The sequence below is a fragment of the Pelodiscus sinensis genome, chromosome 1, assembly GCF_049634645.1.
Source record: "Pelodiscus sinensis isolate JC-2024 chromosome 1, ASM4963464v1, whole genome shotgun sequence".
Taxonomy (NCBI): domain Eukaryota; kingdom Metazoa; phylum Chordata; order Testudines; family Trionychidae; genus Pelodiscus; species Pelodiscus sinensis.
In genome coordinates, this window is record NC_134711.1 from 56650916 (window position 1) to 56723004 (window position 72089).

Below are 72089 nucleotides of genomic sequence, written 5' to 3' on the forward strand. Positions count from 1 at the left end.
TTGCTCAAGGGTTTTTTCTGCAAAAAGTAGTGTAGCTGCTTCTGTTTTGCACAAAAAAAAACAAAAAAAAACCCCTTTTGTGCAAGATCCTTAGAGGCATAAGGATCTTGCACAAAAGGGTTTTTTTTTTTTAGCAAAAAAGAAGCGGCTACACTGCTTCTTTTTGCGCAAAAACCCCTTGTGCAAAAAAGCATCGCCAGAAAATATACTAATGACATTGCGACTCATGCTAATGAGTCCGTCATCAGCATACTCTCTGCTGCAAAAACCTTGTAGTGTAGACATAGCCTAAGGGAATATATCTGTTTGCATTCTGAGGGACACTGCAATTTTAGGGGCACACAGTGTTTATCACTCTTCAACTGCTTCTTCCTGAAAACTGAGGCAGCTCTTTGACAACAACTGTTCTATGACTCTGGAACTTACTTCCTGAAGACAGTTAATGAACCTTAGAGCCTGCAGATAAAAATGCAAACCCACTTTGTCAAATGTGCTTCCTGACAGTAAAACAAAAAAACAACTTACCAAAAGAAAAAGAAGGGAAAAAAAGGAAAATATAGTCCCTACAGACAGTCTCCTCTAGTTTTTGTGGGTGCCATTTTGAGGCATTCACATGCATGGGGAGGGGAGAGAGACAGAATCTTAAACAGATGGGCTTCAGTGATGAATTATTGGAATCTAGCGACTCTTTGACAACCACTTGATCATTGCATGCCTTGGTAACTTATCAGTCCTAAATCTGAGCTTGCAAAATTCAGCATTATTCTTAAACATTGGATAGAATACCATTTCCTTCTAAACTATTCTACCCTGAATATACATCTGAGACATGGCACTGGAAATGAGGGGAAATAACTATTTTCTGCAGTTAAAATAAGAAATTGTTTAAAATAAATGCATAAATAAATAAACTGTCTCAGCCATGTAATTCGGAGTCCTTTCTCTGAATCCATACATCAAATATAATCAGTGCTATCATGTTTCTCACCTTTACCCACGTTAGTACAGGAGTTATTTTTTGGATTAATGTCAGCTGTATAGTCAAGTTATCATCAGGCAATATAATCTTTTATCTGAAAAGACACACAAGAGATTGGACATTTAATTTGGACTTGCTCAGATTATTCAGTTCCAATTAGATTTCCAAGTAGATTTTGTGTGGCAGATGTTGGATTTTTGTTCAGTTTTATTCAGTATCAGCATGGCTTCCTGATGGTTTATTGTGATGCCGATGAGTTTTCCCACTTCTCCAAATATGGTGACAACCAAAGAACTTGGTTCCTGTAAGTTGCTTTTATGTCTTATACTGACACAATGAATAAGAACAGACATTACTGGAAGTACATACCAGTCTTCTTTGGTGGGTGAGGGGGCTCTTACCTTCTGAAAGTTCACTGTGAGATTACAGTGTTTATAATCTGAAACAAAAGATATTTGCCATCGATTTCTCTCATTGGACATAGCCGAAACAACCCAGTTTCTTCTTTCAGTTTCCTGAGGGCAACTAGAGGGAAAAGAATGAGGGGGTAGGAAAGCAGGAAAAAATTGCATTTGCCCAGTCAAATAACTATGCTCCCTTTTTCCCTTCCTCCAATATAAAGCTAATGACATTCTCCATACATCAAACCATTCTGCAGACAGCTATCATTTCCCTGTCAGCTACTTTGATGTTATCATTTTCAGGGTTTCCTTAGTGACTTTTTCTGCACCTCTTAAACTACCTCACCTGTGGTGTTCCCTGTACATTGGATGCTTGGGCGGCCTCTCAGGAGAGATTCCAGTGCCTCTCAGCTGATGAACAGAGCACCCACAGATAGGTTTTATTGTTTGTACTAGTGGTGCACATGCACATAGCGCAGTGCACATAAAACTTATTCTGCACATGTCTGGAAAAGATTAGAAGGAGCATTGCCCACCTGTATTGTCATTGTTTTCCATAGCTCTACAGAGCCAGGTCATCAGGTATAGCTGAGGGAATGAGCATAAATGGCTTTGTGTCTCTCTGGGTATGTCTACACTACCCTCCTATTTCAAAATAGGAGGGTAATGTAGGCATCCCGCAATTGCAAATGAAGCCCGGGATTTGAATTTCCTGGGCTTCATTTGCATAAGCCGGGCGCCACCATTTTTAAATCCCGGCTGGTTCGAACCCCGTGCCGCGCGGCTACACGCGGCACGAACTAGGTAGTTCGAACTAGGCTTCCTAGTTCGAACTACCGTTACTCCTCGTACCCCGCTAGTTCGAACTAGCGGGGTAGTGTAGACATACCCTCTCTTATCAACCTCCTCTTCCCCTCCTCCATATCCTGGGAGCAGAAAACTGATTTGGTTGCCGTGCAAGTAAGTGCACACCTTCAGAAGCACATCTCCCACCTCTATCATGGGGCTAGGAGAGGTGGTTTGGAACCAACCACACCAGTTCATGCCTCCCAGGATTCTCCTGGGCAAGAGAAAACCCCAGCAGGCTGTTCAGTCCTATCCTCCATCTCCTTTGCACCTAACAACAAATTCTCCAACACAAATGGGATTTGAACAGGTTGGGAATGAAATTTGCTTGAATTCAAATGTTCACGATTTCCCACTCCCTCTCATTCGTTCAGTTCCAATGTCTTGTTTCTTAACATGTTCATTCTTTATTGGGTCTATTCTCATTCTGAAGCCATCTGGGCAATTCCTAAATATGTCTGTTCCATTTGCACCTTTTCCCATGTATACACGGGTATCAGTTATTCAAGGCAATAGAAAAATATTTTGGTTTTTTTTTCATTTCTGCTTATTGTTTAGTGTATCTCTCCTGAGACTAATTGTGTTTTCCAGCTGGTGGTTAGACTCTAAAATACACTTAACTAGTTAGCAGATTCCCCATCCATTAGCTGCTTTGTCTGAGTGCACATTTTGCTTCTTACCACAACTGAAATGTGAACCTGGATCCTTATCACATGCATTAAGCCACTTTATCAGCTCTGTCAAGGAGAACCTGATTACCCAGTGGGGAGCTGTGGTAACCTTGTCTCTGCTGGAAATCACTTTCATTGCTGTTGAGAACAGAAGATGTCTGAGCTGTAATATCAAGGTTTAGCAAATATGAATAATTTACTATAAGTATAATTTTAGTCTGAGAGCCAGCCTCTCTTTTCAAATGACTTTTCTGAAGGGTCTTCATGTTCTGTCAGATTTTCAACATATGTAGAGAAGAAATTTGGAATATAAGTCTTTTCATTTGAGACTTACGTTGCTGTTTAACATGAAGTAACAACCAGAATTTGAGAAATGCATGCCAATCAGTGATGTCAGATGAGCCTGATTCTCATTTACTCCAAGGCCTCTTTGTATGTGTAAATGTAATTTTCTCCCAATTTAAACCGTCTTCATGTCATCCAACTCATGTAAAATGGCGTTAAAAGGGGGGTAGGCAGAATTTCTGGGCCACTAGGCTAGGTGTGTTTGTGTGAGGAGCTGTCTCTGCTTTCAGAAGGGGTGAAGCCTCAGACAGAAAGGTTGGGGCTGGGCAACCAGATCTCAGCTTTGCCCAGAGTGTGGTGCATGGTACCTCCATGCTTCCCTTCCCCCCCGGCCTTTACAATACTCAGAGCTGCCCAGAACATGCTCTTTTGAATTGCCAGGCCCTGGGGCAACTGCCAACTTTGCTTCCCTTCCTCTCCCCCGTTGGCAGGCCTGGGCATGTCTTCTGTTTCTTGTAAACAATTGGGATCTCTTAGCAAGTTTATTTACACTGTCATATAAGCAGAGTGAATGTTTGTTTACCTATTCAGCCATTGGCACCTGGTGAACGACTTTGTTCCATTGCATGGTGCTATTTGCAGAGATTACTTCTATGTTAGAACAGCTATTTTGTCTATATAACCAAGCGATATCTTTGGATGACTTCACAATAAATCAGCATTTAACTAGGTAGATTAGGCAACACATTTACCCATTACAACTCTGGTGGCAGACAGATACATGAGATATGGATGACAGTACGGCAGATAAAGTATTGGAATGCTTGTACCACAAGAAATTCCAGTATTTGGTGGGAAAAAGTAATTCCAAATCAGAATGAAAAGCCAAAATGTTGATATTTCAAACAAACAAACTGAAAAATTTCAACTTGGGACCATCAAACATTCTGTTTCAATAGTGTTGAAATGTTTCATTTTGACTTATGTATTATATAAGTAATTTTAATATTAATATTTTAATGTAGCATAAAATCCAAAACAAAAGAAATGAAAATGAAGTCAAAACATACTGTTACAATACTGACTTTTCCATAGAAAATATCATTAAAATCAACATGTTCTTATAAAAGTTTTGACTTTAACAAAGCTTCATTGTTCAACGGAAAATTGTTCTCCTGGAATTTTTTTTCAACCCGCTGTAATTGCTATTAATGCAGACTATGTGTGTCCTGGCTCCACTGTCAATCATCATGGTGATGGTCAGTCTGAAGGTACATTCGCAGAATATTTCCTGGCTTTGCTGATATCAGGCACATCAGGCAGAAGGACCCAGTTTCTCAGGCCCTAGCCCTCAGTCTTTTCCTCCAGATCACCATGGATTAAGAGAAGGAGGAAATGCCCAGACCATAAATCTTCCTTTCAGTTGTCCATAGTTTGGTCTGTGAACTCAGAGTGTCCAAAGCCCCTCCTTCTCCATGTCTACACAAAGGAGATGCAGATTACTAGCAACGGAAAGTGGGTCTACATCCAACCTGGTGACCTTCCTACACTTTTGGATACTAGGACCCATGGACTTGATTCAGGGGACCAGAACTGCAGGCCAAGGACTACAAACACTGCAGAAACAGTGCATTTGGCTACAGAATGGGAGGGTAGCTATAGTATCACTACACCAAAACCTGTGACTGAGGGCAGGTCTACACTTACTGGGAGATTAGCACTAAATTAATCATTGATGACTCCTTCATTGAGTCCAATACTTGTGTACTCTCCCTCATCGATTCCAATACTCGGAAACGAGAAGCATAAGGAGACCTTGCTGCAACTCAACCTAGGGTCCTTCAACTATGCTATTCACTTAGCTAGAGTTGTGTACCATAGGGCAACATTTCCCCATAGTGCAGTCTTGCCTTGAGTTGGTTGTAGCAAGCCTCTTACTCTCAATTGTGTGAGGAGATAAACTGGAAAAGGCCAAAACTGGGAGACATCACAGTGGTATAGAGTTCTTGGAAGTGTATTGAACATGGAAGCTTTCCACTCACTTCAATGAGCTCCAACTCAAGTCTCAAAACTAGTGCTTGATGCCACTGATGGATAGCTCTAGGCTACTGTGGAGTAATTCTGGTATATGCTTCCCCTTTTCCTCTGGGGAAAAGCAGCTGGGAGTGAGCCAGGTTCAGTGCTTCTGTACCGCCAGCTAAAGCCTTTTACTAGTTTTTAACCCCATTCATATCATTGTTAGGAAATAGACCTCGTTCACTGTGTCTAGTTATTATACAGTTTTAAAATGTGATTAAGACTATGTTTCAGGTAGATTCTGGGCATCTTCAGTGGCTTGCAAAGAAAGTTCAGAGAAACAAAAAGTACTGTAAAGAGCGATGAGTTTAATATACACCCAGCTTTTAATATAAAAATTACTTCATTTTAACAAAGCACAAAATTAATTATTGAGCAAGATAAAGTAATGAATATGGCTCTCTATATTAGATTCAGACAAACTCAAATAGAGACACTCAGCATCGTTTTCCTGGAGCCTTTTTCAATTCTTTTGCTACAAGACATTTTGTACAGAAAACTAGTTGCTGTATTTTATTTAGAAATAGAGCTGCATTTTTATTCTGGCTACAAAATAGCTGAAGCAGCTTCAACTTCAGCTGAAACTTCTTTTAAAACTCTGTCTACGCTTAGAATAACCCTTTGAATATATTACATTAAATTGCTGACCTTTTGACACTTACAAAAAAGCTTCTGGCAATACTCACTGCTTAGCAAAACAAATAATACATACATCCTACAGGGATTTATAGAAGAAATGCATTTTATTTTCCTATAATTGCTAATGTAAAATTAAATAACTATTTCCAAATCCCATGACACTTCAGACCTTTCATTTCATTTCCTCCTCTCTGAAGTTATTCCTTTCCTTTCAAATATTCAATATTACAAACTATCTAATACTCATCTCTAATATAGCTGGTAACATCTGAAAGGGTTTGTGTTTCTTTGTAGATGAAAAAAATCTTTAAAATGTTCTCCAAAATCTGTTATTATTATTAGAATTTTATTACTGTTCTCTATCATTTTAAACACAGATAGCACCCAATTCTTTTGTGAGAATCAATCCCAGTTTGCAAGTCTAATTGTGTTCTCAAAGAAGTTAAAAACAAAATTCCCATTGACTTGAGCAGAAGCAGGATCAAGCCCTGTGTGTAGGTTTTACCTTTCAACAATGGTAATAATAATAATAAATAATTATTACAAATTTTTAAAATATCCTAATGTTGTGGGATTTTTAGGTAGTTTTTTTTCCCTGTCCCATAAATACTCTCCCTTCTTCTCTTTTTGTTTAGGTAAATTTCATGTAGTCATATTTCATAAGGAGGCAGTGAGACACTGGTAATATAATTTTTTTCAGCACATTTTTCATTAGTTTTGACTAATTATGCCTGCTTTTTCTTGTGAACTTTTGATAGTAACTAATATATTCTAGATTTAAAAAGAAATCCTAAATTTTTTGGTTTTCAAAAATGGAATATTTTTACCAAAATCTAAAACAACTTTTTTTTTAATTTCAACATTTTCACAAGAAACTTCAAATTAAATCTCTCTCTCTCTCTCTCTCTCTCTCTCTCTCTCTCTCTATATATATATAATTTCCCTATAAAAACATTTGAGATTTTTCTTCTAGCTTCAATATGCAACACAATATGTATGATCTGTTAAAATTCAGTTAACACTAGTGATTTTTGTCTGGAATACTTATAATCCCTGCATAAAAAACCTGATACCATCCTGTTTAGGAAATTTTCCTTCTCTTAAATAGCAGGGATCTTCCCAGATCTTTCTTCTACTTATGCATTTCTTACTGTAAAACCCCATAGTCATACTGTTCTCGACCATGAATGCCAAGCTCAGGGCATACCGTCAAGAAACAAAGCAGACACCCCATACTATTTTGTATATTCTATAATTGCATTTTACGAACCCAATAACAAGTGTGAACACGTAAAGCATTACAGACATTTCCTTTGGGTGTTCCAGGTATTTTTGCCACTCAGGCAAGCTAGACTTAGTGATAGTTGGTTGCTATATACCAAAGATCACAAAATTATAGGGTTTTTCCCAGTCCCAAGAAAACCAACATATGCCCCAGCTAATTTGTCCCCAGATCTCATGCCAAAGATAAACTTGTAAACCTGAAATAAACTGACTAAAGATTTATTAAGTAGAAAAAAGATATAAGATAGTTATAGCAAGTTAAAGCAGGCAAATTTATATACACAAATGGATTATAGTCTATGGCTTTAAAAAGTTACAGAATTGTAATAATCTGTCAGATCTTCATGTATTTTACGGCTAACCCATGTTGACGGTGGGGATCTCTTCTTGTGTTTCATAGGTCCAACCCTGTGAGAGTCCAAATAGCAAAACAGAGATGAAAAATTCTCGTCAGCTGTTTTGACTTCCTTCTTCCAGAATTCAAGCTAACGGGTGAGCCCTTTTGCACATAGCCTCTTGATGGGTGTGCAGGAGTAATTAAGAAGTCTTTGTATTGTGATGTCCCACAGTGCTGTCATATTTTATATATTTTTAAATAAAAACTGATATGATTTGTATTGACCCAGTACAATGTTTTAAATGTGTCAAAGAAAATATGATTGGCCATAATGGATCAGAAGCTTCAGAGGGGTAGCTGAGTTAGCCTGTAATTGGAAAAACAACAAATAGTCTAGCAGCACCTTAAAGACTAACAAAACCTGTAGATGGAATCATGAGCTTTCATGGGTACCTCCCACTTCTTCAGATAACTCAAGAAGATGACTGAATCCATTTGTGCAAAATAGATCAGTTCAGTGTCGTATCTTTTGACAGTGGCCGGTTTATCATGCTTCAAAGGAAAGGAACAGAACAAAGCAATTATCAAATGATCCATCCCTGTCATCTAGTCCCAGTTCTGGCAGTCACAGGTTTATGGATATACAGAAAATGGGTTACATCCCTCACTACTCTGGCCATTGATGGTCCTATTCTACACAAATTTATCTCATTCTGTTTGAATCCAGTTATGCTATTGGCCATCATAACATGCTCTGGAAACACATTCCAAATGTTGACTGTGACTTACGGGAAGCAATACTTCTCTATATTTGTTTTAAACTTGTACAGTGCTTACTATTAATTTCATTGGATGAAACCTGGTTCTTTTTAATGTAAAAGGTAACACTTCCCTATTCATTTTCTCCATGGTGTTCATAATTTCAGACCTCTATTATATTTTCCCTTCATTGTCTCTTTTCTAACAAAGAATCATAGTCTTTTTAATCTGTCTTCATATAGAACTGTTTCATACTCCTAATGATTTTTGTAGCTTTTCTCTGTACCTTTTCTGATTCCAGCATACCTTTTTGGAGATGAGGTAACCGGAACTGAAAACAGTATTCACAAGTATCATGAATTTAGATAGTGGTATTATGATATTTTCTACCTTATGATTCCTTTCCTAATAGCTTCTAACTTCAGTTTGCTTCTTTGGCTGCTGCTGTGCACTGAACAGATGTTTTCAGAGAACTATCCCCAATGACTCCAATCTGGATCCTGTAATTTTGTACGTATAAATTGGACTTATTTTTCCAACATGCATTACTTTGCATTTACCAACACTGAATTTCATCTGCCATTTTGTGAGATCTTTTTATAACTCTTTGCAGTCAGCTTTGGACTGAACCATATGAGTAATTTAATACTGTCTGCAAGCTTTTTCACATAATGTTTACCCCATTTTTCCAAATAATTTATGAATATGTTGAACAACACTTGTCCCAGTACAGATCTTAGGGATATTATCTCTCTCCTTTCTGAAACTAACCATTTATTCCTGCATGGTATTTTCTACTATTTACCCAGTTAGGGTATGTCTACACTACCCTCCTAGTTCGAACTAGGAGGGTAATGTAGGCATACCGCACTTGCAAATGAAGCCTGGGATTTGAATTTCCCGGGCTTCATTTGCATAAGCAGGGAGCCGCCATTTTTAAAACCCCGCTGGTTCGAACCCCGTGCAGCGCGGCTACACGGGGCTCGAGCTAGGTAGTTCGGACTAGGCTTCCTATTCCGAACTACCGGTACACCTCATGGAATAGGAAGCCTAGTCCGAACTACCTAGCTCGAGCCCCGTGTAGCCGCGCTGCACGGGGTTCGAACCAGCGGGGTTTTAAAAATGGCGGCTCCCCGCTTATGCAAATGAAGCCCGGGAAATTCAAATCCCGGGCTTCATTTGCAAGTGCGGTATGCCTACATTACCCTCCTAGTTCGAACTAGGAGGGTAGTGTAGACATACCCTCTCTGATATATGAGAAGATCTTCTCTCTTATCCCATGACTGCTTACTTTGCTTAAGAGCATTTGGCTGAATCACACTTATCCACATGCTTTTTGACACCCTCAAAGAGTTCCAATAGATTGGTTAAACATGATTTCCTATTACAAAGGCTGTAGTGACTCTTCAACCTTCATATTATATTCATCGGTGTGTCTGATAATTCTCGTTTTACATAGTTTCAGCCAATTTGCATGGTACTGAAGTTAGGCTTACTTGCTCGAAATTGCCAAGATTGGCTATGGGGTCCTTAAAAAATTGGTGTTATGTTAGCTATCCTTGAGCCATGGGGTACAGAAGCTGATTTAAGTGATAGATTACAAGCCACAGTTGATAATTTGACTATTCATATCTGACTTTCTTGAGAAATTTTGGGTAAATTCCATCTGGTCCTGCTGACTGATTTCTGTTTAATTTATCAGTTTGTTCCAATACCTCCTCAATCATCACCTCAATCAGTCACTGAAGAAGATTGGTTCAGATGTTGGGTTCTCCCTCACATTCTCTTCTGTGAAGACAAATGCAAATAATTCATTTAGTTTCTCTTCAGTGACCTGTCTTCCTCGAGTGCTCCTTTAGCACCATGATTGTCAAATGGCCCCAGTGATTGTTTGGAAGGTTTCCTACTTACAATGTACTTTAAAAAATTACAGTTAGTTTTTATGTCTTTTTCTACTTGCTCTTCAAATTCTTTTTTGCCTGCCTCTTTATACTTTTACACTTGACCTGCCAGAGTTTATGTTTCTATTTTTCATAGTAGGGTTTGATTGTCAGTTTTTAGAGGATGCCTTTTGTCTATAACCTGTTAAAGCTGATAAGGACAGACCTTGCTTAGAAACTCTATTGCTTAACGCATGCTTATGAATATGCATGTAGCTTATGGAATGAGTTTGAAGTGTGAATGAGGAATACCCAATCCAAGGCAGTTTAGGATCTATAACCTTTTAAGGCAAACAGGGACCCTGCAAAGTGTATAAATCAACTGCTGAGTGGCCAGGAAAATCTCTCTCTCTCTCTCTCAGCCAAGATGTAACACCACAGCAGACACCTGGGACCGGCCCACAGATCCAAAGGGATCTCCTAGGGAGCCTCATGGCTGAGTCTCCGGGAAGCTGACACCTGGCCAGCACTCCAGCCACCTGTGGAATCAAAAGTAATCTACATCATACTTGCAGCCTGTCTCCAAACTGCCAGAATGAATGATGTGTGTGTGTGTGTGTGTGTGTGAGAGAGAATCACTTTACCCTTAACAATCGGCACCAATAAACAACCCCAAAAACAATACTGCTCCAGCCCTCCCTTTGTCCAAGTTTATTCCTCAGGAGGTCTAAGGAAGTGCACTGCACTGCACATAAATCTATCTAGATGCCTTGAGAGGTCCAAAACCTTTGTACCTGGCAGACAAATAACTATGTAGTTGTCTCAGTAATCACAAACCCCAAAATATATATTTCTAATGATTGAATTCCCCATTACTGTTATCTGTCTTTTCCTAATACTGTAACTGTGGTCCCCTCCCCAGAATGAATGCATACTAGGAAGAACTCATATTTCTGACAATCATTTAAACAAATCTCTTCTCATTCTTGATTGGATATATCCAAAAATAAGTATAATGTTACCCCACTAAAACCAGAAAATTTATATATGCTTTTAAATTTGATAATAGTTTAGGAGTTATGATGAGAACCATAGAACATAAGGTATTTTCCCCAAATACTAGTAAAAACCCTGGTGCAATTAGCACATGCAAATTTCAAACTACCTATTCAAAGCCCATTTCAGATTTTTAGCATTAGTGTTGTTTAAAATTTTTATTAATGATCTGAAAAAGATGGTGAACAATAATGAGGCAGGATTTTCAGATGAACAAAGTTATTTAGGCACTGCACCTGCAAATGCACATATTGTCATTCCATTGAGCGCCTGTAATATCAGTGCATTAGATAAGCCAAGAGTAGAGAAGACTGAGGGAATTAACAAAGCTGAGTGAATGGATAGCATTGTATCTGATAAAATACACTGCAAGGTAATGTATATTGCAAGAAATAACTTTTAATTCCTCCAAGGGAAAAGTTGCATTTAAAAATGCACCATTAGAAAATTATTTAGATTTTAATGTCAAACATCTGAAAGTTAGGGTGCTACACTAGTGTTATTTTGAAATAACAATGTGAGCATCTACACAGCCATTCTGTTATTTTGAAATAATTTCAAAATAACAAGTGCCTCATTCCGAAATCTGTAAATCTCATTCTACAAGGAATAATGCCTATTCCAAAATAGCTATTTTGAAATAAGGCTATTCGTATATGCTCCACTGCTTCTATTTTGAAATAGCTCCTCACCAGGGCCATTCTAAGTTATTCCTCCCCTGTGCCTCCTGAGGCTCTAAAGTGAGATAGCATGTCTACATTAGAGAAGCCTGCCTCAGGCTCATTTTGAGGAATCCCTGCAGTGTAGACATGCTATTTTGAAATAAGCTATTTCGGAATAACTATAATTCTCTGTGAAACCTTATTTCTGCCCTTGTGTGCATATGTGTTATGATACATCACTTATTTTTACATGATTATATAACATTTTTTCAAAGAACCTCTGACTCATTCAGTGCTCAGGCTGGACACAAAGATTAAGGTTGCACACACAACTGTAAATCTGGTGTTTTGCGACATGTTGAATGCTTGATTTTGAAATAATATTTCTGCTAATGTAGGCTTGTTTTTCTGTGTTTTATATAATATTTATAAAGAGTTGGTTACAAACATAATAATGTCTTTATAGACCTCAGTGATGTGCCTGTACATAGAACTGAGACTGTTTGTTTCTCGTCAGTCTAACAAACAAACATCTTTCTCTTCAGCAATAGAAGAAGGAGTTCTGACATGAGTGGTGAAAATGACTATAGGTCTGGAGAGATTTCTGCATGTGGAAGCCTGCAACTGTTTAATTTAGAGAGGATTTAAATAAGAGGAGACATGACAGCGGTCTACAAACAATGAATGGTTCGGAGAATGTAATAAAGGTGTGACAGACAGGAGTATTGGAGAGAGACTAATATTTATTTCCTGCCTCCAGACACATGACATGAGTTAGGGTTTAAACATGGTTATGCACCTGTTACAAGGCAGGAATCAGTAGCCACTGACTCCAGTGTCTAAAGTTATAACTTTATTCAATATCATATATCATCATTTTAATATCATAATATCTCCACTGTAATCTATAATTACAACAATGAATAAAACCAATTAACAAAGTACCAAAAGAACGTTATCTAGGATTTTTAGTTCAGGGCAGACAACTGAACTCATTGACAGATGAGAGAGTTCTTTTTATCCAGCACCTGTCCTTGTGAACCCTGATGGTTTGTTTGTCATATGGTCAATTTTCATTCTCAAATGTGTTCCTTCTGCGTGGATCCAACCTACATCCTGAGTTTGCTGGGCCTGCTTTTTTCATTGTCAGTGACTGGATGGGCTTGTATTACTTCTGTCAGTTCCCAGGCTCTGTCAGCAGCATTTTGGATGTGTTAGGAGATATCCTCCTGGGTTTTATTTAGATGTCTATTATTCCTTTTGTAGAGGAGGTCATTCAGTTGGAACATTATTTATGAAGTAAGACCATTGGTGCAGATTTTATATCTGTTAAATTACCTGAAATATCTTTGAAATCCACCTCCCTATCTTACTTGCAAGGGGGTGTGTGTGTCACAGTTTAATATTCTTTTTGTAGCATTTCTTCCCTTCTAGTTTAATAACATACAGTTATTTTGTAACTATTTTAAGGTTTATTGGATATGGCTGAAGAAGCTTGCTGATATGGCACATGGCTCTTTTCCTTCTGCCTTTACATCTTTGAAATGATCACACATTATTCTGTCATTGTCCATTATGGGGTTCATGTGCCTCCTTTTTATGGATCTTGGATAGGCTAATGTCAGAGAGAAAATATGGGACTAGATAGAGAAGAGGTCAATAGTAATGTCTATATTCCTATATTCTGGTTTCAAAATCATTTGGCTTTAATAAGACACATGAATATGGGTCATTAGTTACAATGAAAAAGAAAATATAAGATCAGGTCTGAATAATTAACCCAGTCCTTTATTATAGTAGATCACATAAATCTGCTGTGAAAGGTTAATTAGTGTAGACTGTCATGCTGTTGGCTAGCTTCAGTTTCTTGCTCAATTCTACGTGCCATTATCGTTCAGAAGAAGATCAGCAATTTGCATGTATATAGTGTAATTATCCCCAGACATACAATTGTCTTTTTTCTAGAGATGTGAGTGCTTGAGCCTTTCTCCTTGTGAAGCAGGCTTTTCTGGTTTTCCTCTAGAAAAAGATTCTCAACCCTATCAAGCACAAAGAGAGCTTCCGAAGTCAAGGGAGAAATTCCATTGAACCAGATTAAGCATTTAGGCCTAAAATCTTCCATCTGATTCACCATGAAGAGGTCATATAAGCAGTTTCAAATTAAATCCAGTTCTGGCTGCAGCACATCAGTGATAATCTCTGAAATTGTTCCATACATAAAATACTGTTTTAGCTGGATCTGAACCATTACTACAAACTAGAAATAGACAAACTCATCTCCAAAGAAAAGGGACATTTTTCTATAGAAAAGTGACATTTTCACACCAAACCACCATTTACTCCAAATCTCCTGTTTTATTACAATGTTAGAGTTATTTAGAGAGGAAAAGCTTCGATTTGACACCATTTGCAGACTTCTGGGATGAGGCAAATGGATACAGTTTTCTGTTGGCTGTTTTTTTGAATACCAAATATTGTATCTGGCCCCAGTGCAGATAGAGAGAAGGCTACAGGAACCTTCTACTCTCGTGGGCTGTGTCCAGACTCGAGGGTTTTTTCAAAAAAAGTAGCCTTTTTTGAAAAAACTTCACCTGCGGCTAGACTACAGCCGCGTTCTTTCGAAATTAAATCGAAAGAACGCGGCTTTTCTTTCGACGGCGGAAAACCTCATTTCACGAGGAAGAATGCCTTTTTTCAAAAGTGCTCTTTCGAAAAAAAATGCAGGACAATGTAGCACTTTAAAGACTAACAAGATGGTTTATTAGATGATGAGCTTTCGTGGGCCAGACCCACTTCCTCAGATCAAATAGTGGAAGAAAGTAGTCACAACCATATATGCCAAAGGATACAATTAAAAAAAATGAACAAATATGAAAAGGACAAATCACATTGCAGAACAGGAGGGGGATGCGGGGGGAGCTGGGGGAGGAAGGAAGGTAAGTGTCTGTGAATTGATGATATTAGAGGTAGGGAGAGTGGGATGTTTGTGAGTTAATGGTATTAGAGGTGATAATTGGGGAAACTATCTTGGTAATGGGTGAGATAGTTCAAATGTTTGTTGAGTCCTTTTTGGAAAGTGTCGAATTTTAACATGAATGACAGTTCAGAGGATTCCCTTTCAAGTGCAGATGTAAAAGGTCTTTGTAGCAGAATGCAGGTGGTTAAGTCATTGAGAGAGTGTCCTTTCTGGTTAAAGTGGCAAGAAACTGTTTTCTCTTTGTGATCTTGTCTGATATCTGTTTTGTGGGCATTAATCCTTTGGCGAAGTGTCTGAGATGTTTGTCCAATGTACATAGCAGACGGACACTTTCGGCACATGATAGCATAGATTATATTTCTGGATGCGCAGGAATATGTGTTCTTGATCTTATAACTCACTTGGTTAGGTCCAATAATGGTATCAGCAGAATGAATATGTGGACAAAGCTGGCAACGGGGTTTGTTGCAAGGGAAGGTACCAGGGTTGGTATTAGTGTGGTATGTCCTGTGGTGGTTGGTAAGAATCATCTTGAGGTTAGGTGGTTGTCTATAGGACACTATGGGTCTGTCTCCCAGAGCCTCTTTGAGTACGGTATCCTGTTCCAAGATAGGCTGTAGTTTATTGATAATGTGTTGGACAGGTTTAAGTCCAATTCACAGACACTTACCTTCCTTCCTCCCCCCGCCCCCGGCATCCCCGTCCTGTTCTGCAATGTGATTTGTCCTTTTCATATTTGTTCATTTTTTTTAATTGTATCCTTTGGTATATATGGTTGTGACTACTTTCTTCCACTATTTGATCTGAGGAAGTGGGTCTGGCCCACGAAAGCTCATCATCTAATAAACCATCTTGTTAGTCTTTAAAGTGCTACATTGTCCTGCATTTTGCTTCAGCTACCCCAAACTAACACGGCTACATCTCTATCACTTTCGAAAAAAGGCATTCTTGAATGCAAACAGGGCTTTTTAGAAAGAGAGCAACCAGACTGCCTGGGTGCTCTCTTTCGAAAAAGCAGCTTGCTTTTTCGAAAGTACTGCTTGCAGTCTAGACGCTCTTTTTCGAAAGAGGCTTGCAGTCTAGACGTAGCCTTGTATTCCTGTGTAACAGCCAGGACATGCTTTCACCTACTATTTCTTGAGGTAAAAAAATCACAAGACAGGGACAGAAAGAAAAGAGGCAAGTCCATGGCTCTGCTCTACTTTTTGTCAGTCCAGGGGACCCCTTAGAATAGCAGTGGGAAAGATGTTTGTACACACGATTTTGTGCACATTCATATATAAACACACATACACGTGTGCACATGCGTGTCCTTTTAATTTCAATGAGCTGCAAAAAGTCACTTTTAATAAAACTTTGTGACTTATTAATTGAAATGTTTATCAAAAATATTGCCTGTAGTCTCGGCAAAATAATTAGTTTCTTGGAGGTCACTTCCTGAAATCCCATTTTCTCTAAATAAATAAATCTGAAAAAATGTCAATTCAAGAATTTCATGAAAAAATAGGAAAATGAAAACTGGGTCCACTTCAAATCACGTGATGTGGAAGCAACTTTCACATTTTCAGCATATTTTGGTTTAATTTTTTGATCAGTTCTGCAGTACCCCTTCTTTAGAGTCATGTGCCCCAGACAGAAGAGAGCACCAAGAGGATATGCATAGTGTCTTCAGTACAGGAGAGAGAGCCACTGTTGGGTGCATTGAGCAAACATGTTAGGTACATGAGCAACTGATCCCAGCTGAGCACTTGTAATCCCCTACCAGCAAGCTCTGAACCTGGAATCTCTAGTGCTTTAGTGTAGGAGCTGCTATAGCTTGAGCTGTAAAGCCAGGGAGCTCTTATCTTAGGCTGTAGAACTCCCACATTCTTAGCTCTCGCTGTAAGTGGTCTAAGTGCCACTACATGGGACAGTGAACCACACCCACTAGGTAGGTGGGTTACACTATGATAATAAGCATGTCATGAATACTTTGGTTTACAGCAGTGTAACTGAGAATCAGGACTGTTATTTTTCCTTTTTCTATCTTTCAGGATTCCTCTGCCCCTTAAGCTCTGTTCACAGTCCCCTCAGGATTCTCTCTTTTCTCTCAAGTATTTCCTTATAACAAGAGCCCATCTTTCTTTCTGGAGCTGGGTAATTCAAGAAGTTATGATTATCCCTCCCTTTAGCAGGACTTCCCAGTGCACTCTCTGGAACTGGGCTGCAATTATCTCCCTTAGCTGGCACCTCCTCATCCTCAGGCTCAGAGGGTATGTCTAGACTACATGGCTCTGTCAACCGAGCCATGTAAACTAGTTTACCCAACATAGTCAATGAAGCAGGGATTTAAATAATCCCTGCTTCATTAAAATAAAAATTACCGCGGCGCTGTGCCAACAATCAGCTGATCTGGCACAGCGCGGCAGTCTAGATGTGGATCAGTCAACAAGGGAAGCCTTTGTCAACCACTCCTATAAACCTCGTTTCATGAGGCATAAGGGAGCGGTCGACAAAGGCTTTCCTTGTCGACCGATCCGCATCTAGACTGCCGCGCTGTGCCGGATCAGCTGATTGTCAGCACAGCGCAGCAGTCATAGGGTACGTTTACACTACAGCGCTAGTTCGAACTAACTTAGTTAATTCGAACTAAGCTAATTCGAACTAACGCGTCTAGAACTAAAAACTAGTTCGAATTAGCATTTTGCTAATTCGAACTAGCAAGTCCACATTGAGTGGACCCTGAACAGGGCTTCAGGATGGCCAGAAGCAGTGCCGGCAGGGCATCAGAGGAGGACTTAGAGCGTGGAGATGCTGTCTCAGGCTAGCCGAGGGCTGCGCTTAAAGGGTCCCGACCCCCATCCCGGACAGACAGTTCTCAGGGGTGCCCCGCTTGCAAAGCAGTCCTGGCTTGGATTGCCCAGAGTACCCACACTGGGCACATCACAGCACTCGGCCATCAGCCCGGCTGCACTTGCCGCAGGCTGCCATCTGGGGAGAGGGAGTAATTGGGGGGCTGCAGGAGAGCTTCCACACCCAGAAGCCCGCAGAGCCAGCCCAGTCCTCCCCATCGGGGGCTCGTACCCCATTCCTCCCTCACCTCCTTCCACTTACCCTTCCCTAGCCCCCCTTCTTATTGATGTACAAAATAAAGGACAATTGTGTTCCAAAATGGAATCTGTCTTTATTGAACAAAACTGGGGGAGACTGGGAAAAGGAGGTGGGAGAGGGGAAGAGAAAGGCTGGGAGAGGGGAGGGCAACTAACATGATCGGGTGTTGGGAACAGGTCCCAGATGAAGAGAGGCTACAGAGACTGGGACTGTTCAGCTTAGAAAAGAGGAGATGGAGGGGGGACAGGATAGAGGTCTCTAAAAGCAGGGGTTGGGTGGAGAGGGTGCATTCATAAAAGTTCTTCCTGAGTTCCCATAAAGAAGGACTAGAGGACACCAAAGGAAAGGAATGGGTAGCAGGCTTGAAACTAGTAAGAGAAAGTTGTTCTTCTTCACAAAGCAAATAGTATACCTGTGGAACTCCTTGCTGCAGGAGGCTGTGAAGGCTACAACTAGAACAGAGTTTAAAGGGAAGTGAGATCAAGTCATGGAGGTTGGGTCCATGGAGTAGTCTTAGCCACGGGGTAGGATTGGTGTCCCTGCTCAAAGTTTGTGGAAGGCTGGAGAGGGATGGCACGAGACAAATGGCTTGGTCACTGTCTTCGGTCCATCCCCTCCAGGGTCCCTAGGGTTGGCCGCTGTCGGCAGACAGGCTACTGGGCTAGATGGACCTTTGGTCTGACCCAGGACGGCCATTGTAAGCTCAGGGCTCAGGGTCGGGGGTCTCAGTGGACCCCCTTGATTTTCATGCACACCTGCTCCTGGGTGGCCAGGCTGGCAGCTCTCCTGCCCTAGAAGACCACTTTCCTGTGCCTAGTGCGGAGATCGTGGACAAGGTCCACGATGTCCGCACTAGCCCAGGAAGGTGCCCGCCTCTTGCGGTCCAGGGCAAGCTCCCGGGAGCCGCCAGCCTGGTCCCGGGAAGAGGGGGTGGGCTGGGGGACATCGGGTGGGTGGCTCTGTGCCGTGCCAGGTGCAGGGTCTGCTGGCTGGGTGCTGGCAGGCTTGCACCAGAGTGGCCACCAGGGAAACCTGGGGAGGGCTAGCCTCCCACTAGTTCGAATTAAGGGGCTACACACCCCTTAATTCGAACTAGCTAGTTCGAACTAGGCTTAATCCTCGTAAAATGAGGTTTTCCTAGTTCGAACTAAGCGCTCCGCTAGTTCGATTCAAATTCGAACTAGCGGAGCGCTAGTGTAGCGGCTATGAATGTTAGTTCGAAGTAACGTCCGTTAGTTCGAACTAACATTGTAGTGTAGACATACCCATATTTATTTTAATGAAGTGGGGATTATTTAAATCCCTGCTTCATTGACTATGTCGGGTAAACTAATTTACATGGCTCGGTTGACGGAGCCAAGTAGTCTAGACATATCCAGAGAGTTTAGCAGACTTCTTCTGCTGGTGTCTGCTCCTTATCAACTGAGGTTATGTCTACACTGCAGAGCTTTTCCGGGATACCATAGGTATCCCGGAAAAGCTCTGTCACATCCAAAGAATGAATGTGCTTTTCCAAAAAAGTTTTGGAAAAACAGACACTTTTTTGGGCATACCTGTAAATCTTATTTTATGAGAAAGCAGGGATGTTATGAAAGAGGGTTTTTTTCTGACATTTGGCCCGTGTAGACGGGCCAAATGTTGGAAAAGCCTCTTTCGGAAGAAAACGGAAAAAGATATGCAAATTGTTTTTCTTTGTAGTGTAGACATAGCCTCAGGGCCCCTACTTGCTCCTTTCAAAGTCTGCTCGCATCTGCCCTGCTCTGAAGGAGAAGGGCAGTGTATATGTTTGCCACTTTGCCCAGCTCATTCCTTATTGGTTGGTGAGAGAGAAGCCCTGTCTCACCCTCTTTGCAAGGCACAAGATTCCAGGTCCTTAAAGATACAGTAACAAGATTTCTAAATACTACTTCTTCACAGGTCTCTTCTCTTCTCTTCTCTTCTCTTCTCTTCTCTTCTCTTCTCTTCTCTTCTCTTCTCTTCTCTTCTCTTCTCTTCTCTTCTCTTCTCTTCTCTTCTCTTCTCAGAGCTCCTCAGTATCAAACTCTTAAAAGGTCAAGCCCTGTAACAGGGAGAACTGATTAGGGGGCAATACTTCCTGTAAAAGGTTGTAGGGGTCAATTGTGGAAGAACTCTGTACGTGTGAAGTATAGGGGTGGTGAGGCCTGCATTCCCCCCCACCCTTTCCCATTTCCCCCCATCCTCCTTCCCTACTACTAATGAGCCAGAAGCAAGCCTCTAGGAACACACGCCATTGTAGCAAGAACTAATTGTAGATAAGCAAAGTGCTCCACTTAGGAAGGAACAATCCATTTCACACATACAGAATGGGAAGCAACTGTCTAGGAAGGAGTATGGCAGAAAGGGATCTAGGGGTTATAGTGGACCACAAGCTAAATATGAGTCAAAGTGTGATGCTGTTGTGAAAAAAGCAAACATGATTCTGGGATGCATTAACAGTTGTGTTGTGAGCAAGACATGAGAAGTCATTCTTCCGCTCTACTCTGTGCTGGTTAGGCCTCAGTTGGAGTATTGTACCCAGTTCTGGGCACCGCATTTCAAGAAAGATGTAGAGAAATTGACGAGGGTCCAGAGAAGAGCAACAAGAATGATTAAAGGTCTAGAGAACATGACCTATGAGGGAAGGCTGAAAGAATTGGATTTGTTTAGTTTAGAAAAGAGAAGATTGAGGGGGGACATGATAGCAGTTTTCAGGTATCTAAAAGGGTGTCATAAAGAGGAGGGAGAAAACTTGTTCATCTTGGCCTCTGAGGATAGAACAAGAAGCAATGGGCTTAAACTGCAGCAAGGGAGGTTTAGGTTTGACATTAGGAAAAAGTTCCTAACTGTCAGGGTGGTCAAACACTGGAATAAATTGATCAGGGAGGTTGTGGAATCTCCACCTGTGGAGATATTTAAGAGTAGGTTAGATAAATGTCTATCAGGGATGGTCTAGTCAATACTTGGGGTCCTGCCATGAGGGCAGGGGATTGGACTTGATGACTTCTCGAGGTCCCTTCCAGTCCTAGTATTCTATGATAAGGGCAGAAACGTAATAATCCTGTTTACCCAAATGTACTGATCATATAAACAAAGTCAAAGGACAAGCAGTACAGCTGAGCCATACTGTAACAAGTAATGAGTAATTTCCAAACTGCCACAAACAAGGTAGAGACAGTATTTAAAGCTGCACCAAAGCACAGCAATTTGGACTTCACTGATGGGCTTTGGGTACCGGCGTCTTGGAAACTGAGACTTCATTCGCAGCCAAAACAGGGTTCCACAGCTAGCAGAAGGGATATAAGAATGCCGCTTTTCCTATCATGTTGTTCTTTTAGTTAAGGGGCACAGCTGATAGCTGTCAGAAAATAAATTACTTGTGTTTGACAGATACATGTGTAGCATGTCTTTGTACTTTGAGAACCCAGTGTCAGACCTGACACTTACTCTTGCTAGCAACAAGGGCAGATTACCCCATCACAGGAAGAAAAAGCAGAGAACATATTTACACAAGAGCACCATAGTCAGCTGGTTTATCAACTGTCAAATCTTTGGTAAACAAGTTGCTTCTGCAGCTCTACATAGGTGTTAACAAACTTCAGGAACACTTTTGATCAAATGCAAAAAAATGTTGTTGCTTTGTCGGATAAGACTCTAGCTATCTGAGCTTACTGTTAGTTCAATAAAATGAACAGTCTGGGATTCATCAATGCCCTCTCTATGGGGACAGAGGATAGAGGTTCAAATAACACATGCACTTGAATGAAATAGGGCTTTGTTATGCTATGGAGTTAGGTCAGCTTAGCTGCATGGTTCAGGGCTGTGAGAATTTTCCTGCCCTGTGCAATGCACTTAAGCCAGTCTGAGCTCCAGCACAGACACTATCTACCACCATTTGGGGAGGCAGATTTATCACAGGAATGGAAGAACCCCTCCTATTGCTGTAGCAAGTGTCTAAACGACAAGGCTGCAGCTGGGCTGCTGTAGCGTTGCTAATGTGAACATGTCCTATGATAGCCCATAGGAATGGGGCCCCCCAAAGCCTTGCCAGCATAAACTTTCTCTTCATTCTCCATTTTCCACCCTAATGGTACATAGTCCAACAGTTATGCATGTGCAAGAACAGAAATAAGGGCTTCATTTGCAGAGGTGTTGAATACTCATAACTCCAGCTGACATCTATGAGAATTGCTGGTGCTTAGCATCCCTGACAAATTTGAGCCCTCAGTCACAAAATTCTTTTCAGTTATGAAGGTATCATTTGAACGGATGTTAGTGGGGTTGCAAACATTGTATCTCTGGCTGGGTAGATATGAAGAGTTCTGGGGTTTGCTTTTCCTCTCATCAGTACAACTCATCTGGCTTTAATGGAACTACTTTTGATTTACAGCAGTGCAACTGAAAGAAGGATCAGGCCCACTTATTTTTCTTTTTTCAGAGTACTGTACCTTCAAAGTTCAGGAGTCTCTCTGCTTGTCAGTTAGGTGCTGTGCTGGGAGAGGATTTTATACAGTGAGAAAGAAACTCTTTTCCCCTCCTGCTCAGAGATGATTTTTTCCCTTGTTGTGCTTAATCTAACATTCAAGGAATGGCTCACATGATTTAATTTAGAAACCTGTGTACAGAAATTTGCCGAATCAGGGTCTAATCTACTACATATTTAAGAAAATTTGTGCATCTGGCTGTCTGTGACTATGTTTGTTCAAGAGCTCCTCCTAAATGGTAAGAGCTAGGACTGCCAAATTTGGCATGCAGGTTCCTCTTATCCTAACTTAAAGCAAGGTAAAAATGTGGTTGTGCCAGGACAATGGAATGTGTGTGGAATGTGATTGTTTCTTATAATACAGGAAGAGAGGCACAGTTGTAATCCCGAATGACCACTAAGGGACAGCAAGCCCAGGGGACAGTTATACTCCTGGATGACCACAGCGGGGCAGCAAGCACCCCAGCCCTCGGAAGCAGCCTCTGGCTGGCCAGTGCAGCCCCCACCACCCTGTAGCAGCTGGCAGGCAGGCTGTAAATCTCCAACCACCCTGGGCCAGCCCTAGGGAGCAGCCAGCATCTGGCCTGAACATCCCTATCACCCCGGTCCAGTCCAAGAGAGAGGCCGGTGACTGTCCTCATCCCCTTTCCTGATCTTCCCACCCCTCCCCTGAGACTCCCACACTTCCCAACCCCCTGCCCTGACTCTTGCTTCCCTATTTCTTGCCCAGAGCCTCCCACCCCTGCTCTGACTCTTGTACCTCGACACCCTGCCCTAAGCCCCTCTTTACTTTCAACCCTGATTCTTGCACCCCCTACACTCCTGGCCCCCTGCCCTGAGTCCCCCACATCCCCAAGTCCCTGCCCTGACTGCTGCATCCTCTACACCCCCTGAAGGGTCCAAACAATGCCAGATAAATCTTCTAGATTTTTAATATAGATCTATTCATTTTAACAATGAAGGTTTAGTGAAAATGTAATCCTATACTAGTATCTCACTACACAGGGGACCCCCCCCTTTTTTTTTTCAAAACTGAAGAAAAATATATGTGCTCTATAATCCTGACCACTGTAGAAAGATATGAAAAGTATTATTCAATTTGTAACTTTTTTTTTTTAAGCTGACTGCGAGATTCAAATTTTCAAAAGGCAGGAGTTCACACTCCTGACTATGCAGACAGCATCTGCAATGGTGCATATAAAAAACTAATCTTTCACATGCACAGTTAGGCTATGTCTAGACTACATCCCTCTTTCGAAAGAGGGATGTAAATTAGACATATTGGCTATGTCTAGACTGCAGGCTTCTTTCGAAAGAGGCTCTTTCGAAAGCATCTTTCGAAAGAGCCTCTTTCGAAAGATCGCGTCTAGACTGCAGGCGGATCTTTCGAAAGAGAAATCCGCTTTTTCGAAAGAGAGCACTGTGACGTAGTGGGGGTACTTGCTGGGCTGTGGTGACCCCTGCTGTCTGGAGCAAGACCCAGCAGGGAAAACCTCGCTAGGCAGAGGTAAGGCCAAACTTGTTGAACCAGTGGCCAGACACCCCCCATGGAGAGGAACAAAGGAAGGTGGAATGCTGCCCTGACTGCGGGGGCAGGGCTGCAAGGGAATTTAGTTAGTTACTGTGGGAGAGCATGGAGGAGAGCCTAGGAGAAGGGGCTGGAGTTTAGGGGCCCAGTCTCCCCCATCTCAAGGGGGCCTGAGGCATCCTAGCCCAGCTCTGGGACCAGACTACATCTGTGCTGTGCTGTATCCTGGAGAGGCAATAAACTTCCTCTATTCCACTGGCTGGTGAAGTCTGTTTGTGCCATTTCGGGGTGCAGGAGACGGGGAACCCCCAACGCGCCGTCACACTGGTGTCAGGGGTGGGATGCACTGCACCCCGTGGATGGAGCTTCCAGCGGCAAGCGACAAGGCGCAGTAGAAGCAAGAGCCCTGGAGCCAGGCGTGCTGGAGACAGAGCGAAGCGGTTCCTGGGAATCGTGGGGCGCTGCAGCACTAGACTGGTGAGTCTGCACCGAGGGGCCCAGCGGGCAGATGGCCTACGCCCGACTATTGAAGGCAGAGCTGGTGGGGCTGTGCAGAGAGAGGGGCTTGCCTGTGCAGAAAGCAACCAAGGCCCAGCTGATTACCCAGCTGGAAGAGAATGACCAGCCACAGGGCCAGGATCTTGTCCCCAGGGGAAGCAGCCAGACCCCCCCTGAGAGTGTGTCAGGCTCAGAGAGGGGGAGGAGCGCTGGAACCCAACGGAGAGATGAGACAGCGTCTCCCGGGAGGCCTGCAAGCCGTAGCCCCTCTAGGGCAGGGGCCAGCCCAGCGGAGCTGCGGCGGCTGGAGATCCAGCTGCGGATGAAGGAATTGGAAGTACAGGACCGAGAGAAGGAGCGCCAAGATCGAGAGAGGGACCGCCAGGATCGAGAGAAGGAGCGCCAAGATCGAGAGAGGCAGCGACAGCATGAGCTGGCCATGGCAGAGCGGAGAACCTGCGGGGCCCCGGCTGCGCCAAGAGTGGATGGCCCCAGGGTCCCGGGGCTGCCAGGCGCTTGGAGAGGCTCACGGTGGCCCAATTGAAGGACGTGGGCGACATAGATGGGTTCCTCAGTGCCTTTGAGAGGGCCTGTGGACTGCAACGGGTTCCCCCAGCTGACTGGCTGCAGGAGCTCATCCCCGCACTGAACCAGGAGGCGGCCGGAGTGCTCAGTCAGCTGGAGGACCTACAGCCAGGGGATTACAACCGAGTCAAGGAGGCCCTGCTGCACAAGTTCGGGCTGACCCCCGAGATGTACAGGAAGAAGTTCCGGGGGGTACAGAAAGGGCCACGGGAAACCTATGTGGATCTGGCCTCCCGCCTGGCGCAATACTGCCGCAAGTGGGTGTCTGGAGTCAGAGCCCAGACCGCAGAGGAGCTGCTCAAGCTGGTCATGATGGAGCAGTTCTATGAAGTGTGCCCACCCAAACTGAGGCTGTGGCTCAAGGACCGGAGACCAGAGAATCCCCAGGAGGCCGGGAGACTGGCGGACGAGTTCACGGAGAGCCGGTCCGGGTGTGAACGGGAGTCCCGGAGAGAAAGGGAACCGCGCAGAGACCGGATCTCGGCTGAGCGACGGAGGGAGTCAACTACGGGGCGAGACCAAGGAACAGGTCGTCTGCGCCCCAGAGAACCAGCCAGGGCCTGGACAGAGACAGCCCAAAGCCTAACTTGCCATCGCTGTGGGCAAAAAGGCCACAAGAGGGCTCAGTGCACCAGGTCCCAGGACCGGGGACTTTCCAGGGTTAACTGGCTGGGGCGGGAGGAAGGGCAGGCTGCCCCAGAGGCAGGGGCTGGCAGGCAAACCTCAGCTCAGAGAGAGGGGAAGGATGCTCAGTGCACCTCCCCTGGGAGGTCTGATTCTCAGGAGGCGGATTTCTCCGTGTACCGGGTGGGGGCAGGACGGCCCCTGCGGAGCGAGTGCCTCATACCCCTGGAAGTGGATGGTAGGAAGGTGACGGGCTTCTGGGACACGGGGGCGGAGGTGACTCTGGCCCGATCCGACATAGTGGCCCCAGAGCGGATACTACCCCACGCGCAGCTGACCCTGAAGGGCATAGACGGGTCCCCGTTTAAGGTGCCTGTAGCCAGGGTGCATCTGAAATGGGGGGCGAAGGAAGGCCTCAAGGAAGTGGGGGTGCACCCGCACTTGCCCACCAAGGTGCTGATGGGGAATGACCTAGAGGAGTGGCCCCATGAATCCCAGCGGGCTCTAGTCACTACCCGGAGCCAGAGCCAGCGGGGGGCTGACAACGTGGGTCCAGGGAAGGACTCCTGGCAGCGTCCTCAGGGTCCCATCCCAGTGGACACGGGGTCCAGCCAGGCTGGGACTCCGGACCTAGGCAGAGGTGGGGGACAGGTCCCGATCCCTGCCTCAGCAGCTGAATTCCAGGCTGAGGTGCAGGCAGACCCCTCCTTGCAGAGGCTGAGGGACCAGGCTGGCCTCCATGCAGTTCAGCCCCGGGGGAGAGGTGGCCAGGAGAGGTTCCTGCGGGAGCGTGGGCTCCTGTTCCGTGAGTGGCTCCCCCCCAGGAAGGCGAGGGCATGGGGGGTCCAGCGGCAGCTGGTCGTCCCCCGAAAGTATCGCCTCAAGCTGCTGTATTTGGCCCACGATGTCCCCGTTGGGGGCCACCGTCGGATCCGGAGCACCCGGCTGAAGATGCTCCAGCACTTCTATTGGCCGGGAATCTTTACAGCCGTGCAGCGGTACTGCCGGTCCTGTGACTCCTGCCAGAGGGGCGGGAAGGCCCAAGACAGGAGGAAAGCGGCTTGGGGGTCTCTACCCCAGATAGACCCTCTGGGCTTGCTGAGAGAGTTATGGGAGGGGAAGACCTCCCTGGATGGAGCTTCGGGGGTGGAAGCCGCCCTGGTTGTCCAGAGAAGGCTCACTGGGCTCATGGCCCCGGCCCGAGAGACCCTGGCCAGAGATCAAGGCCAGCGGAAGGGTGGGTGTGACCCCCGAGGACAGGCCTGCGCCAGTCGCCCTGGAGCGGGGCGGCGAGTGGACAGAGGGAAGCCAGCTCATGTGGGGCCTTGCCACGGCCGGCCTGAGTCAAGGGGAGCACCCATGTCCCCGGGGCGGGTTCCCACGCAGAGGACCCGAACTTCCCTAGGTCACGAGCGGAGTGACCCTGCTCAGTTCGCTCTCGGAGGGGGGAGAACTGTGACGTAGTGGGGGTACTTGCTGGGCTGTGGTGACCCCTGCTGTCTGGAGCAAGACCCAGCAGGGAAAACCTCGCTAGGCAGAGGTAAGGCCAAACTTGTTGAACCAGTGGCCAGACACCCCCCATGGAGAGGAACAAAGGAAGGTGGAATGCTGCCCTGACTGCGGGGGCAGGGCTGCAAGGGAATTTAGTTAGTTACTGTGGGAGAGCATGGAGGAGAGCCTAGGAGAAGGGGCTGGAGTTTAGGGGCCCAGTCTCCCCCATCTCAAGGGGGCCTGAGGCATCCTAGCCCAGCTCTGGGACCAGACTACATCTGTGCTGTGCTGTATCCTGGAGAGGCAATAAACTTCCTCTATTCCACCGGCTGGTGAAGTCTGTTTGTGCCATTTCGGGGTGCAGGAGACGGGGAACCCCCAACGCGCCGTCACAAGCACCCAGCGAGTCTGGATGCTCTCTTTCGAAGACGGCCTCTTTACATTGAAGAACGCCTTCTTTCGAAAGAGGAACTTTCGAAAGAAGGCGTTCTTCCTCGTGAAACGAGGTTTACCGCCATCGAAAGAAAAGCCGCGTTCTTTCGAAATAATTTCGAAAGAACGCGGCTTGAGTCTGGACGCAGGGGAAATTTTTTCGGGAAAAGACTACTTTTCCCGAAAAAACCCCTGAGTCTGGACACAGCCATTGAAATTGCAAATAAAGCAGGGATTTGAATTTCCTGCACTTTGTTTGCATAATCGCGTCATGGCAAAGCCTTTTTCGAAAGATCCTGTACTCCTAAAAAAAAGAGCAACCAGTTTGACATGGGGAAGTCCACTGTCAGGGCCCTCATCATGAAGGCAAGTCACTCATGGGCTGCAGTCCCTGCTGGGAGGGAAGTCCAGGAAAAAGGGGACCCTCGGGAAAGGGGGGCAGGGAAAGCCTGGGGATAGGGTGTTGTGCCATCCCACCCTCACACAGCCTGCTGCTGGGGGGGCAGCCTCACAGGGGGTGGCTTCTGGGCTGTTTGAGAGGGGGAGGAAATGGGAGGGGGCAGGCACCTCCCAAGGACTCAGGCACTCCCTCTCATTCTGTGTTTTGTGTGTTTTTTTGGTCTCCTTCTGCAGATGGTGAGGGCCATCAACTCCATCCTGCTGTGCAGGGTCATTGGCCTCAGAGACCTGGAGCCAGTCATTGCAGGATTTGCCGCCCTGGGGTTCCTGAACTGCGGCGGAGCCATTGATGGGACCCACATCCCGATCCACACACCTCAACATCGAGCGGCCCAGCATATCAACAGGAAGGGCCTGTGGCTTGATCCATTATCACTTTCCCACCAGAACCCCTTTCTTTGCCCATTCCCTGACCTCTGAATAAACATATGGATTTCAACACAACAAACTTTGTATTTGTCTTTCAAAAAATATAACTGGGGAGGGAAGAAGGAGAGGGGCTCCTGACCTGGAGGGGAGCTCAGGACTGGAAGTGGCATGGGAGGTGCTGGATGTCCCACCTTGGGTACGGGGACCTCATCAAACTTGGGGTTGGGTGGGTCCAGGGACCACAGGAGGATGGACAGGAGGCGGGGGGCTGGAGCAGGTTCAGCGGGAGAGAGCATGGGCATTGCTTGTGGAGGGAGCATGGGCATTGCTTGGGGGTAAGGGAAGGGGTAATGGCAGGGAGAGCAGGAGGGAGGTAGGCAGGAGCATTGACAGCAGCCGGGTGTGCCCTCATTTCCCACATGGTGGCACACATGTTATCACCCTGCCGCACAAGCTGGTCCCACATGCGTCCTCCAGGATCCTCTGTGCCAAGGTCTGCTGCATGTTGTGCAGGATTCCCACATGCTGCCTCATCAGCTCCTCCTGCACCATGGAGTGCTTTCGAGTCCCCCGGGGTCAGGTGGCTGACAGGGGTGGTGTGGCTCGCCCCTCAGTCCTGGCTGGTCTGGCTGGGGAGAACACAAAGAAGAAGAGGCGATCAGTCATCCCTGCAAACACTGTCCCTGAGGTCGTGCCCCCCTCTGTGAGCAGTGACCAACAGTCCTTGGGTCAGAGGATGGGGGGCTGTCCTGGGAGCAAGGCCATGTGTGGCCTGCACAGCAGACCCTCCCTCACAGGGGCCCCAAGGTGCCCAGGGAACCATGAAGGCCAGTATCGCCCTGCCCATGGACAAACGGGCAAGGGACATGTTTGGCCACAGTGGGATCCCAGGGTGGCGTAGGAGCCAGGAGCTGCCTGGCCCTCCCTGGAGCCTGCACACACACCTACACCTGGCAGTGCTGTCCGCGGGAGCGGGTGGTACCTGGCATGTTCAGGCATGACCGTGTGCTGTGTGTGGCACTCCTTGGTGTGTCTGGGGTTGTACCTGCACCCTTGTGGCTAGCCTGCTTCCAGCTGTGGCAGATGGTGGGAGGATGTTCCCTCCCCCCCAGGGCCAGATGTGTGTATAGCCTCTCCTGAGCCTGGGAGCAGGAGCCTGGGTGGGCTCAGGGGTTGCCTGCGGAGTCCGAGTGGTGCACAATAATGCTGCATGTGATTCCACATGCACAGACTGCAGCACGATGTCCAGCCCGAGCAGAGCAAGCGACACTCGCAATCCTCCCCCTCTGTGCCCTCCTCCCCTGCCCTGTGTGTGTGACAAACTGAGAGCACTCACCTGAAGATCCCTCCATGGCATCAGACAAAGCCTCGGAGACATCCTGTCTCACAGCAACCAGGTCCAGCAACAGTGTCATGGTGGCCATGTTGTCATCCTCCTCCTCCTCCTGCTGTCCCTCGTCCTCCTCTTCCTCTGTGACCTCTGGCCAGGTGACAATGTGTATCTCCAAGCTGGAGTCCATCATGATGGGTGGGGAAACAGCTTCCCCACCACCCAGGCTCTGGTGGAGCTCCCGGTAGTAGGGGCAGGTGTGGGATCCTGCCCTGGCGGAGTCCTTTACGTTACTCTGGACCTGTTCTAAGGTCTGAGATGGGTGTCCCCGCTCCACCAGGGCCTCGGCTATCTGGCCATAAATGTCTGCATTGCGGCATTTGAAGCAGAAATACTGTAGTGTCTCCTCCTCACCCAGCAGCTCAAGGAAGGACAGGATCTCCACTCCAGACCATGAAGATGCCCGCCGCTCTCCTCGGTGGTCTTGGGAGGCCTGGTTGTGCTCCCTGTGAGGGCCAATGACGTATTGGGGGTCTTGTGGCTCCACCATGGGTGAGCAGGCCTGTGGCAGGGAGAGCCGCATGGTCAGGTTGCTGCTCCAGGGCTAGCTTCCTGCCACAAAACTTGTCCAGGGTGCCTGAAGCTTTAAGAGGGGGCAGGAGACAGGAACTATAGAATTCTGATTACTTTGGACAGAGTGGCCACCTCTATTATTTCCTGGAGGCCTCTTCTTTTGAAAGAAAACCCTCCTCCCTGTCCATACACACCTTTTTCGGAAAGAGCTCATTCGGAAAAGGCATTCTTCCTTGTAGAGTGGGGTTTACCGCTGTTGGAAAAAACCCTCTGTTCTTTTGATTTTTTTTTTCAAAAGAACACATTTGTGGTGTGGATGTAACTGAAGGTTTTTTTTTTTCAAAAATGGCTGTTTTTCAAAAAAAAACCTCTGTAGTGTAGACATAGCCACAGTTAATACAGTACCTCAGGCCTTTGTACATTGTTCCAATAATGGCTTCTCACCACTTATTTCTACTTTGAACTTTGCTGATGTTAACTTCTAGCTATTGAGTCTTGCTATATCTTTTTGTGTGCCAGATTAAAGAACCTTCTAGTATCATAGAACTATTCCCTTTTAGAGAATTATAGATTGTGATCAAATCACCTCTTTGATAAATGAAATAAACTGAAAAGAGAAAAAGGCCTGCATTCACATAAAAGCCCAGCAGCATCTCATCCCCCTTTCAGAATATCAGGTAGATAAAAACTCAGGCTTCTGCGAACCAATGTTGGGATATGTAAAATGAATAGGGATGTGGGATGACTGTACATCAGTGGGTAAGGGGTCTAGCCAGCATAGGCATTGCCATTGGCCTTTAAACATGTTTTTTCCCTTTGTCCCGGCAGTCTTGGAAGATGGTTGCACTGAACAGTGACTTGTTTTGTCTTTGCACTTGTCAGAGTCGAAGCATTTTCCCTCTACCTATAAGCTACTGATTAAGACAGTATGTAATGTTAATTCGACTAAAAACCAGTAAACAACAAACAGGGGTGGGTATAATTGTATTCATCACCTACTTATTAATATTCATTGTGTGAGAGTTAACATTACTAAATAAGGTTTTAGGAAAAGTAGTAACAGACGTGTGAATTAACATACTAAAATAGATAAAAGGGTGTGACTGGCACCAGGGTGTTACCACTCGGACGTTGTGTTGAATGTCCGAGGTAAACATGCATGGGCAATAAAGCAGTTCCTTTTACCCCATCTGCTCCTGGGTCACCTATTTCTTCTCTAACAACCAGGAAATACAGAATTAGGATACATGCAGAAGAAAACATAAGACTGCCCCCTTTTTTCCCAGAGGTGGCCATGGCAACTGTAATTTATCTGCATGCACACTAGGGCTGTGTCTACATTGGCACCCCTATCCGGAAAAGGGATGCTAATGAGACCAGTCGGAATTGCAAATTCCACGGGGGATTTAAATATCCCCCGCGGCATTTGCATTTACATGGCTGCCGCTTTTTTCCGGCTCAGGGCTTTGCTGGAGAAAAGCACCAGTCTAGACACGATTTTCCGGAAAATAAGCCCTTTTCCGGAAGATCCCTTATTCCTTGAAAGTAGGAATAAGGGATCTTCCGGAAAAGGGCTTATTTTCCAGAAAATCTCGTCTAGACTGGCACTTTTCTCCGGCAAAATCCCGAGCCGGAAAAAAGCGGCAGCCATGTAAATGCAAATGCCGCGGGGGATATTTAAATCCCCCGCGGAATTTGCAATTCCGACTGGTCTCATTAGCATCCCTTTTCCGGAAAGGGGTGCCAATGTAGACACAGCCTAGTTGTATTCACTGTACTGCATTAGCTATACACGTTGAACCTCTCTAGACAGCATCCGTGGGACCTGACCAACCCTGAACTAGAGAATTTGCCAAACCACAGGAGGACAATAATCTAGCAACATTACGAACATTGCTTACTGGGATTGTAGAAGACATTTAGGGATAAATTAGAGCTAAATAACAGCACAGAATTCTGAGAGCTGGGGCTGTTGGCTATAAACAAACTTTATGGGACTGCAAGAAAGTTGGCCTCCCCCATGATAAGCGGGCTTCTGGCTAACTAAATCATGCCAGACCACAGAGTACTGGACTAGAGAGGTTCAACCTGTGTTGAATAATGGATGGTTCTAGCAGTTAGGAAGAGCTGATTGTCATGTGAGACAATCTGGGGGGCTCTCACCCTCCTGAGTATGTATACAAGTCTCCCTCCATGACCTCTCTTTGTGTGATTCAGCCTTGAGAGATTCAGGATCCCTAATTTCAGTGCTATGTTGTGCAGCGTGTATTACTATCAGGACAGGGGGTCTTCCTGTCATCAGGATTGTCAGCAATTAGGGGGGAGATAAGTGTGCTCTATGAGCATAATGGAATATAGTGAAAGTATAGTGCAGGTTGGACCTCCCTGGTCTGGTACCCTCAGGACGTGACCGGTGCTGGACAAGGGCCTTTGCCAGACCAGGGAATGTCAGGGATGGGGGGAGCAGGAAGAGGGTACCAGCTACCTAGTCTTCTGGTCCTGCAAACTGTGGCAACCCCAGCAGAGTACCTGTTGGCCCCACTGGAACTCCCAGCAGCTCCAACATGCTGCAAGAGATTTTGGCAACCCCTGCTAGAGCTCCTGATAGCCCCGCCAGCTGTGGGCTTTTCTGCCCTGTGCGCTCCACTGCACCACTGGCCCTGTTGGCTGACTCCGCTCCGAACTGCTGGCAACCTCTGCCACTGGGGGTCTCAAGTTCCGCATCACCTGTGGTCTTTTTGGACCACGGAAGTTGCCGGACCAGAGGGTCCCAGACTACAGAGGTTCAACCTGTACTGGGTAGCATCACGTGCATAAGAATAAAGAGTTGTTTGTAAAACGTGGGAGATGTGGTGTCCTTGCTGTGCTGTAGGCTGTGTTTGAGTGCTAATCAGGTAGCTCCTGTTCAGTACGTGCAATGGCAGAATGCAGGTATGTTTCATGGATGTATTGGGGCATTGCTCAAAAAAGAGCAAAGTTCAGGCTGAGTGGACATGGAGCATGATGGTGCCTCTTTTTCACACTTTTGAGTTTTTCCCACCTTGATATTCTAGAGCTTGGGCAACTATAACTGCATTAACAATGTTTTTTGCTATTGAATTTCCTATGTATTTAAACAGACACCATTATTTAGATCTGGGGTGCAGCCATTTAGTTTCATATTCGTCTGCTTGTCTGAGGATAGTATTTGTAATTGTCGGGCTATGTTCTGCCCACTCATAAGTAGACCATTTGCATTCATTTTTCCAATGCCATTTTTTTCCAGTGACAGCTTGCCACTTGTTATCTTTACCTACTCTTGCACTGAAATCTCCTAGGATGAATAGTTTGCCACGTTGTAATGTTGACTTGGTGTGTGAGAGAATCGAGAATAGAGTAGAACCATTCCTTAGCATCATTAGGGCTTTTTAAGGCGGGCCCATATACACTGATGATGGAAATTGTGGCTTATTTAGTAGTAACTGGAGTTTCATGAGTCTTTCTTTGATGCCTATTGAAAGGTCTTCAAGACTTTGCAAGACCTTTGGTCTTGATGGCAATTTTCACTCCAAGGACTATATCTTTGTGTGGTTCATTCCCCTTCCAAAAGAAGGGAGAGTCTCCAGCCAGTTCTGTAACACTGCTCTTGTCTGCCAGTCTAGTTTCCCTGAGCACTGAGTCCATGTCATACTGAGCACTGAATGTGTATGTCTTTTGAAAGGAGAACTATTCTTTTTGTCTGGAGTATTGTATCCAGTTCTGGGCCCCCCACTATAGAAAGGATGTGGACGCATTGGAGAGGGTCCAGCAGAAGGCAACCAAAATGATTAGGGGGCTGGAGCATATGACCTATGAGGAGAGGCTGAGGGAGTTGGTTCTATTTAGTCTGCAGAAGAGAAGAGTGAGGGGGGATTTGATAGAAGCCTTTAACTTCCTGAAGGGAGGTTCCAAAGAGGATGGAGAAAGGCTGTTCTCAGTAGTGATGGATGGCAGAACAAGGAACAATTGTCTCAAGTTCCGGTGGGAGAGGTCCAGGTTGGATATTAGGAAAAACTATTTCACTAGGAGGGTGGTGAAGCACTGGAATGGGTTACCTAGGGAAGCAGTGGAGTCTCCATCCCAAGAGGTGTTTAAGTCTTGGCTTGACAAAGCCCTGGCTGGGTTGATTTAATTGGGATTGGTCCTGCCTTGGGCAGGGGGCTGGACTTGATGGCCTTCTAAGGTCTCTTCCAGCTCTATGGTTCTATGATTCTATGATGTGTGTATTAGGTTGATTACTATGGGAGAGTCGTTGCACTGGGACAATCCCATTCTTTCTGCTGCTGAAGCTTGGCCCAGTGGCACATAGACTGTTACAAAGGAGGTTTCTTTAGCTGCAGTGGATAGCCATGTCTTTTGTAGTGTCCCACCATGCCTCCCATAATACATGGCTGCACTGCTTTTCAAGCCATTGAACAAATATATGGTCTCTTCCACCTTGGCTAGCAGAACAGTTTTCATATGCTTGTGTGGGGGAGGGGGGAATCCCTAAGTCACCACCAGTTTTAACTTCTGGTTATCCTCACCCACTATATATCCCCATTTCTCAGGCACGTAAACTAAAGAACAGAGAAGTCACGTCTTGGTCAAAGTCATCCCACCGGCCAGCAGCAGATCCAATTTTTCTCAGTCCTACTGGTCATTTTACTAGAGCATATAGATGTTATATGATGCTAAGAGACCTCTCTGTACACTTTCTGACCATGGAATTGGGATGATCCTGTTTGGAATGGATAGTTGCTAGCAAGGCTGGTGAGAGAAACCTCAGCTGTGGACTATGTTCCAAGACCCAGGAGTGACTGATGCCTAGGGGGGAAGGAGTACAGGGAGGGCCACACAGAGAGGAAGAGGGGAGCATGTAGGAGTGCCCCATTTAGCAATTAAAGATGTGGTAAGGGTACAGGGTGTACCCCCTGAGCACCACCACAAGTCTGCAATGCCGAGAACTTTATAGTTTTGTCACCCAGTGTCCATAGGAAATTTTAAAATGTGAGATAAGACCAATGATTGTCACGCTCCTTTCCCCTGCAACTGCCCATGGTACAGAGTACCCATACCTTCTCTTCCCATCCCATTAAGCTATTTTATTAGCATTTCAGAAGGTGTGCACAAAAATAGGTGTTGAAATAATAAAATACTGGAGTTTCTAGGGGAGGAGGACTGTTGTATCTTGAGAAATACTTGGTCAAATGACTCCAAATTTTGCTCACTACACCTACTCATTGCCTCCATCAGGCAAACCACATTTCCAGGCAATCTGATTAACTGCACAGACTTTAGCGCACTTAAGAGTGAAACTTTATACAGCATGCTTGTCTAGACCTTAAAAAGAGTGGACCTGGCAATCCATAGCAACCAGGGTGTTGAAAGGGTGATTTTTTTTGAAGGATGAAGGAAAGGGACTTTACACACTCATCTTCAGCATAGAAGATTTAGAGATGTGTGAAATAGCCCTTCCATTTTGAGACATTCTCAGCTAAATGGGAAAATCTCGTGGCAAGGAATACAGATAGGGCCAATAGCTCTGAGATATGTGAAGTGCTCTGTGGCTGGCAGTGTGCATTCCCATCTTTTCTCTCCACTCACTGTTGGAGAACCTGTGATATGCATCAAGCAATCCTGTTCTCAGCTCCCCGTCTGAGTCACCCATGGGTTCTCAGAACTGGAGAGGCAGGCAGGGCTGGCCTTACCATGAGACAAACTGAGGCGGCCACCTCAGGTGCCAGACTGTGGCAGGGGACAGAGGGGAATGCCACTAGGACCCAGAGAATTGACACCTTTCAAAGTTTTGGCCCAAGTGAAGAGGCATGGGGGTGTCATTTGAGCTCCCCACCTCAGGTGCCAAAATGTTGTGGTCCGGCCCTGGAGGCAGGTCTTCCCCAGATGCTGGCTTTCACGGGAGTGGGGCAGAGAGAGGGGCTCAGCTCTCCACCCCTCCTCAAGAGATATGTTTCTTCAGATTCCGATCACATGAGGGGGAATGGGCAGAGGGTGATATTCACCCTGCTCCCAAAGAACAAGTCCCCAGAACATGGTTCAAATGAGGAGATATCAGAGCCCTGTAGATGGAGGAGGTCTCATAGCTCCTGGCACACACATGTGGGAGGGGAATATGGGGCTGCCAGGTGCTCCTGCTTCCATTTGCCCCCCAGTTGCACTGTTACTCATTCTTCTAGTATCCAATTCCTTCCCGGCCTCCACACCTCCCATCATCTGAACTGACCCACCCATCACCTTTTATATCTTTCCCGATAGTTTCTCTTCACCTTGCTGCACCCTAGATCCCTTTCTGCCTGTTCCCACATACACTTCTACCCAATACTTACCCTGCCTTTCCAGCAAGCACTTGCATGTGCAATTTACTTTTCAAACATAGCTTCAGCACCTCCTGGGCTTGGATTACATCCCTGCCACTAAAGAAACTCTTGACTGAAGCAGACTGTAGTCAAGTGGCTCCTCACCTTTCTCTCTGAGGGCTGCCTAAGGTTGGAGTTGAACTGTCAGGGACATGGTACAGGTGAGAGTCGGAACAGGCAACCTCAAGGTTTCTGGTTCTATTTGACGTGTGATCCTCAGGACTGCTTGATGCACACCTCACTGAAGAACTAGACTCTTTGGCTAATAACTTTGTCATTTGATTTTGCCCATAGGGCTACTGGATGGCCTACACTTTATTGGGGTAACAAGTGAGCATTTATGACCTGGTGTGATGATCTCTGCTCTGTGAGATCTCTGTCTGTGTGCTTTGCAGTAATAGAATTTCTTTACTCTCACCCTGGAAGGCATGTTTTCCAGGATGACTTTTTGTTTGTTTGTTACAAAGGCAGGAAGCCTCACCTTGTGTAGTGAACAAAGTAAGGAAGGATAGAACCAATACGTGCAGTACATGCTTTCTGCCTAGATACATTCATTAGGAAAATAATAGTACTCTCTCTCCCTTAGCTCTCTTCCCCCTGTTGATAATCCCCACCCTCCACCCCAATATAGCAGCACTCTGCGTTGCTCACCACTTTTATTTCATAAATGTTAATGAGAGCAGGTTCAACTGACATTTCAGTGTTAGTACGTAGAGCGAAACCACTTGCATAATTAATGTTCAGGCAACACAGTCAAAATAGCTCACAAAATAAACCTATCTGCAACTCTCTATTGCTGCCAAGGAAGTCAAATTCAGAGAGAAAATCTGATGCAAACAGAAGCAGCTGCAGTGGTCTGCAAGGCCTGTTCTATGTGGCAGCTAAAATAATGTGCTCATTAGCTGCAATAGCTGCGCTAGACTGAGGATACGCCTAATGCTCCCAAACTACAGCATTTGGATTCTTCCTCCATAAACTGTAATAGGGTTGTTTCATTTCATTATCTTTAAACTCTGGTGCCTTGGAATGAAGCTTTTGGGAGGATGATGTCACAATTGTCTGTCACGAAGAGTTATATTCTAAATTAGTGTTAGCTACAAGGTATGTATGATTCAACAGAGTCTCTTTGCTAGAGTATATTGGTCTAACACTGGACATTCCATGCTTGGTTTATCTCTAACAGGAAGATTAAGGGATAATAATGACCAATATGACAGAAGTTATAAACCATCCACTTTTTTATCAGCGTTTTTATTTTAAAACAAGAGCAAGAATGGTGTTTGAGAACTTATTAGGGTTGACCTCATCTCCAAATTTAGAAGAAAGACCTCATTCCTACAGGGTATGCATCATTGGAAATGTAACATTAAATATTATTTATGAAATTGTGTGGAGCAAATTTAAAAGTGTCACATATTTACTTGTCTCAGAGCGGTAGCTGTGTTAGTCTGTATCTGCAAAAACAACAAGGAGTCCTGTGGCACCATCAAGACTAATTTGGGCATAAGCTTTTGTGGGTAAAAAGACTTTGTCAGAATACATTTGAAGAAGTGGTTTGACTCCTCATTATCTTTATTATTGTCATTTACAATAACAATGATTTTTAGCTAACCTAAATGTAACCCCGTAGTGTTAGATGAAGTTAAATATGTTCAGCTGAAAGTAGCCATATAAGTTCATTGAGAAGATTTATATAAAAAATTGTATGAATTACATTGATCGATTAAGAAATGTAATATTATATCCCACCTCTAGGCAATGTAAAGATTGTATCATTCCTGGCTTTATTTCCATGGTTTTTTTTATTGCTTCAGGCAATACTTCTTGCACTGAGAAGAGATTTCCCAAAGTAACTGGAATTTAGCCTAGAAATAGAGAATAACCTGTTGGCAAAAAGTAGGCTTTTGCTACTTAAAATGTTTTGTGTAGTTGTATACACCACCTGTAAGGAATATAATAACTTCTATATATCGCTCAGTAAATACTCTAACACAGTGCTCCAGAAAATCATTATTGAAAATTAATTCAAATGGGCTTTGATGTGAATCCTGTCACCTAGGCTGAGAAATGATGGTGGGAAATAACAGCAATATTTTGAGTTGGGAGAGATGTCTTATAGGGTTCTGCAGAGATCAGAGTTGGCTGGGTTTTGTTTATCCATGATTCTTTATCCATGATTTGAAAGAGATAGTGAACCATGAGTCAGTTACTTTGTAGATTATACCAGCTGTAGATGGTACAGTGATGATTAGCTAGTGATGGTCAGGATACCCAGGACTCAAAGTCACCTGGTTAACTCATGCCTCTAACAAGAGGTAGCTTTGCCCGTGGTAGGTGGTGGTAGGTTCCTAACTCCACCAGCCTGTTAGTTAGTCACATGCTCCCTTCTGATCTGTGACAGCCCTGTCTTCACCTAGCAAGTTAACAATAAGTGAACCCCAATTCCTGAATCCCTTTGGAGAAGTGTCCTGAGCTATCTAGCTCCTGGCATTGATTACTCACAACATCCTAGATCATCTGCCCCTAAAGGAACAATGCACTTCAGTTTACTGATTTTACCTGAAACCACTGCTGCTATATTACACACAGCACTTGCAGTAAAAAAGAGGGTTTGTTAAAGAAAGAATAAAGATTCAACTAAAGACAAGAGAAAGTCATGGAAACAAATGATGATGATCAAGGTTCCCTCTAACCTGTGTAGCAGCACAGCCTCACAGATGCTTAATCAGCTCTTCCCAGCCAGACAGCTCCATGCCTGGAGCCCTGAGCCCCTGGCTGGGTGGGGCTGATTAAGCAGCTGTGGGGCTGTGCTGCCGTGCAGGTTAGAGGGAACCTTGGTGATGATACTAAATAAATCATAATATACTAAGTATGGGCTGCACTTTTGTTAACTTTTCTATCTGATAAAGTAGATTCCCTCGCCAAGTTCAATCTTTTGCAGAGCCGACTGGTTCTACAACAGTCAGTATCCAATCTTTCTTGAAAACATTCCCACTTTAAAAACAAAAAGGAGTCCTGTGGCACCTTAAAGACTAATAGATTTATTTGGGCACACGTGTTTATGGACATCTGATAAAGTGGGTCTTCGCCCATAAAGACGTGTGCCCAAATAAATCTATTAGTCTTTAAGGTGCCATAGGACTCCTTGGTTTTGTTTTGTTTTTTTTAATACGATACAGACTAACGAGATTATCTCTCTGATACTATTCCTACTCCAGAAGATATTTCCTGTGTGAAAGGACACAAGTGGCACCTCCCAACCCTCTGTTATACTGAACCAATCTTTTGTCTTTATCCAAAGCAAAGCAACCCCTTGTCTACAGTAATGGTCCTTTTTATCTCTAAGGGTATGTCTACACTACAAAGTTAGTTTGAACTAATGGACGTTAGTTTGAACTAACGTTTATAGGTGCTACACTAGCGCTCTGTTAGTTCGAATATAATTCAAACTAACCGAGCGCTTAGTTCGAACTAGGAAAACCTCATTTTACGAGGATTAAGCCTAGTTCGAACTAGCTAGTTCGAATTAAGGGGTGTGTAGCCCCTTAATTCGAACTAGTGGGAGGCTAGCCCTCCCCAGGTTTCCCTGGTGGCCACTCTGACCAACACCAGGGAAACTCTTCTGCCCCCCTCCCAGCCCTGGACCCTTTAAAGGGGCACGGGCTGGCTACGGTGCCCGTGCCAGGTGCAAGCCTGCCAGCACCCAGCCAGCAGACCCTGCACCTGGCACGGATTGAGCCACCCACCCGATGCCCCCAGCCCTCCCTCTCTTCCCGGGACCAGGCTGGCGGCTCCCGGGAGCTTGCCCGGGACCGCAAGAGGCGGGCACCCGCCTGGGCTAATATAGACATCGTGGACCTCGTCCACGATCTCCGCACTAGGCACAGGAAAGTGGCCATCTAGGGCAGGAGAGTTGCCAGCCTGGTCACCCAGGAGTAGGTGTGCAAGAGAATCAAGGGGGTCCAGTGAGACCCCCGACCCTGAGCCCTGAGCTTACAATGGCCGTGCTGGGTCAGACCAAAGGTCCATCTAGCCCAGTAGCCTGTCTGCCGACAGCCACCAACCCTAGGGACCCTGGAGGGGATGGACCGAAGACAGTGACCAAGCCATTTGTCTCGTGCCATCCCTCTCCAGCCTTCCACAAACCTTGGGCAGGGACACCACTCCTACCCCCTGGCTAATACCATTCCATGGACCCAGTCTCCATGACTTGATCTCACTTCCCTTTAAACTCTGTTCTAAAGTTCTAGTCTTCACAGCCTCCTGCAACAATGAGTTCCACAGGTTGACTGTTAGCTTTGTGAAGAACAACTTTCTGTTACTAGTTTGAAGCCTGCTACCCGTTCCTTTCCTTTGGTATCCTCTAGTCCTTCTTTATGGGAACTACTGAAGAACTTTTCTGTATGCACCCTCTCCACCCCACTCATGCTTTTAGAGACCTCTATCCTTTCCCCCCTCCGTCTCCTCTTTTCTAAGCTGAAAAGTCCCAGTCTCTTTAGCCTCTCTTCATATGGGACCTGTTCCCAACCCCTGATCATGTTAGTTGCCCTCCCCTCTCCCAGCCTTTCTCTTCCCCTCTCCCACCTCCTTTTCCCAGTCTCCCCCAGTTTTGTTCAATAAAGACAGAGTCAATGTTGGAAGAAACGTTATCTTTATTTTGTACATCAATAAGAAGGGGGGCTAGGGAAGGGTAAGTGGAAGGAGGTGAGGGAGGAATGGGGTACGAGCCCCCAATGGGAAGGACTGGGCTGGGTCTGCGGGCTTCTGGGGGTGGAAGCTCTCCTGTAGCCCCCCAATTGCCCCCTCTCCCCAGATGGCAGCCTGCGGCAAGTGCAGCCGGGCTGATGGCCGAGTGGTGTGATGTGCCCAGTGTTGGTACTCCGGGCACTCCAAGCCAGGACTGCTTTGCAAGCAGGGCACCCCTGAGAACTGTCTGTCCGGGGTGGGGGTCGGGACCCTTTAAGCACAGCCCTCGGCTAGCCTGAGAAAGCATCTCCATGCTCTAAGTTCTTCTCTGATGCCCTGCCGGCACTGCTTCCGGCCATCCTTAACCCCGCTTCAGGGTCCACTTAATGTGGACTTGCTAGTTCGAATTAGCAAAACGCTAATTTGAACTAGTTTTTAGTTCTAGATGCGTTAGTTCGAATTAGCTTAGTTCGAATTAACTAATTCGAACTAAGTTAGTTCGAATTAGCGCTGTAGTGTAGACATACCCTAAATGCTTCTGGTTGTTTGCAGTTGCCCAGTCTTGCTCCATCCCACACTATCAATGGAAAACTGTCAGAAACAACTGCCTTGAATAAGATCACTAGTTAACCACGGTGTGGTGACAACTCCCTGCTGCTTCAGTGAGCCATCACAAAAACTTAGTGACTAACTTTCAAGACCATAAAGCATACTATCAGTATAGTTACATTATTAAATATTATCCATATATATATTGTGCAATGTTTATGAATCTTGAAAAGTTGTAAGCTTTCTGTAAGATACCTTACCAGTTACCCTTTATAGATAAACAACCTGCGAGACATGTGCTTGGTGCATGACGTTGTTAGTTTTAAGCCAAGAAGTGTTTGCAAAGAACTGGAGTCCCTTTCTCACAGCCACCAGTGAGGACTGTGTAATGGCCCAAAGGGAATTAATTGCCAGAGGATATCAGTGAGGCTAACATTCACTAATAGATTCCAGAAAATACTGAAGGTGTAGATGAATATATTGTGAGAACTTCCATAATTACATGAAACGGAACTGGGAGAAAAAGGATAAAAGGGATAGACTAACCCCTGAAGTTTCAGCCCCAAGCCAGCTGACAGATTTTAGGAAGAAATTTTCCCTATGAACAGGCTATTCAGTAATTACCCATGTGGCAGTTTGGGCATGTATCTATGTTGTGACAGGGTCAGGCCAGAGGGCAACAGAAGAGTGGTAGAAGGGAAGTATGTTTGCTCTAGATTAAGTAGGTCTCTGTTCCCTGGGTAAACCGGTAGGGACTGGCTTAGAACCGTCAGGAAGTTTCCAGAATCAGTCTGGACAATTGCAACACCTGGAATCAAAAGGGAACCAGGCTCATCAGAACACCTGGGGCCAATCAATAACCAGTTGAGACTACTTTAAAAGGGCTCCTCTTCTGTTGTTTCAGAGACATGCAAGGTGTCTAAACTTAAAGGTGCAGTTTTCAAAGGGACGGGAATTCCAGGGTATATAAATCACATTGAAAAGTGTGTTAGTTCTCCAGAGCCTTAATTATGCAAATATATTCAAAGCCCTTCAGACATTCTTACATTCAGAAAGACAAGGTTGTATTGTATTGTCAAATAGTGAATGACTATGAGAAAAACAAAAACATGCAGAACTACAGAAATCATGGCATGTTTTTCAAAGATAATGTAATCTTTGGTATCATACTTACTGATCAGATAGATCCTCAACTGTTGGAAACTGTTATTGAAATCAATGGAGTTGCTTCCATTTACAATAGCTGATGACTGGTCCACTTTTGGACATTTTCTTGCATACCCTAATGATTTCAGAGATAAATATACACTGCATGTACCCTCAGCACCTTGTGTGATTATGATAAAATCATTTAGCATATGGTAATTGCAAGCTTTTAGTGCTATTTCAGTCTTATGTGGTAGTTTCTTACCTGTACCACAGAAGACAAGGAATAATGATACTTAATAAAAACTCCTCAAGGCCATAACACCATTCCAATGACATGCTATATTCAGGTATCAGTAAATGTAAGATAGCTCCCAAAAGGGGACTGTAACTATGACGTGCTAGTGACATGTGTCACACTGGCTAAGCTGGCAGCCTGTCAGGACTTTGGCATTAGGGCTTGATCACCATATTCAGTTCTGTAGGTGAGATTTCTAATTATAATCTGTTTTGACAGGCAAATTGCCACTGGCAGTATTTACAAGCAATTTTCCTCTGACTCCAAAAATGCTATGATTTGAGGGAAATTATTTTTAGGGAGGTGCGTTTCTCAGTCTCCTGGTATATAATATAGTATAATATACGTAATTATCCAAAGCTTAAGAGAAAATACCTCTCTGCTCTCCATGTTGCATTGTTGGTACCAAAATACCCCTTAGGGCTGAAATGGTAAGAAACAAATGCAGTGTGGTCCATTGGGTGTATAATAGAGAGAGTCAGCCTTGGAACTTAATTAATACTGAGGTAGACATAAGTACACAATTTAATTAAATCACAATTCTATGGAACACAGATTTCCTAATTATTTTTTGCCTTAATGAAAATATTGAGCCATATTGCTGCCAGTACAGGTGTGTTGTGTTCATTTATTTTGTACAGCTAAAATCTCAAGAACAGGAACATGGCTATTTACCAAAGTGAGAAGCCCAGATTGCTAACTCTAGGGCCTAGTCTTATTGAAGGCAGTGAGTGATTCAAGCATAGCGAGTCAAACTAAAAGTTCACTTAGCCCAGTACTCTATCTTTAGACATTGGCCAATGATGTTATTTCAATGTTAGAATACTAAATAAGCATAGAAGAACCCAGTTTGTATATTCTAACCTAGGTTGGGTTTGATTTTCTGTGTGATCCTTTATTTTTATTTTAAATTTCTCTGTTTTTAATGTTCAAAATATACCACTAAAATAAAGATTAAATTGAGGCATATGCCTGTAGGGTAGTGAATAGTTGCTTCTATAACCACATAGTTTAGGTCAAAACCCAGGGTGACATTAAGCAGCACAAAATACACTTAATCAGGGAACTTTGGAGCCAGACAGCACTACAAAGTCAATCTGAGCACAGTTACTTCAGTAAAGAATCCCCTTTCTTGTTATTACAGATGAGTATTGTCTCTTTGCTATCAGGGACTCTACAGTTACAACTTGCAAACTTGTAGTTTTTTCCTAACCCTTTTGCATTTAGAAAGTCTGGTGTTTTCTTCTTTGGTCCAAATCCTTTTGGCCAATGAAGTGTTCCAGAAGGTCCTGAGTGTAGCAGAAGTGATATGTTTCTGCACTGTTGGATAAGCAGGGTTCAGGGATGTCCATAAAAGGTCCACACTGCAGTATATCAGAGCTGGGCAGCCAGAGAGTGGCAGCTGCTATGCAGGAACCCAGCTCTGAAGGCAGAGCCACCAGCAGCAGCAGCACCCATGGTGCATTTGGCTATGATGCATTTTTCATGGTCATGAGTTTGTTGGACCCTAATAATAGGATTTGAAATTAGCATGAATATTTGTGTTTACTTCCTTTCTAGCATTATCTTTAAGCACAGTTTTGGGAATAATGTTTATTAGTCCATATCTAGTGCACAACCAGAAGAGTGAGCACTGAAGGACATTAGAAGTTTTTAGTGTAGTACCCATAAATGTCCATCTTGTATTTATTTCTCAGCAAACAGTGCTGACTTTTTTTTTAAATCAAAATAGCAATACACTTGCCATCAGATTGTCACTAACTTGTCACACACACCTTGTAATGTGGATATGTACCTCTCTGAAAAGTCAGTGAGGAGGTGCAGGAAATGACAACCTTCAGTCTACTCTTTGGGCTCATCTAGACTACAGGGAATTGTCGAAAGAAGATATGCAAATTATGTGGGAATTTGCATATAATCTTCCGATCGCACTTTCTAAAGTGAAAGTAGTCAAGGCGCAGCTTTTTCGGTGAACCCCCCTCCCTTTGTCAAAAAAGCCACTATTCCTCAAAAAAGGAGGTTTATGTAGCTTTTCGACAAAGGGAGGGGTTGCCAAAAAAGCCGCGTCTTAACTACTTTCACTTTCTAAAGCTCTGCAGGAATTTGCATATCTTCTTTCAACCATTCCCCATAGTCTAGATGATCCTTTCTGTCTTCACCTGGCTATCCCCAGTGCTACAGGTGTGAATTACATCTCATTGGCAAGAGTCAGGCCTGGCTGAGGGCTAGCTGGTTGAGGCCTATCCCAGGTAAAAATAAGGCAGTCCTTGGAAGACTATCAGACTCTTGAATTGTCAAAGTGTACCTGATGTTATTACTCAGATCTACAGTCAGGGACTTTAGTTTCTTGCCTCTCCAGGATCCTTAGCTCTCAGCTGTGTCCAAAATGCTTCTTTTAAATTTGTGTTTAGTTAATAGTGTTCAACATGTTGTCTTGGAAGTAACCATTGGCTTCGATTAACCGTGCTCCTGTCACTTGAGATTAAAATAGAGTTATGTGTTCTTTATGAGGCAGACCACTCAGAAAATGAAACAAATGAAAATGGTAGCTGCTCACTGAGTTCTTCAGATAGAGAGAACTTTACATTGTCATTAGGTCATCTTCATTAGCTTCCAATTAGGTGAATTTCTAGGTGAAATTTAAGATGTAGTTTATTAGATAAAAACATCAAGGTGATTTGGAAACTGGTCAGTTCACTCCTAGTGCAAAACCATGGCAGCTGTGAACAGTAGGAGATTTCAAGATAACACCCATGCATTTTAAACTGGTGGCCATATACACAGAATATTTCTATGAAAGTCCTGTTCTGAAACTCACTTTGGTCTGGTACAGTAGAATGCAGATTTGATGATCCCAAGGACAGATGACAAGGCTTATCTATTTTCTCAGGTCAAGGTCTTTCACATCCCAAGAAAAAGCACCTACTCTCAAACTACAGAGAGAGTCTGTTTCTTTCTCTGACCCAGTACATATTTAATTATTTATATAAAGTGGAACAGCTCCAACAGAAGAGACTGACTCTATAGCACCAGTGGTTTGGGCCCTCCTGTGGGACACTCAGATTTACATGCCACTTCTGAATAAGACAGACCAGAGAATTGAACCTTGGTCTCCTACAGGAATGCCCTAAACATTCTCACACATCTTTTCATTAAAAAAAAAAAGTGAAAGGTCTCTGGTTCCACATCAGAATGAAAATAAATTGTAAAATCTCAGTATTTTTCATGAAATGGGGATGCTTTCTGACTAGCTCTACTCCAAAGTGACTTAGTACTTTTGAAAATGTTTCTCCAAGAACTTAGGCACCCATGTAAGTAACCTGATTCTGAAAAGTGATAAGCACCCATCTGCTCCCATTAACTTCAAGAGGTGGGTAAAGTAAGTATGCTGTGATTAGAACTTCTTGCTCTAAACCAGATGCTTGGAGCTCTCTGCCCCTCCCACAGCCTTCTGTCTGACTCTCTAGCACTTCTGGAAGCCATACTAAAGTATTAGGTTCAGTACTTATGGGGAAAGCAACCTCATTTTAAGAGTCTTTTAAATATTCTCTGAACATTCTTTACCTCAATTATTCTCCAAAAGAACTATAAGACACATCAACCTCTTCCCCTCCTCTTCAGCTTTACTAAACAAAATAAGTTATTTTCTTTATGATCCTGTTTTAGCTCTTCCAATTCCTTCAGCTGGTTCTCCATTGCTTTGAACCTATCATAACTGCTGACAGCTGTGCAGAGTGGGTCTATGATGTAGCCATTCTTTTTTTATAGTGCTTTTACAGCCACTGTGCCCTCACTTTGCACTTCTCTGGAGGACTGCAGCAGGGTCAAAGCAATAGAGAATCAGGTTGACTATTTTATTTCTCTGTGTTCTTCCCCTTTGTGCTTTGGCGTAACGGTTATTGCCAATGAGATAATTGCAGTATCCACAGCACTGCCAGTCCTTTGATAACCCTGTTGGTGACTGATTGCTGCACTTTCAATTTTTGGTACATAAAAGTTAACCTATTTCTAGATTACCAGATTATTCAGACTTTTTTAGGTCTTCCTGAATAACAAGTCAAGCAACACATCTCAAATCCAATTGACATGAAAACTCAGTGAAAGGCAATATACTGCAGTTCCAATGTGTTAAAATGACTTTGTTCACTAACTAAAGTCACCATTCTGTGAAACTCTCATTCAGGTCCCTATAAAATAAAATCCCTCCCAGGGTATAAGACTGTGAAGATAAAAGCCACACCATGCCCATTAAGTTCAGTGGAAAACTCCTGAGTGTCATGCTCTCAACCCAAAGGGCGCTTCACCATTCAGCACCTTACTCAGGATTAAGAAAAATAAGGAACAGTCATGAAAATAGTAGAAATGTCACATACCATTCCCTGGAGTACTAAAATATTAACCATACCTGACAAGGGGTATGTCTTAGTGTACTAATAATTTAGTGTGTGGGGAGATGATTGTGAGATATTGGTAATGAAAGGAACAAGAGGACGCTATCAGAATCGGATTTAGCTCTTCGGTTTTCTAAGTTATTATACTCTGCCTATTGAGTTTTATATTCTTTTGTCTGTTTGCCATTTCATGAGATATTATCTTTACTCGTAGAAAGAAATTAATTGCTCCAGTAGCTTCTATAGCAGAAGGTAGAGGCAGTTTATTTAAATTTAATGAAGTTGTCATTCTGCTGCGTCTTTGTTCAGCTACAGATGTAAAGGCAATTTGGCTTCTATCCAGGGAGATACTTTATGGTATGTATTCTTCCAACACTCCAAAAATCACATTTTAATTCAATTATCTCTGATTAGTAATTATTAATGCAATTTGTCTACGGTCTTTATTTTTAATGATGGGGTCATTCTCAAACAACTTTGATGCGGGCACTGTGAAGACCAAGCTCCATTTTGGAGAGATAGGAGTTAAAGACATGTGAGAAATGATCATGGCTTATCTGAAAAGCTCTCTCTAATTGCATGTTCTCCAGATAAATGAAAGTTCTAGGAAATTACGGTACAAAGAAAAATAAAGGTCATGCAACAAGTGAAACTGTCACATACCATTGCCTGCAGTACTAAAATATTAACCATGCCTGTCAGGGGCACTTCTGTTGTCTGCTAATAAATCATTGTGATGTGTGAATGTGGAGAAATATTGCTATAAAAGAAGAAAGATCCCAATTGTTGGAGCATAATGTTGCTCTTTCATACTAATTTTTCTATCCCATGCCTATTTTCTAAGTTTTTCTATCCAGGACATTATTACTTAGGAAGGAAATTAATTACTCTAATAGTTCCACCAATGGTAGAGGTTTATATATATATTTTACTGAATGAAATTGCAGATCTGTTTGTGCCCTGGTTCAGTTAGAAATATTAATGACAATCTGGCTTCCATCACTGGCAATGTAAATGTCATTTAATGCACTGTTCTTCAAAGCACTGTCATTGAATGTCCTGAAGATAAACTCACCATATAGAATTCTTCCTTTACTAATTTGATTTTTCCCCTTTTTCTTCTAAGATCTTTTCAGCATTAGGTCATTTCCCTCCTGAGCCAAAGCTGATGATCATTAGACACAGATGTTATGGAGAAAAGACACTTTTTATAAGAAAATAGATTGAGAGTAGGGGTGGTTGATATACTAAGTTACATAACCACTATAATATGCATCTGCTCAAAATCATTCTACCTGTAAAGAAATAGTTTAGAAAAATGGTATTTTGGAGAAAAATGATATTTTGGACTGGAATTATTGGGGGATGTTCTGCTGGGAGACAGTAACTAGCTTGGGATTTTCTTAGGAGGTTTTTTTATAGCATCCATTATTGACTGTAGGATCCAAGCAAAAATTTCTTTTGCTTGTCTGTATGCAGTCTTCTCATCGCCATTTTTTCTTTCCATTTTGCCCCCATCTTTCCTGCAATGTGTTATCCAGAACTACTGCAGAACACAATACTACTGTTGTGGTCTAATTAATGTGGTGTAGAATAGAAGAATTACTTTGGATATATTGCTTACAACACTCCTGCTAATATAATACCAGAATGAGGTTTGCTTTTTTTGCAATAGCGTTATACTGTTGACCATATTTAGCTTGTAATCCACTAGGAGTATACCTATACCTTGGGGAGCACCCTGTAAACCCCATATTCCTCATCTGTATATAACTGATATACCTCACAAGGCATGCTTTATATGCAGTATCAGAAAAGGTAATGATCGACTGAAAGTCACTGTTCTATCTACAGATATATATCTTTAGTTTATATAGCGTAATAAGATTGTGTTGTATGGTTGTCACTAAAACATGCTGTACATTGAGGAAACAGACAGGGTACGTCTACACTACAGCGCTAATTCGAACTAACTTAATTCGAACTAAGCTAATTCGAACTAACGCGTCTAGAACTAAAAACTAGTTCGAATTAGCATTTTGCTAATTTGAACTAGCATGTCCACATTAAGTGGACCCTGAACCGGGCTTAAGGATGGCTGGAAGCAGTGCCGGCAGGGCATCAGAGGAGGACTTAGAGCGTGGAGATGCTGTCTCAGGCTAGCCGAGGGCTGTGCTTAAAGGGTCCCGACCCCCACCCCGGACAGACAGTTCTCAGGGGTGCCCCGCTTGCAAAGCAGTCCTGGCTTGGAGTGCCCTGATTACCCACACTGGGCACATCACAGCACTCGGCCATCAGCCCGGCTGCACTTGCCGCAGGCTGCCATCTGGGGAGAGGGGGCAATTGGGGGGCTACAGGAGAGCTTCCACCCCCAGAAGCCCGCAGACCCAGCCCAGTCCTTCCCATTGGGGGCTCGTACCCCATTCCTCCCTCACCTCCTTCCACTTACCCTTCCCTAGCCCCTTTTCTTGATGTACAAAATAAAGGACAATTGTGTTCCAAAATGGAATCTGTCTTTATTGAACAAAACTGGGGGAGACTGGGAAAAGGAGGTGGGAGAGGGGAAGAGAGAGGCTGGGAAAGGGGAGGGCAACTACAATGATCAGGGATTGGGAACAGGTCCCATATGAAGAGGGGCTAAAGAGACTGGGACTTTTCAGTTTAGAAAAGAGGAGACGGAGGGGGGACAGGATAGAGGTCTCTAAAAGCATGAGTGGGGTGGAGAGGGTGCATACAAAAAATTTCTTCTTTAGTTCCCATAAAGAAGGACTAGAGGACACCAAAGGAAAGGAATTGGTAGCAGGCTTCAAACTAGTAACAGAAAGTTGTTCTTCACAAAGCAGAGTCAACCTGTGGAACTCCTTGCTGCAGGAGGCTGTGAAGGCTACAACTAGAACAGAGTTTAAAGGGACGTGAGATCAAGTCATGGAGGTTGGGTCCATGGAGTGGTATTAGCCAGGGGGTAGGAGTGGTGTCCCTGCCCAAGGTTTGTGGAAGGCTGGAGAGGGATGGCACGAGACAAATGGCTTGGTCACTGTCTTCGGTCCATCCCCTCCAGGGTCCCTAGGGTTGGCCACTGTCGGCAGACAGGCTACTGGGCTAGATGGACCTTTGGTCTGACCCAGGACGGCCATTGTAAGCTCAGGGCTCAGGGTCGGGGGTCTCAGTGGACCCCCTTGATTTTCATGCACACCTACTCCTGGGTGGCCAGGCTGGTAGCTCTCCTGCCCTAGCTGGCCACTTTCCTGTGCCTAGTGAGGAGATCGTGGATGAGGTCCACGATGTCCGCACTAACCCAGGAGGGTGCCCGCCTCTTGTGGTCCCGGGCAAGCTCCCAGGAGCCGCCAGCCTGGTCCCGGGAAGAGAGGGAGGGCTGGGGGGCATCGGGTGGGTGGCTCGATCCGTGCCAGGTGCAGGGTCTGCTGGCTGGGTGCTGGCAGGCTTGCAGCTGGCACGAACATTGTAGCCAGCCCGTGCCCCTTTAAGAGGTCCGGGGCTGGGAGGGGGGCAGTAGAGTTTCCCTGGTGTTGGCCAGAGAAGCCACCAGAGAAACCTGGGGAGGGCTAGCCTCCCACTAGTTCGAATTAAGGGTCTACACAGCCCTTAATTCGAACTAGCAAGTTCGAACTAGGCTTAATCCTCGTGGAATGAGGATTACCTAGTTCGAACTAAGCGCTCCGTTAGTTCGAATTAAGTTCGAACTAACGGAGCGCTAGTGTAGCACCTATGAAAGTTAGTTCGAACTAACGTCCGTTAGTTCGAACTAACTTTGTAGTGTAGACATACCCACAGACATTAGCATGCAGCAACAACAGTAAGGAAAGTAACCAATGCAGGGATGGGGTGTTAATCAATTATCAATAGCCATTGTCCAGCTATGGAGTTATGATTCAATGACTCATCTGCATGAGATGACACTAGAGGAATTTCTCAGCCTTGCTTTGGGGACATAGCAATGACCACTAGACATGCATGGACTTTTGCTCTCCAAGCACACGGGCCATTCTCCTATCCCCGCTTATGTTACAAGCAACAAGAACACTGAGATGACTGAAGACTCCAACAGAGGAAACTGGCCCAGATTTAAGGCACAAACCTAAATATTAAAATTTGCAGCATTCCAGCTCTGTGAGTCATGGATGGAACATGAATCAGGTGATTAATGCACTCCAAAAGTGCTGAGAGATAGAGGGGAGGCATAGGAAGTGCAAGGCTCTAGTGTCCCTGTGCATGAAAGGACTGCTGGGAACGGGGGACACCATGGGATTCGCAGGCTGCAGGGGGAGCCCCTGTGAGCTGCATGTGTCCCACAATTCACAGGTTGCCCACTACTGGATTAATTATTTACTCCATTATCTTTCAGGGAAATAAAGTTAAGATGACTGGCCTATAATTCCACAGATTGTCCTTATTTCCCTTTTTTATGGATGGGCACTATATTTGCGCTTTTCTAGTCATCTGGAATTTCTCCCATGCTCCATGACTTTTCAGAGATAATCACTTAGGGCACTTCTACACAGCAGTGCTATTTTGGAATAACTGATGGTATTCTGAAATAACATTGTGAGTGTGTATGCTACAAGTTGTTATTTTGAAATAATGTCAAGCTGGAGGACTTCTTACTCTGACGTTTGAGCAACAAAATGGCAAATGAAATTTAATGTAGATAAATGTAAAGTAATGCACATTGGAAAAAATAACCCCAACTGTGCATATAATATGATGGGGGCTAATTTAGCTACAACTAATCAGGAAAGAGATCTTGGAGTCCTCGTGGATAGTTCTCTGAAGACGTCCATGCAGTGTGCAGCAGCAGTCAAAAAAGCAAACAGGATTTTAAAAAGGGATAGCGAATAAGACGGAGAATATCTTATTACCCTTATATAAATCCATGATACGCCCACATCTTGAATACTGCGTACAGATGTGATCTCCTTATCTCAAAAAGATATCCTGGCATTAGAAAAGATTCAGAGAAGAGCAACTAAAATGATTAGGAGTTTGGAACAGGTCCCATATGAGGAAAGATTAAAGAGACTGGGACTTTTCAGCTTGGAAAAGAGGAAACTAAGGGGGGATATGATAGAGGTATATAAAATCATGAGTGGTGTGGAGACAGTGAATATGGAAAAGCTATTTACTTGTTCCCATAATATAAGAACTAGGGGCCACCAAATGAAACTAATGGGCAGCAGGTTTAAAACAAATAAAAGAAAGTTCTTCACACAGCGCATAGTCATTCTGTGGAACTCCTTGCCTGAGAAGGTTGTGAAGGCTAGGACTATAAAAGGGTTTAAGAGAGAACTAGATAAATTCATGGAAGTTAAGTCCATTAATGGCTATTAGCCAGGATGGGTAAAGAATGGTGTTCCCAGCCTCTGTTTGTCAGAGGGTGGAGAAGGATGGCAGGAGAGAGATCGCTTGATCATTACCTGTTCGATTCACTCCCTCTGAGACACCTGGTATTGGCCACTGCCAGCAGACAGGATACTGGGCTGGATGGACCTTTGGTCTGACCCAGTATGGCCATTCTTATGTTCTTATGAATTCTGTAGCCCTCTTTTCGTGAGGTGTAAGGGAAGTCAAAGGAAGAGTGTTCTTCCTTTGGCTTCCTGCTGTGTAGACAGTGGCAATAGCTGAATTAAGCTATTTTGACTTCAGCTACACAATTGATGTAGCTGAAGTTACATAACTTAATTCGACTTTTGCCCTGTTATGTAGACGTACCCTAATGGATCAGATATCATGTCAGTCAGCTCCTTCAGTATTCTAGGATGTATTTCATTAGGTCCTGATGTCTTGAATACATCTAATTTGTTTAAATAATTTTTAACTAGTACTTTCTTTATTTTAACTTCTGATTCTACCTCATTTTCACTGACTTTCATTATGTTAGCTACCCTATTGCTACTAATCTTTTTGGTGAAAACTGAAACAAAAAAATCAGCTCTTCTGCTGTTTTCACATTTTCTGATATGTTCTCTCCCCTTGTTGATGGGCCTGCTCTGTGTGCCACCACATAGATTAAAGATAGTGCCTACCTGTGCTAAAATCTTATTTTCATTTGATGTGTAAAGGTACCTTGCCTGTTGACCTACAGGGCATACAATACAATGTTTCTTCTTTTAAGTTATTGGAGTGGGAGCAACTCAAAGAATAATGTGAATAACGGTGACAGAATCTGGCCCTCCAACTTTATGGAGGTGAAATTATTTTCTCAAGGTGTTCATGTTATACTGCCCTTTTTCATTAATTTTAATTAGTGAGCCCCAAAGAACAGTTTCTTAATTGCCTCCTGAGTTACACTGCTAAAATTAATGGCTATTTTAGCTAAAAGAGAAGAAATAAATAATCTTTAAAGAAGCACCACCAGGTATTCAGATTTTTTTCTCTTTTTGATAGACTGCTGTTTGTAACCAAAATAAATGCCATCATACCGTTGATCTTCTTACCACATTAATCCTTTTTCATTGAGTATGTATATTTCTCCTTCTGTTCCTTTCAAATCCAACATGGTTCTGACATGGTTGCTTTTTTCTCATGCTTTCATTGTTATCAGCACTGTTCTGGAAACGGGATGTTAAATCATGTTCCTTCTTCAGGCTGATAAGATGACTCCTTTGCACTGGAACCAAAATGCTTAAGGATCATAAATAATAGACATCATTTTCCACGTTTAATATGTATATTTATTCACTGAAGGACATTCCCTGCTAGATCATGGTTGTGATATTGGTCAGTTTTCATTACTTTGCAGTGTCCCTTATCAGTGGAAAATATCTGAATACAGAATTTCAAATCTGTGTTATAATCCTCACAGACACAGAATGTAGAATTAAATGCTGCCAGATTTGATATCAACACTGCCATGTAGCTCTGAAATAGGCAACTTTTTACCTACAACCTGAAGGAGCCTAATAGTTATATATTTAGCAAACTGACATACACAATACGCTCAGTAGTTTCATTATCCACTACTGAAATACAGGAGGTCATGAAAACTGTTTTTTTAAACAGAAGAGAGTGAAAGTAGGACCAGAAAATATAAGTGATTTTCGAGAGCTTTATCTTGTGATTTTGAGTTTTATATAATTGCTGTGTGAGGTTTCGTGTATTTGTTTTTTGTCAAGGGCTATAGCGAATATGTTGTCAAGAAGAGCTCGCACTAATAAAGATAAACCAAAGCTATATTTCTGCCAACTACTTGTCAGACACTAGACTGGACTTATTCAGTCACCATAGTTATACCCCTGCAGGCTAGACATGGTGGATCAGTGCCCTACACATTACCGCAGCATAGTCTGCAACCAAACAGTTATCTCATTTTGCAAGCAGATCCAGCCCCATCTCCTCAGCAAAAGAGGTCCTCCTGGCAGTGGAACTAATGGTGATCTGCTGCACAAATAAGGGCATTAATTTAATGGAGTTGTGTATGCTCTGTACAATTTCCCTTCATGCCAGAGGTCGTGTAAGAAGCATTACTTGTTGAGGAAAGGCAGAGGACTCACTTGTGCACAGTTTTTCTGGTATTTCTCATCTCTGGTGGCAGGTGACCACCTCAACCTTTGAACTGAAGTGCTGTCCATGGAGCAGTCATTATACACCTCAGGAGGAAGAAAACTTCCCTTCTCACACATGTGAAGATACTAGCAAATAGATTATCTACTCAGTCTGGGTGCTAAGTGGAGGATTTTCCCATTTTTGTTTGGCCATTAGTCGCTAAACATAACTAGAGTCCCGCAAATCCACAGATAATTGGCAGATGTGGATAATGATATCTGTGGATTATTTTTGCAGATTTAGGTGCAGGTGCAGATACCAGTTTTGTACCTGTGCAGTGCTATAAACATAACAGAAATATTCAACAGCCAAATATAGTACAGCAAGGATTAAAAAAGAACGAGTATCCTTGGACTAAGTCAATCCAGTACACTGGCTGTATGTACTGTGTCATGGAGCCCTCATGGGATTTTGTTATCCACTACTTAAATACAGCCACTTCTCTGAGATCATGAAAACTGTTTTATTAAACAGAAGAAAGTGAAAGTAGGACCAGAACATGATGGCCTCACTCTGCTCTATATCCTCACCACCTACATGCAACAGCTGTGACAGAGGACTCCCCCTCTACTGTTGTTTTGAAATGTGGTCACTGTACACTGTCTATGAAGCATTTTAAAAACTGCAACAGTGAACCTCGGGGTCCAGGTTTTCAGACTCAGACTCCTGTGGCTTGCACTACAGTGCTAAAAACAGCAATGTAGACACTGTGGCATGGGTTTTGAGCCTCACATAACATCTACACTGCTATCTGTAGATCTGGGCTCTGAGGCTACATCTACGCTGCAGGCTTCCTGTGCAAGAGCGTGTCCACACTGCAAAAGCACATGAGAAAAGTGATGCACTTTTGCGAAATAGAGTATCCAGACTACATGGACACACTCTCGCAAGAAAGCTCTGATTGCCATTAACAGAATGGCCACCAGGGCACCTGAGCTTCTTTCAATAGGCTGTTCTTGTGCAAAAACCCTCTGTTCCCTGTCCACACACACACCTTTTTGCGCAAGAGCTCTGTTCTGTCGATTCACTGTAAATTTTCTTGCAGAAAAACACGCTTGAGGTGTGGATACTCCGAGAGTTTTTGCATAAACGGCCATTTTTGCACAAAAATTCTTCAGTGTAGACATAGTCTGAGACTCCCAGCTGCAGATTCTAAAACACGATGTAGATAGACCACGCAAATTAGCCTAGTTCCAATGCAGTAACTTCAAGTTTACTAACTTGAGCTAATTAATACAGAAAAGCCCACAGTCCTCTCCAGGGGTTGTGGGTGGGGGTGGTTGTTGGAATCTCCAGGGAGGCTACTTCAGAATTAGTTGCATGGAGGAGTTTTTCCTCGCAGCTCTTGTTTCAGCCAGAAGTCATTGCCATTTTTTCAAGCTTTTCCCCTCAGCCATAAAGAATAAGGATTATTTATTGGGACTCCACCATACCCATGTGATTTCTTAATATTACATTTGTTTGGGAAAGAGCAAAATCCAATAACAGTGTGATTCTGATATAATCAATGGACTTTGGGAGCAAAAGTTATCAGCATTAGACCTTGTTCCTATCTTCTTAAACAGCCCTAGTATGGAAGCAATAGCTATGCCGATTAGTAAAATGGTGAGGAAACTAGAGTCATTTGGCCCTGTCAGTTCTTATCTTTCAGACTATATTTTTGTTAGGGCAAGGACTTTGCCTTACTTTATGTTTGAACAGACCTGGCATATTTTGAGTACTATCATGATATCAGCTGAAGAAGCCAGGATCCCCTTTTCTATGGCTAATTCTGGCTTCTCCAGCTGATATCATGATACATAATTCTTATGAACGTCCCATAGTGGAAGATTATCCAGTTGCCGGAAGGGATGAATTAGGCTCAGCTTTGCACCTGTTGGAGCAATGAAAAGCAGCTGAAATATTGTGCATGATCATTGCCTCTAAGTTAAGTTACTTATCTTGCATAACGCTTATTGAACTCCAACAAATAAACAGTTCAGAGAAAGGACATGTTTGTAAGGCTATGTCTACAATATGGGGCTTTATCAGAAAAGTTTTTCAGGTAGTTTTTTCAGAAGAGGCTTTTCCAAAATTTGGCCACTCTAACCTGGGCCAAATTTCAGGAAAAAAAAACGCTTTCAGAAGAGCCCTTCTTTCTCGTGGGAGGAGGAAGACAAGGCTTCTGAAAGAGGGAGTCTGCTCTTCTGCAAAAAAACCTCCCTGGACTCCCTAAAAGACTGAACATTGTCCCATACATCTTTGATGGGCAAAGAAGGCCAGCTGTATATCTGAGACTTCCAACAAGATTTTGAGAAAAATCAAGCCTAGAATTGGCATTCATTATACACTCAAGGTTTTGTTGTTGTTTTGTTTTTTAAGGTAGGAAATAGTCAAGATTTTACCCTGAAAAAAAGCAAAAAAGGAAGAAACCCTGTTTTAAAAATGTTATTTATAGTTCACCTTTGATTCAGGCTGTTGCAAAAAGTTACTAATGAGTTTATCCTATCTATTCGCATAGCTTTATATTTATTAGGGCTATCTGGCTAATTCACCAGACAAATTCATCTATTTTACTATTGAAAGGATTTTCAAAAAACATTATTTTCTTGATTTTTTTTTATTTAAAATGATTCTATTTTTGTGTCTTGATTGTGATCTGTTCTTGTAGTATTTGATGTGTCAGCTGGGTTGTTGGTTGTAAATGATCATATATGTCTCATGATTGTATGCAAGTATAAAACCTTTGATCAAGAATATTCCCATGACTCTGAATAATCAGTTTTGCAAAAATTTGGGCGTGAGGCTTTCAAATGTTTTCCATTAGCTTTTGTATGCTACAACTTGATCCCATAAACATTTACATTAAGCTAATGCAGGGATGGGAGTCAACTTTCCAAAGTAAACTCATTTAAAAATGTGAATAAATATTTGCAGAAACATTTTTGCTGTATTCACTCAGGTCTAAATAATTATAGAGAAAACTGAGCAATTCTGAAGGATGCCCCTGTGAAAAGAGACTTGTAATATGCCTTCATTATTTCTGCTTTGCCAGAACTATTTGTCTTTTCTGTATCAGTGAAATAAAGTGCTCACATCTGTATGTGCCTCGTTGAGGGAAAATGAAATAAACCTTCCTTTACTATGATCACCTTCCAAGGGATGACATGACACATATTTCTCACAGGAGAGGAAGGAGGATTGTTAATATTGAGTCCCTGTCAGAGGTGGCCAATGTCAGTGTCAGGACCACTACTTCATTGTCACTCACCAGAGGATGATTTGAAATGGGGCAGTGACATGAAGATGTCTTTTCTCATTTTGAGCAGTGGTCTGAGGGTCATTCAGAAAGAATCAAGAGTGACCTACTTAATGATTTTCTGCAGTAGATTTCACCAACCTGAGTACTGATAGTTTTATTTGTTTCTTTGTCAGCACTCATGTTTTTAGTCTGAGCAGAATTTTCACAAAGGATGTGTTTCAGTCAGTTGCTGAAAAACTGAGAAATAGAGAAGAATGAAACCAGAGTGGTGATCAAGTACCTCCCCCCAGAGGAAATCCACAAGGACATGATGGCAACACTAGGGGATGATATCCCTTCCTAAGCCACAATAAAAAAGTAGGTTGCTAAATTTAAACTGAATCAGCAGTGAGGATGAGCCACTAGAAAGTCTTAATGCAATCCACAAGATTGTGATAAATGACTGAAGATCAATAGTGAGACACATACAGATGTGAGATTTGGTGCCCTCAAACTTCCACATGTTCCCCACATCAAAAGGAGGCCTTTATGGAAAGAATTTCAGTGATACTCATAAGGTGAAAAGTTTCTGCACATGCAAAACAAGGACATCCATAAAACCGGCACAGCCAGGTTGCAATTGTGCTGGATCAACTGCATAGACGTCAATGGAAGCTATATCACAAAAATAAATACTTAAGAGCAAAAGATATATTTTTTCTTTTATCAGCTAGAAACTTTCTGAATATCCACATACTGTGGACACTCTTTTCCTTTTGTTTGTTGTTTCTATATGTTATTTTTTGTTGTTCATGGAGAGGGGAGTATCAGAGAAATTCCAGATAGGTAAAGAGGTATGTCATTTGCACAGATGCTGAAAACACACTTAGAAACAATTGTTTTGCTGAACCTCATCTCTGACATCCCATCACTGCTGTGCATGGACAATACCCTACAGAGAATGTTTTCACAGTGTAACAACAAAGTGTATCGTGTTTCTCTTTCTGGGAGTCTGGCAATAAATTGTTGTGAAATCTTTGTTCTTACTAGCTGTTGTTGTGATAAAAACCACTTGAACACTACAGGGTATGCCTGGGGTGTGCAAGAAGGGCAGAGGATGCAAGGAACCATCTCTCACTTGTGCTGCTTTGCGGATGCTGGTCAGAACTTGTTCTTTGTGTTCCCTGAGTGCAAAAAGTCCACCAGGGTGTTGGCTTCCATAAGGTGACTTTGAATAGTGAGGACAGGTGAGTCAGAGCTGTCTTGTCCAGTTCTGTCTGGCCCAAGCCCTTCACTGTGAGAGGCCCTGTGGTGATCACCTCAGTCATCCTATGGAAAGGACCGTGAGGCCCAGGGTGAGTTGGGGGATTACCTGGATGCTCGGCATAGAGTGGCAGCAGAGGTTGGCCCCTGCTGTAGTCATTACAGCAGTGGGAGCTGGAGCAACACAGTAGCCTGTTCCACTCTGGCATCTATCTCCCAGCCTGCTGTGCTCCACTTCACTGCGATGGTGGGAAGCAGTGTCCCAGCCCCAGGATGCTCCACAGTGAGAGTGGGGAGAGGCCGACTCCTCCTGCTGCCCTGCACCAGGCCCTCTGGTAATCCTCTGGCTTGCATCTCTCATGGGAGGGGGCTTCAGGTAGGAGATGCAATGGGTATGGGATGTGGCAGAGCATGGACAGGAAGGGATGGATTGGGGCAGGGCTTGGGGAAAGGATGGGTGTGGGGGTTGTTCAGAGCCACACACCTGGGGCACTGTGAGGGGGTTGCCCTTTATGGACATCCCCGAGGAGAGGTCATCTGGGTAGCTGGGAAGATGCACTATATCCTTGCAAATAATTAAATAGTGTCTGTGCTCTCTGGAGCTCTGCCAGCCACTGTGGCTGTGTCAGGGACAAGGCTGCCATGAACTCCCACTGGGGCAATGCCCCTTTTGCTCACAACTAGGTAACTAAAAAAAGAAGCTGGAGCCTGGGGAGCATGAGGAGCTGGTGTTGCCACATGAAATGACATAAGGCTTTAACACATTTAAAATAAAACAGACTTCAATTGCATACCTGCAAGAAATGTTTTTGACAGAATGGGAGCAACTGAAATTAAAAAAAAAAAATTGGTAGAAGAGTTTCAATTTTTATCTCGTAATGGGGAGATGGGGTACTATTAACTGAGCAAAAGTTACTTTTTTCTCATTAAAGTGCATCAAGCAGAACTGCTTTTGTAAAAGTGATACTATATTTAGAACTGAGTACGTCTGTTGATTTTATACATTATCTAGTTATATTTAGAAATATAAACTGTGCAACTCCCAGACTCATGCTCTAATCCTGTATGTCCCATGTACATAGAGGGTGGAATCCATGTGAGTGAACTTTCCTTGATCATATTTGCAATTATACTAGGGCTATTGGCAATTTTCTGGAGGGCCATCTGAATAAAAGTGACAGACCAAAAAAGTTAATTCCATTTATGGCTGGCCTTTTGATTGCTATTGGTCCAGCCATGCTGAATTGCAGAGGTTATGAGTTTAAATGAATAACTTTGGCACTTTTCCAGATTGCAGACCATTGGCTACATATATTTTGCATCTGTATCAGAGGCAGTGATCCTTTTTTGAATGTCCTGAGAGATCTATTAAGTATATTGGTTTAAAGTATGATGCCCACAAAGAAATCCTGACAAATTTATTACCAGAAATAATTGGAAAGAATTAAACATATTTAATGGCCTATTTGAAATTGAACCAGGAGAGCAAGGGAGTAGCTATTGCCATGTTATCATTGATATTGTTATACACTGGGAAGTAGCTACAGTACCATTTCCCATCCCTTACCCCCGTGCTTGTGCTGAACACTCTTAACGGATGGAGAAGACATCACAGAACTTGATGTTGCCTCTAGCACAGGGGTGGGCAATAATTTTCATAGGAGGGCCACTTCACAAACTATGGCTCATGTTGCAGGCAAGGTGGAGCCTCAGGCATAAGGGACAGTTCCCTTTAGGCATTACACGCCTCTGGCGGGTGGAGGAAATTTTGTGTGCTTCCTCCATCCCCAGACCAATCAGGACCGGGGGACTAGGATTGCCAGATGGTTTAACCAAAAATACCAAACCCCTCCCCTCCCAAAAAAAAACCCACCAGGGAAAAAACTATGTTGAGAAAAAAAAGGAGGGAGACCAAAGTTGTTGAGCAAAAATAAATAAAATTAATTAAATAAATAAATAAAACCAGCATGGCCCCTTTAAGAAATGCCTTCGAGGCTTATTGGCACTAACAGGCTGCCATCTTGTCTTCATGCTCTGGGCCAGACAGCTCCCCTGCGGAACCAGGTAAGCACCTGGTATTTTTGGCTCCTGGACGGGGGGAAAAATCAGAAAATACAGGATATTTTAGGTGTCTGGTATTTTCTGGTTTTTTTTTTTTTGACAGATAGGAGGTGAAAATACTGGACAGTCCAGTCAATACCAGACACCTGGCAACCCTACTGGGGACAGGGGAGTGCATGAAGTCATTCGCCATTCAAAACTGCTGGAGGCTCCCTGTAGGTGCTGTGCAACCCTGATGGGGTGGGGGAGAGATGCCAGCTGCTTTGTAATAGTGAATGACTTTGCACACTCCCCCGTCCTGAGGTCTTGGTTGGCCTGGGGACGGGGAAGCAGCAGAGTAGGCTGTGGGCTGGATCAAATGGCTTGGCGAGCCAGGCTGTATCTTACTCTCACAGCTAGTTCCCTCAGGTTTTTTTCCCTGGCTATATTCCTGTATATTTGGGAGATAGAGAGAAAACATGCCTGTATAACAGCTATTCACTGGCCCTTCCATGTTCCTTCTTGTGGATCCCAGATATGCAATTCCAACTGTTCAAAAATCATGAGTCAGAGCACCCCTCCACTCCCAAAAAAGTATGTGACTGTCTTAAAAATCATGAGATTAAGATAATCATAATGCTTTTCACCTGTCTTTTAATTTTATTTCATTTTTAGGGGCAAGACACCTACCTGTAATATAGGTGTGTGATTATATCAGATTAAAATACAACCTTAACCCCCCACCACATACACACACATCTCCCTGTTTGCCACTTCATGGGGAATCCACACCGGGGTGCTCCTGAAGATGGTAAATTGCCGGATTGGAATCCAAGTTTACCACATTATATTCATATGTGGCATTTTAAAGCACACGCTGGTGCAAGAGCAAAATTTGAAGCAAATAAGCAGCTTTCCTCATGTCAAGATTCTTATCTTGTTGTTCAGTAGTGGTTGCTTCTCTTCAGCCTTTTGAAACCTCCCCAGGTATCCTTTTTTCCCCTTCAATTTTAATTGCTTGTGGTTTGCTTAATAGTCTAGGATGCATGCAGGAGCTGTGCCAAAGCCCACTAAAGTGAATGAGAGTCTTTTGGACTGCTCAAGTACTATGAAAATGAAAAAAGGTACAAAGAAATCTCAATTCATGGAAGATTCCTTGATTACCTAATAAATGTCATTTGAATGCCATTACAGGAGTGAATGTTCAGAGCATAAAACAAAGAAAGGCAGATTGGATAATCTGGATTTACGGGCTGCAATATTCTATCAATTAAAATTAAAATGTGGATCAACCCTCCTAAAATTAATCAGCACTTAGATTGATGAAGAGAACTTGGTGGATTGTATTTTCATTAGAAAATGTGATTTTTTTCATTTCAGGTCTAAATTGAAGTCATTTGGAGGGGAATGTAGATACTGATTTATTTATTGATTTAGACCCCAATTTAGCAGAGCACTTCAGCACATGCTTAACCAATTTATGCACATCTTAAATCCATTCCATGTCATCAAATAACTTAATTACCTGCACAACTCAATGAACTTTCAATAGATGCTAAAAATTAAGCACATAATTAGCTACTCTGATGCATATGGACAGACTTCAGCATAAACTTCAGAGCTTTACTGAATTGTGGCCTTAAAGCTGATGTCTCTGGGATTGGTTTCTCACACCAGATTTCTTTCCTCCTCTCCCCCGCCCCCGCCCAAGGAGTTACTAATGAATTGTCCATTATGAATAATGAACAATTATAATGGTAGGTAGATAGCTTCATTCTTTTACAGTTAGATAAGAATGACTGTGTAGGCTGGTATAAATATAACTGGCAGATAGGTGAATTAACAGACTGATATGAGGAATTTGTCTTTGTTTTTTCCTCTACCCAGGCATTCAAAAGAGTATGTTTGATAGCTTCTCATTCCTGTTATCTTCTTCCTATTCCTACTGGAAGTGTTTGACACAGGCTCTTCCTTCCCAATGAATAGCAATTTAAAAGTTACATTTTCTTTCTGGCTTTCTAGTCTAATTTTTTGTAACATATCAGAAAACAAGAACATTATTTCATATGATGATGATGATGATGTTCGTCCATCGTGTTCGAAGAGGACCTTGACATCTAACGAGTTGTGGACTGTCCACGGTGTGTCTGCAGATGGCTGATAGGGACAATGCGGGCACGAAATGTTCTGCCACATGTCGGGCAGACATGTGTAGGCACCACTGTTGCAGCGTTTGCAACTCTGGCTTTACGGAGTGCTCACTTCTCTTGTGCTATGGTTGTCCTTCTGGCTTCAGATGTTTGACAGCCTTGGTGGATCAGCATGCGCCATGTCAATCGATCTTGTGCCAGGGTCTCCCAGGAGGTGGTGTAGATATCCAGGGACTTGAGAGAGGCTTTAAGCGTGTCTTTGTATTGCTTCTTTTGTCCCCCGTGCGATCGCTTTCCTTGAGACAGCTCACCATAGAAGAGCTGTTTAGGGATGTGATGGTCTGGCATCCTTGCAACATGGCCAGCCCAGCGTGTCTGGGCTTTCATCAGCAGGGTGTGAACTGATGGCAGGCCTGCTCTAAAAAGGACTTCTGTGTCTGGCACCTTGTCCTGCCACCGGATCCTCAGAAGTCTGCGGAGGCAAATCGTGTGGAAGTGGTTCAGTTGCCTAGCGTGCCTCCTGTATACAGTCCAAGTCTCACTGGCATACATCAGGGTAGTTAACACTATTGCTCGATAGACTTTAAGCTTTGTAACAAGGCTTATACCACGGCGGTCCCACACTTTGGTCAGCAGTCATATATGTCTAGTACAAATAGAAAAAAATATCTGCAAAGAAAGTCTCAAATACCAACTTTATCTCCATGAAAACATTTCTTACCCACCAGGCTGGTGTAATCAAGCTTAAATAAATAGGAATAACTTTTTGTTAGTAGTGCAACTATTAGAGATTTTTCTGACTTTTGACTCTTTACTTAATAGTAATTAAAGACCATTCTTCTGTACTGTAGTAGTAGCTTAAATCAGTAAGATGGTAGGTGCATAATTTTGATTAGTGCAAAAAGGAGCAAAACTGTACCCCACATTTAGGAGAAAAAAAAACCCTCAACAGAATGCCAGAAATTGTATACCTATGATGTAGTAAGAACATTTTAAACTTAGTTGTTCATAAGTAATGAACAATATATTACATTGTGGTCAGTTGCATTTTGAAGGCTATTTCAGTTTAATATACAGCAGCTTGGAAGTGGACCTAGCACATTAATGATACACAGAGAATTTAGAAGAACAGATGTTTGATATAACAGCACTATTAATTCCTATGGCAACTGCTCTCCTTTCAGCCACAAAAGTTGAAGAGAAACTTCAGTACCATGGACAAAGCTATTCTAGCAAATTACTGATCTCTGCCCACACAAGAAGGGTTTATTAATCTTGATGGGTTGCCATGCACAAACTATAAAATATGATCAATGCCTGGCAATGTTCAGAGAAACAGAATAAAAAAAATGTAGATTTATATTTTAGTTCACAAAACCAGCTGAGAGACTGTTGTTTTCAATATGTTTTAAAACTGGATGGAACCCTTATCAGCAGGGGCGGATATAGGGCAGGGCGAACGGGGCGGCCACCCCGGGCCTTGTGCTTCAGAAAGCCCCATGCATGCGCCGTGGCACCGCTGCGCATGTGCATAGCGTCACTGCGTATGCGCCGTGGCAAAGGGGGGGCCCCGCAGAATTACGCTGCCCGGGGCCCCACAAAACTGTCATCTGCCCTTGCTTATCAGTGTGATTATTATGATTGCGTTTTGATTTACAGAATCAGCTAAAAGAGAACAAGAACTTTTCAGAAAGGATGACGGTAATTTCTCTGCCTCAGTTCCACTAAGGCATAATTTTGTTTTGTAAAAATGTTTTATAGCGTTCAAAACAAGACATGAGGTGAGAAGTGTTGAAGTCTAAGGGTTCAATTTTTGCCTGGTTTTAATATGGGTATGAATGAAGCTCAGGTGAGGAGAATACAAAAACACCTTTCCCTTCATCTACATCTCAGGGAAGGGTGAGGGTCTCCTTTCCTTGAGGGGATCATAGGGACTGTACTCCCCTGAGGACTGACAAGGCTGCCAATGGGTCAGAGAAGAGGAAACAGGCCCATGGCCACATTCTTCCTCAGTTCTGATCTGTAGAACTAGCCCAATGCATATGGAGCAGCAGTGGGCATTCTCAATGGTCTGAGGAGCTCAATCAGCAATCCTTCCTCCCCATGCTCCTTGTTAAGAGATGTGGCTCAGCATCACCCCCTATTATAGGGGCGTTCCTTATGATAGCTAGTGACCTTGCAGTGCATTGAATATTAGATAAAAAGAGACACGGAACTGGTGTAAATCTGAAATCAATAGAGTTATGCCAGATTACACCATCTGAAGAGCTGGCCCCCAAAGAATGCTATATACTCCTTTAAAGTACCCTGGTGTTTCTTTAAAGATAGTCACCATACTTGTAATGTGGATGTAATGAACTTTGCAACAGGGCACATTGCTCTTTATATAAAAAAGTGAACAAAAATACACATCTTCTTGGAATCCTTTCTTTTTACTGATACTTTTCAAAAACAAAACCTTTGAGTATGAAGCAGGCCAGTAGCTCTATTAAACTTATTGTATAAGCAGGACTGGTTATACATGTGGGCATATGGACAATCCAAAGACCATTTTGAAGAGAAAAGAAGCATTACCAGGGTTAAAGCAAATAAAGCTGGGGGGACTAGGCACACCACCAACTCCAAGTGTAGAGCCTTCTAAAAAAATGGCTATGCTAGACTTCACTTTCTGAAGCTCAGGCAGTAGTTCTATGAAATATCTGATGGTTACAAGCGCATTCTGGATATGTGCACTGCGTATATATGCAATGATCTTCTTTGAGATATATGGTATATCTCCATTGACTTCAAGTAGAAATTCTAGTGCGACATCAGTTTATGCCAGCTGCAGGTCTTGGCATTGTGCACATTACACTAAATAGCTTTGAAAAGCTGGAATGTGTTTTAAATATTGGAATAATATTAATAGTCTGAGTCCATAGTGGGAAAAATTTGTATTCACACTGCCTGTGGATGATTGATGAATCTATGAAAGAATGATTTATTGTGCTCTTTAAGGTTGATAATCAAGAGAACTAGAAAACTGCAGTCCACACACACACGAACACTGCAGTACTAAACTTTATGTTTCTCTCCAACTGTGTGTTTTTGACAGGGCCTTTATTTAAATGTGTGACTGGGCCAATATTGGAGCTTTTCCTCCCTCTCTAGAACCATAAATCTAAATATGCACTTTAAGTAATTTAGCCAATCCCTGGGCAGAAATTTCTGTGTGAAATCAATTCTAAAGTGATGGAGACAGGAAACCCGGTCTGGGCTCAAAAACAGTTTGGAAATAATAATAGGAATAGTGTGTTAGTGATACACAGAAGATAATAATGGAGAAGTCAGGATAGTGTGGTGAGAACAAGGAAGGGTTAAAAATAGTAGTTTTCATAAAATAATAGAAGAACCCTCAAGAGGTCATTAAAGTTAAAGACTAAGCATCATCTAGACCATCCCTGACAAGTGTTTGTTTAGCCTGCTCTTAAAAATCTCCAGTGATGGAGATTCTGCAACCTCCCTAGGCAATTTATTCCAGTGCTTATCCACCCTTACAGTTAGGAAGTTTCCAACCTAACTGTAATTTAAGCCTATTGCTTCTTGTCCTATGTAGCAAGGGCCCCTCTTATCCCAGCCATCACTGGGGTTAGCCTATCACTCCCAACCGCAAAATTTGGTGTTTGCAGCAAGTCTCTGTGATAGGGAGCCTAGCTGTGCTTCCTCAGACTCCCTCCCTGGCTGGCTGTTTGTTCTAGTGTTGGTCTGAATCGGAGTCTCTGTCTCCCCAAGCTTCCAGCTGCTGAGGCTTTTAAAGGCCTTCAGCCAGCCAGCAGAGGAGTCAGCTGGCCCCAATCTGCCTGAGCCAGCTCCCTCCCAGCTGCATCTAATTGTCCTGCAGCCCTCTGCTTCTAATTACAGGATTTTTACCCTTTTTGAGCTGCCTTTTTCTTCCTCTGCAGTAGCTCTCTGGCCTGACTCTGCCACACCTACCATCAGAGGTCAAGGAGAATACCACCCCACCCCTTCCTTATAACCAATTTTCAGGTACTTGAAAGTTGTTACATCCCCTCTTGATCTTTTCTTTTCCAGACTAAAGTCCAGTTCTTTCAATCTACTTCACAAGTCATTTTTTTAGACCTTTCATCATTTTTGTTGCTCTTCTCTAGGCCTTCTCCAATTTCTCCACATCTTTCCTGAAATGTGGTGCCCAGATCTAGACATACTACTCCAGTTGAGGCCTAATAAATGCGGAGTAGAGTGGAATTATTTCTCATGTCTTGCTGGAAACATTCATGTTAATACATCCCAAAATGATGTTTGCTTTTATGCAACAGTGTTATACTATTGACTCATATTTAGCGTGAGGTCCAGTGTGACCCTTAGATTCTTTTCTGCAGTACTCCTTCCTAGACAGTAACTTTCCATTTTGTATGTGTGAAACTGGTTGTTCCTTCCTAAATAGAGTTCTTTGCAATTGTCCCTATTGAATTTCATCCTATTTACTTCAGACCATTTCTCCAGTTTGTCTAGATCATTCTGAATTATAACCCTATCCTCCAAAGCACTTGCAACCCCTCTTAGATTGGTATCATCCACATACTTAATAAGCATACTCTCCATTATGTAAAGTGTTCACGAAGATATGGAACAGAAGTAGTGCCCAAATTGATTCTTGTAGCACCCCAATTGTTATTCCCTTCCAGCATGACTGTGAATCATTGATACCTACTCTGTAAGAATGGTTATCCAACTAGTTATGCACCCACCTTATATTAGCCCTGGCTAGGTTGTATTTCCCTAGTTTATTTATAAGGCCATGTATCAAAGGCTTTACTAAGGTCTAGGTATACCACATTAACTGATTTCCCAATACATTCCAAGAATTTACTAGATAATCTGTGCCCTTCTATGTTACTTTACCAACAGAGGTATGGATAGTTGAAATCCCTGACTAAAGTGGATGTTTAGTAGTATTTTACATCCTAAAGCATAAGCTACTGTATATATGGATTATAATGGATAACCACATATAATATCAAAATTGCAAGAACAATTGCAACCACTAGAGAAAAGGACAGAGCCTATGCACTGAATTTCTGGTTATTCCATGTTGTTAGTAAAAAAACTCCAGTCAGGAAGTTTTCAATGAAACTTCTGTTTTCAACATGACCAATTCACAAAGTGATAGTGGGAAATTTCTCATAGTTTACAAACACTACACTTGCCTTCCCATGATATATTATGAAACACACTGAGTACTGATGTGGCAGATTTAAGCCATCCTAATGTTACCAAAATCTGACAGGAAAGGGGGTATTGCTTACCTGTGCTGAAAAGATGACTAAACAGGCTTTGTGCTCTATGGTACTGGCCTTATTAAACTGTAATGGTATTAAATGCCTGAGAGTATACATATACACCCCTTTAGGCAGAGGAGCACTGTAAATGTAGGACTTTGTTAAACTGAGTGTGTAGAATAATACAAGTGAGGATAAGGGCCAATCTTTAAGAGTCCATAACCAGGCCCACTAATGGGGTGGGGAGTGCAAAGGGAGCAGTTGCCCTAGAGCCCAGTGATTCAAAACAGTCTGTGCCTTCATCCACCACTTCTCCTGTGGTCGCATTGGTGAACAGAGCCACAGGCTCTAAGTTTAAATCACTGCTAGAGTGCCATGTGGCACACTCTGGGTGGCTTTTAGATGACCTGGAGGCTAGGGGAGGCCAGTGCAGTGCATTCTGGGAGGCACTGAGAGCTGGGTGTCCTCAGCTCCACCACATCTACCCAAGCCCAAGCCCCCCTTCCAAAAGTGGAGAGACCCCACCCTCATCTTGCCTAGAGGCCCAGTAAGCCTGTCAGCCCACCCCCCCTCACAAAAAGTTTCACATCACTGAAGCCATTGTAATGAAAGTCTCATATTTTTTACCTAATTTCACCAGAAAAACCCTGTTTTGTTTCCTCATGATTTTGCGCCCCTAACATGCCTGAATTTGTATTATTTGCTACTTTAATGAAATGATTGTTTTTATATATGAGGACTTATGAAAACAAAATGGTGCCATGCTTTTGGTGTGAAAAATACCTTTGCTCAGTAACGGGGAAATTTACCTTCATTTGGTCCATTTTTGTTATAAAAATTCCAAGACTTTTGAAAAATTTCAAGAGAAAAAGGCATGTTTTCAAAGTCAGCACAGGAAATGGCACTATGATTTTCAATCAGTTTTGCATTCTACTCTGAATATTTAATGCACCTTCATCGTTAAACAAAAAATGTGAAAATATATAATGAAAAAAAGGGAGCTGTTCTTCATCTAATAAACTCAGCTTCAGGTCTCATTTAATGTAAGGAATCCTAAGGAAGGCAGCCCAGTTTTTCTGTAAAGTATTCTTAAACTACACTCTACATCCTTGCTAATGACAGACAAGGACAAAGTACATAGAGAGTGAGAGCTATTCAGAGGGCTCAGAACTCATTAGTTAACCTCTTTGGATATGTCTACACTACAGTGTTATTTCGAAATATCTTATTTCAAAATAACGCATCTACACAAAAAATGCATTTCGAAATAGCATTTTGCTATTTCAAAATAGCACGTCCATAGTGAGTAAACTCCAAATCGCATTTAAGGCTGGCTGGAACCAGTTCCAGCAGGAAATCAGGTCAGGATTTACCGTGTAGGGCTGTTGCCTGAAGCTCTCTCAGGTCTGTGCTTAAATCCCCACCCCCACCCCCCGGAGAGCCAGTTCTCAGGTTTCCCTGCTTGCTTGTCTACCTCAATGAGGGACAGCAAAGCATTTTTTCTCTGGGTGCTCTGGTTGCCCTCACTCAGGACACCACAGCACTCTGAAACATGGAGCCAGAGCTGCCTCTGGGCACTCTGGTGCTTCTTGTGGACGTGTTGCTGTGAGCCTGGCTGCACTTCCTGCAGGCTGCCATCCAGGAGGAGGTCCATCAGGGGGCTGTCAGTATCCAGGAAGCCCTGCGGGAAGGCTTCCACCCTGAGGAGCACTAAGAGCCTCCCTGGTCTGCCCCACTGGGGGCTTGTTCCTCATTCCTCCCTCATGTCCTTCCTCTTACCCCTCCCAAGCCCCCCTTCCTGATGTCAAATAAAATACACATATTTTCATGAACACAAACTCTCTTTATTTAACAAAACTGAGGGGGGGGGGAGGGAATGAAATTCTGGTAAGACTGGGGAAAGGAGGCGGGAGAGGGGAGAAGAGAGGATGGGAGAGGGGAGAGGAAACCTGGGAGGAGGGAGTTGGAAGGGGGAAGCAAGGGGAAGAAGGGGGAGGGGAAGCTAAGGGGTCAGGGTTGGGGGTCTCACTGGACCAACTTGATTGTCATGCAAACCTGCTCCTGGGTTCGCATGTAGCCTTTGGTGGCCAGGCTGGCAGATATCCTGCCCTAGATGGCCACATTCCTCCATCTAGTGTGGAGATCATGGACTTTGGGGTCATCCCCCCCGATCCTGAATAAGGTTCATGATCTCCACTCTGGACTAGGAAGGCGCCCACCTTCTCCAGCCCCTGGCAGGCTCCTGGGAGCTGGCAGACTGCTCCTGGGAAGTGGTGGAGGACTGGCTGCCAGTAGCTTGCTGGCTCATGTTTTGGGGCCACTGGGCCAGGGGCAGTGACTGCTGGCTCTGAGCTGGCAGGCTTGGAGCTGGCACTGTGGCCAGAGTCTACACCTTTAAGGGCTCCAGGGAGGGGTGAGGGGAGAGAAGTGTTCTTGAGGCAGTTTTGGTTGAGGTTGGAGAGGCCACCAGGGCATCCTGGGAAGGCTGGAGGCCCCCTATTTCGAAATAAGTGTCTACACGGCACTTATTTCAAAATAGCTATTTCAAATTTGGCATTATTCCTTGTAGAATGAGGTTTACCAAATTCGAAATAAGCACTCTGCTATTTTGAATTAATTTCAAAATAGCGATTTAGCTGTGTAGACACTAGTAAAGTTATTTTGAAATAAGGGCTGTTATTTCAAAATAACTTTGCTGTGTAGACATACCCTTTCACAGAGAATTCAGTCACTTTGGCCTCTCCCCATTCTGATCCATAAGCATGAATCATGGTCCAAAGAGACCGGAAGTCCATGGAAAAACTGTTGAATTTTGTGGGCTT